General features: G+C 37.3%; 1 protein-coding gene across 1 annotated transcript; it reads left to right on the top strand.

Annotated features, from left to right (window-relative positions):
• The first annotated feature begins 17,849 nt into the window (after positions 1-17,849).
• On the top strand, positions 17,850-44,266 carry LOC137629042 (carbohydrate sulfotransferase 11-like). Its single transcript, XM_068360308.1, has 8 exons — positions 17,850-19,179; positions 31,623-31,787; positions 34,369-34,479; positions 37,063-37,193; positions 38,982-39,074; positions 41,263-41,383; positions 42,034-42,168; positions 43,720-44,266. Exons 1-8 carry the CDS (start codon positions 18,484-18,486, stop codon positions 43,897-43,899), a joined length of 1,632 nt encoding a protein of 543 aa, XP_068216409.1. The 5' UTR covers positions 17,850-18,483; the 3' UTR covers positions 43,900-44,266.
• The last annotated feature ends 23,234 nt before the right edge of the window (positions 44,267-67,500 follow it).

Raw genomic sequence — 67,500 nt, 5'->3', positions numbered from 1 at the left:
CGGGACTCAAACACCAGTCTGGCAATCACCAGGCAAGGACTCTACCATATGGCCACCACAAGTCCCTCTATTGTCATAGAAGGACTCCCAGTGCACAAACGTTTCAGACAACTGTCTCTAGGCGAAGTACGCCATGCAAAGCAATTATTCAAGGATTTGGAACAGACAGGAATCTGCAAGAATGCCTCTATCCCAGGGGTGTTCCCCCCTCCATCATGTCAGCGCTTGGAGAAGGGAAACTGTTCTCGGTGATTGCTTGAGAGGAAAAGCGCGCTCTGCCATCACATAGACGCTTAGGTAAGCCTAATACAAGGTATGCCTATGTCATGTGACTGATGTGACGGGCCGATAGAGGGTTGTGAACTCAAAGGCAGGATGCAGTCAACTGAGTTATATTATTATAGAACACTCTCCTTTATATACAAAACATCAAGGCAATAGGACATAACAAGTTAACAAGACAGACAATGTTACAGAGGAAACAGCAGACATGAATTTTCATGTTCGTTTAGTGCGAGGGAAGAGCGAAGATACAAGCATAATATATGCAAAAGGAATTATGTACAATTGTGTGACACACGGTTGGTACTTGGCTCCCCCCCCCTAAAAATGACATACTGTACATGTTAAATAGGGCGCCCTGATCTGGAGAGGCGAACTGTAGGCGGGTCATCTGGCAGAAGATAAGCAGGTTTTAGACGATCAATGGAGACCCAGTCTTCTTTGCCCTGAATGTTTAGTAGGAATGCTTTCGGACTGCGTCGGATCACAAGGAAAGGGTCCGTATAAGGGGGCGTTAGTGGTGGCTTGCTAGTGTCATTGCGCAGGAAGACGTGCGTTGCAGAGTGCAAGTCCGTTGGTATGTGATGCTTCGCTGGGGGCTTGTAAGTCTGGCGGCACGGAGTAAATTTTCCCACGACGTGACGTATGCGCTGGAGATCGTCGGAGGAGGTTATAGAAGGAAAAAATTCGGCAGGGACGACCAATGGGTCGCCATACACCATTTCAGCTGCCGAGACGTCGAGGGCGTATTTAGGAGTGGTCCTTAGTCCCAGGAGGACCCAGGGAAGCTGAGTAAACTAGTTGCAATCCTTGCAGCGGGACATCAAAGCTGTACATGAGGCGGACGTTGCAGTTTCCATGGGAATGGCTTCAGGCCAACGAGTGGAGCGGTCAATGACGGTAAACAGGTAACGATGTCCTTGTGATGTGGGTAGGGGGCCTACAACGTCGACGTGAATGTGTGCGAAACGACGCTGAGGTTGAGGAAAGGTGCCCACTCCTGAATCCGTGTGTCGATGTACTTTGGAAGTTTGGCAAGAAGTACAGGCACGGACCCAATCCTTAGCATCCTTAGAAATGCCGTGCCAAATGAACTTCGCCTTCAGCAGCTGTGCAGTAGAACGGCACGAGGGATGTGAAAGGCCCTGAATGAAATCAAACACCTGTCGACGCATGGGAGCAGGAATCCAAGGTCGCGGTCTACCAGTACTGACGTCACAGAGGAGGGTGGTGTTGGAATCTTCGAGGGGAAAGTCTTCCCAACGTAGGGACGTGCAGGATGTCCTATAAGCTTGATACTCTGGATCCTGTCGTTGGGCTTCAGCCAGGGCGTTGTAATCCAATCCCAGTTGAACGGCAGCCAACGTGTTTCTTGACAGGGCATCGGCAACGGGATTCATTTTCCCAGGGACATATTGGAGGGTGCAATTGTATTCAGCCACGGCGGAGAGATGTCGGCGTTGACGGGCGGACCAGGCATCAGACTGTCGAGTAAAGGCGTGCACCAGAGGCATGTGGTCTGTGCGAATGACGAAGGGCGTACCCTCTAAGAAATGGCGAAAGTGACGGACAGCCAAGTGCACCGCCAGCAATTCTCGATCGAAGGTAGAATAACCCAATTCTGCCTTGGACAGTTTTCTGCTGAAGAAGGCCAATGGGCGGGGCGAGCCTTTGACCACCTGCTCGAGCACTGTACCAATAGCAACGTCGCTGGCATCGGTGGAGAGAAGGAGAGGGGCGTGTGGGATAGGAAAAGTGAGAGCCGCAGCAGTTGATAGGGCATTCTTAGCATTGCAGAAGGCTGCTTCTTGAAGGGGACCCTACTTCAGGTCCTTTGGCTTGCCCTTGGGGGAGGCGTAGAGGGGAGCAAGAGTGGCGGCAATGGCTGGCAGAAAACGGTGATAATAGTTGATCATGCCCAAGAATTCCTGCAGAGCTTTGACGGTCGAGGGCGCAGGGAAGTTCTGAACGGCCGCTACCTTCTCAGGGAGGGGATGGACTCCTTCAGGAGTGATACGGTGCCCTAAGAACGACACTTCGTTGGCGCCAAAGGTACACTTGTCGTACCGGACTACAAGGCCCTTTTGTTGCAGGCGGTCGAGCATGATGTGCAGGTGATGGATTTGTTCCTCTTTTGAGGAGGAGAATACAAGTATGTCGTCCACATAACATACACAGAAAGGGAGGTCCCCTAAGATGCCATCCTTGAGACGTTGAAACGTTGCCCCAGCATTACGAAGGCCAAAACAGGAGTAATTGAAGGTGTATGTACCAAACGGAGTGGTGATGGCGGTCTTGGGAATGTCTTCTGGGTTTATAGGCACCTGATAATACCCCTTTAGGAGGTCGAGCGTAGAGAAAACCTTCGCTTTGTGCAGGTAGGAGGTCACGTCGGCAATGTTTGGGAGGGGGTAGTGATCCGGTTCTGATTGCATGTTCAGGCGCCTGTAATCCCCGCACGGACGGAGGGAGCCGTCTTTCTTCAGAACGATGTGTAAAGGTGACGTCCATGGGCTGGAGGCCTTTTGGCAAAGGCCCATTTCCTCCATTTCGGCAAATGTCTGTTTGGCGGCTACCAATCGTTCCGGTGCCAGACGTCTGAATTTTGCGAAGACTGGGAGTCCCGTCGTCTTGATATGGTAATACCGTGCTTGGCAGGAACCGTGGGCGTTTGGCGAAGTTCTGGACGGAAAACTTCCGGGTACGTCGTGAGGAGGTGGGCGTAGGCATCCGTGGGTGCGCTGATGTGGAGAGCGAGGTTAGAGGTGGCGGGTTGAAGAGGTGTCGACAAGTACGAGTCTGCGTTGACCAATCGTCGGTGGGCGACATCGACCAGAATGTGGAAATGAGAGAGGAAATCTGCACCGAGGATTGGCATTGTGACGTCAGCAACGAGAAACTTCCAATTGAATTTACCGTTTCCGAACGATAATGTGAGGCTCTCGTAACCGTAGGTGAATATCGCAGATCCGTTGGCAGCTACCAAGCGGACGTCGGCAGATGTAGACAGACTACGTCGTGCCTTGAAGAGCTTCCTTGGCAAAAGAGAACGACAAGCACCCGAGTCTACCAAAAATCGCACGCCCGTTCCTGCATCCTGTAAAAAGAAAAGATTAGAAACACGGGAGGCCACCGCCACAAGCGATGGCCTACTTACACGTTTTTTGGCCACTGACAATCCTTGGCACATTTCTTCGCGGTTGCCCCGAATCTAAAGTGGTAGTAGCAAAACTGCGGCGGATGGGAGGTAGTAAGTGGCTGTAGAAGTCGTTCGTTGTGGCGCGAGCAATTGGTGGGTGGTGGGCGGCTTTGTCGCCGCTTCGGCACGTCACGGGGTAGGCGTGTATGTCCTACGGCATTCATGTCAGCTTCGGTTGATGTTGAATAGGCATCCTCGTCATCAGGGATGGAGGCGTTGATGGAGGTCTTGAAGTGGCTGTCCATAAGGGCGTCGGCTTTGGTCATCAAGTCCTTTATGGGTAAACTATCGACATCGGGTATGGCAGCGCGTACAGGTTCGGGTAAACGATGTATCCAAAGGGCACGAAGTAGGTTCACCTCACGAGGAGAGCCGTCTGCGGCAGGTTGAAGGCGAGCGATACTGGTCATTTCCCTGAGGGCAAGCGAAGCCCTTTGGTCCCCCAACGGTTGTTGCGAGAGCTGAAAAAGCTTTGCTATACGGGCGGCTGGCGACGGCGAGTACTGCTGCAGATGGTATGTTTTGAGGGCGTCATACGCTATTGGGGTATCTCCTTCTTCACAAAGCCAGTCGGATATTTCTGGGAAGGTGTCCTCGGGTATCGCCGCGAGAACATAATCTGCTTTGGTGGTTGAGCGAGTCACGCCCCTGATACGAAACTGGACTTCTGCGCGCTGAAACCAAGCAAACGCCTCTCCGCTGGCAAACGATGAAAGTTTGAATGGAGCGGCCGCAGCACCAACTGCCGTAGAGTCCGCCATAGTACAACGATGAAGGGGCGAGGGGGTGGGGGTGGAAGGCGGTGGAGGCGAGTCGACTTCCGGGGTCACCAATCAGACGGGCCGATAGAGGGTTGTGAACTCAAAGGCAGGATGCAATCATCTGAGTTATATTGTTATAGAACACTCTCCTTTATATACAAAACCTCAAGGCAACAGGACATAACAAGTTCACAAGACAGACAATGTTACAGAGGAAACAGCAGACAGGAATTTTCATGTTCGTTTAGTGCGAGGGAAGAGCGAAGATACAAGCATAATATATGCAAAAGGAATTATGTATAATTGTGTGACACACGGTTGGTACACTGTTCTTGTGTTTTATTGGTCCCCTCTTCTGACATAATGGTGGCGTCATACACTGAGCTTGGTGGTTTGGACACATCACTGTTACTTGCTTTTCTGCTACATTTCAGGTGATGGCAAAAATTGTGTGGCAATGACTCATTCCAATGAGTCAATAGCTTTTTGCTGTGCCCGACATCTTGTTTTGTCTAGCGAAACTGCAAGGTATACGTTTTACATGCATAATGGCTTTCCACTACTACTTCACTCCCTCATTTCTTTTCTAGTTTCTCACTCTCTTTATGAAATTGATCAAACTTATTTGTCTCTTTATCGTACAAAACTTACAAAATAGCTAATCAAATACATATATTAACTTATTCAGTGTGGAATTCTCTCCCTACATCTCACACACACACACACACACACTTGTATATATATATATATATATATATATATATATATATATATATATATATATATATATATATATATATATATACATATATATATATATATATATATATATATATATATATATATATATATATGTATATATATATATATATGTAAGGAATAGATAAATCTTATGTTATAACGCTTGAAGATATCTATACGGTAAGTAAAGTAGTCCTAAAACTACATGAAGATTGTGAGAAAATTCTGATTGAGAAAGGAGTTAGACAGGGAGACCCCTCTCCTAAATTATTCACAGCATGTCTTCAGGAAATTTTCATAACGCCAGATTGGGAAAATGTAGGAATTAATATTTATCCGGGATACCTTAACATTAGCAGATGACATAGTTCTGTTTAGTTAATCATGAGAGGATTTGCAAAAGGTGATAGAAGATTTGAACAGAGAAAGCAGAAATTTAGGACTAAAAATAAATATGAGTAAAACATATAATTTTCAATGAAAATGTAACGAGCCAAGAAAATGAAGAGTTGTAGTCGAACCTTTAGTGATTGTTATTGAATATACTATATGTACTTAGGATAGACATTGAGTTTTCCCCGGGACACGATCCCTAAATTGAAAGAAGGATAACCATGGGATGGAGAGGTTTTGGTAAACGAAATCAGATTATGAAAAGTAAACTGCCAGTTTCTCTAAAAAGAAAAATATTTAATGAAATGGTCCTACCAGTTTTAACTTATGCATAATAAACTTGAAGCCTTACTAAAGCCTAAGAACATAAGCTAGTTACAACTCAAAGAGCAATGGAAAGAATAAAGATGGGAATGCACCAAGGGTCAGGAAAAAAGAGTAACATGCATACAAGAGCAAACTAAAGTAGAGGATATTCTAACGATTAAAAAAATAAATGGACATGGGCAGGACATATAATGAGAATGACAGATAATAGATGAACAAAAAGAATAATGGAATGGGTCTTAGAGATTGCAAAAGCAGGGAACAAAAGAGAAGACGGGGGATTGACGAACTAAGAAATATATGTGTTTTATAAATTATATAAATATATAAAACTATACACACACACACACACACACACACACATATATATATATATATATATATATATATATATATATATATATATATATATATATATATATATATGTGTGTGTGTGTGTGTGTGTGTGTATATGTGTGTTTTACTACTGGTATTTTTATTTCATTATTTTTCAATCTTTCAAGCAGTCATATATATATATGAATATAAGATTGGATACTCTTCTACAGGTACTTTCACTCCACTCTGGAACCAGACAAAGGCCCTTGACACTTAAAGTAGCTCTTAAGCTTTTGGTATGATTTTATAGAAATTGGATATTTGAATTTCTCATTTTAATGACAACTGTGCTTTAATGGATACAATGAACGAAGGCTATTGAAGCTCCAGTTTTGTACAGTTTAGTAAGCTATTAAGGCTATTAAGTGGTTTGCATGTTAAAAGTGTCTGTAATGGACATGCTTTCCTTAACCATGCCACTAACATTGAGTCAGTTTACCGTCGCTCAAATCACACACTCTTAGTAACCTACTCTTTTCCTCTTCGAGACGTGGTAGGAGAAGTCTTGCAACCAGACCGGGCTAATAACTCAGAGTACATTCACTCGGTTACTTCACTCAAAGCACCAACTCGTAGCAGCCTACTCTTTTCCTCTTCGAGACTTGATAGAAGAAGTCTTGCTACCAGATGAGCAAACTTGCTGACATCTCGAAAGTTTGACGTGAAAAGAATGGTTTTGAAAAGATTTCTACCCATACTCGTCATCTACTTGGTCCTTACATTCCCCGGACCAGTGCTAAATGAGGAAGGTTTCCTCTACCGTTCTTTGAGGATCTCTCAATCTCGTTTGCTCTCTGGCTACATCCAATATGAGGAATCCCCAGTGCCCAGTTCTGGTTTCAGTTCTTCTTACGTTTGCAGTCGACTCTGCAGTGTAAGGGAATGGTGCAACTTGTGGTGCAAGGATTCCAACTCGGACAGGGTCTGTCTCTTGTACAAACTATATGTAGCACCTCAGTACCAAGAGGATGCGCTCCAGGATGCTGTCACTTGTCACATCAAAGACGGCATTGACTATGCAGTGGGAGCTGTCATTGAAGGCCCTCCTCCGATTGGGATGTATCCCACACGCCCCAAGGAGAACTTGATTGATGGCATATACACGAATGAAGTTGGCGAATGCTATTATCCAGGCAATAGTTATAATCCTTTCTTCAAACTGGATTTAGGGAGCGTGAAACCTGTGCAACGGGTCGTCTTTGTGCTGCAAAGGAATAGTTTTGCCACAGTCATGTACAATATAGAAGTCCGCGTGGGAAAATACAATCTGCAGGAACCGGACTTCAACCGTTACCAGTCCTTCGGTCACTTCCCGGGTCCTTCTGCGCCACGTATGGAAGTGGTCTTTAGAAGGGCCTCTCCTGTCATGGCCCGCTTCGTGCTGTTTCGACGGTTCAGTGATCCGGCTGTGTGCGACCCCGCAGGAACTGGGAATCCTGGCGAGTGTTATATGCAATTATGCCATATTGAAGTTTACTAGGGGCAGAAGAAAATGTCAGTTAAATGTGTAGCTCCATATACTTCATTTAGAGCCTCTGGTGGCATGATTGATAGTGACTTTGCCTTTCATTTGAAGAGATTAAGGTTCGATTCCAGTAGGAGGTAGATTTGCAGTGAATATCTCGAGTATTTTAACTAAAGCCAAGTCCTTTAGTATAATGTGCATATTTTGGCAGGTTAGAAGATGAGGCTATTGTTATTGGTATTATTATTATAACTACGTATGATAGCTTAAGAGAAAAACAAAAACCTTGTCTATTGATATATGTGAACAAATTTATAGATGTAAAGAAAATGTAATGTGCATGAGCACATGCATGTAATACATACAGTGTATATATATATATATATATATATATATATATATATATATATATATATATATATATATATATATATATATATATATATATATATATATATATATATGGGTATGTGTATCTGTCAAAGATTTGAGATTTTTGTTCTGTGGACTGTCTCTTAGTATCTAGACTATCTCGTCGTAACAACTTGCAACTTTTTAAATACTTTCAAAAGGGTGAACGTGCCAGAAATAGGAATGAATGGTGAGCGATTTTGTCACAGTTCCAGTAGGCCCTGCGGGAAGGTGACCGCTGAGGTAGTGGAAGGAGGGGGACTCGGCATGTGAAACCTCATTTGTGGTGGATAATGGGGGATTGTGGGTTGTGGCACCTTAGCAGGCTGGAGGAGCGAAGATTAGAATTTTTTTTTTTTTTTTTTTTTTTTTTTTTTTTTTATATATAGCAAAATGGGGGAAATGCTGTGGTTGATATATGAATTTAGCTAGATAATGGTAAAAATTATACTATCGACATAGGCCCTACAGTTTCAGTACATTTGCAGTTTAAGATGCAAGTCTTTAATCTTTGATTAATCTTTTCAATACTAATTGGTTCTCATTGATTTAAAGATTTTTACAATTTTTTCATTACTGTTCATGGTATTTTCTATGAAAATTTTAATGAAGATCTCGTAAGTGATTATTATGCAAATATTTTTTCTGTAAAAATCCAGTTGCAGAAAATTTAGCGAATGTAAGTAGTTCAATATCCTGACATTTTTATATCATTTTCTTACCATTAATATTTTGTTGATCAAAAAGCCCTTTGTTTCACATACAAATGTGTTTAGTAAATTGTTAACGAAATCCTTATTTAGGGGTAATCATTCTTGAAATTTACCTCTAAGGAAAGATATGACCACATCAATGTCAGTTTGATTGTTCTTATGTATCTTCACATCTCATAAAACGAGTTTAACTAAAAGTGTATTTCATTTATCTCCTTCAAGAATTTTTACGTCCTATGGGTGGAGAATTCCTGTTATATTGCGCTGATAATGCCATTGCCATATTAATGATTAAATATTACTAATATTAATATCAAATATCATTATTGATATTAGATATTAATTTTGAATAATATTAATATGAAACCATTAAACAAAGGGGTGCCCCAGGGAAGTGTAGTAGGCCATATCTTATTCCTCATCTCTAATATGTCTATCGAAAGAACTATTATCATCATCACCATCATCATTATTATTAGCTATGCTACAATTCCAGTTGGAAAAGCAGATGCTAAAAGCCCAAGGGCTTCAACAGGGAGAAATAGCCCAGTGAGGAAAGGGAATAAGGAAGTAAATAAACTACAAGAGGAGCAATGAACAATACATATGAAAAATCTTAAGAACAACAACAATATTAAGATAAATCTCTCATATTTGAACGCAAATGTATGAAGTGAAGTTTAAACTATTTGCTGACGATGCACAATTGTACTTCTCCATAAACCTAGTTCTTACTTCTTACCAGTGTAAGGGAATGGGTAAAGGTCAAAGTCAAGGTGTCTGGTTTCAGTAGTTTTATCAGAATAGGTGCTCACCAGAACGTCAGCCGGACAAACCCAACCCCTCACTGTAGCGCCCAAGCACAGCAGTGGCCTCCCTAGTAAACAGCTTAAACTCGCGGTCCCCGGCTGGGATCTATCTGCCGCCATGCGAATGCTAGGCAAATACATTACCCGGAGGTGGGGATGACAGTTACTCATATGTAGATGATAATGAAACTGAGTTTACAGTGATTGAAAAAAAAAAAAACACCTCAAGAAACTTGGGTGTCATCCAAATAGATATTAATAACAACTCTGTCCCGTTTTCTAGTAAAGTTGGTGACCTGGGGGGATCTGTTGACTGTAACTAGTCTCTCAGTACTCAAATGAAACCATTGTTCTCTAGACTTGGGTAGTGCCATAGCCTCTGTACCATGGTATTCCACTGTCTTGGGTTAGAGTTCTCTTGCTTGAGGGTACACTCGGACACTGTTCTATCTAGTTTCACTTCCTCTTGTTTTGTTAAAGTTTTTATAGTTTATGTAGGAAATATTTATTCTAATGTTACTATTCTTAAAATATTGTATTTTTTGCTGTTTCCTTTCCTCACTGGGCTATTTTCCCTGTTGGGGCCCCTGGGCTTGTAGCATCCTGCTTTTCCAACTAGGGTTGTAGCTTAGCATTTAATAATAATAATAATAATAAAAACTGCTGGTTATCATCTTAGAAACATTGCGGTTATGAAAGAAGTATCTGGATGAAATTTCTCTTAAGAAACTGTAGATAAATTGTGTTATTATCAGGATTGACGACTGTAACTCCATCTATTACAATCTACCAAAAGTTTAACTCAAGTCATTACAAAGTATAACTAGAAGGACATTCAGTAGAGCGCAGACCTCCGCTGCCGCAGCTTATTTCTCGACCTTTTGCTCGACTTTGACCCTTGACCTTAACATGTATCAATTGGCCTGGATTTTCATACAGTCAAATATGAACCAGGTTTGAAGCCTGTGACAACGATGTCCAAAATTATGGCTGATTACGTGAATTGGACATTTTGATTAACCGTGACCTTCCAAAATTTAATAATTAACAGCTTTTACATAGCAGTTAATCCCCACAAGTTTCATTACTTTACGATCAAAATTGTGGTCGGGAAGCTGTTCGCAAACAAACAAATACACAAACAGGGGGGTAAAACATAACCTCCTTCCAATTTCGTTGGCGGAGGTAATAAGCAAAGCAGCGCAAACTGTCCCACTCCGAAAAAGGATTACTCCTATACTAAGTGAATTATCGGCGTCAATGACCTTAGATGTCAGGATGCCTGAAAACTTTCAATCAATCAATCAATCAATCCTATACTAATTTAATTACGCATTAACTGCCTATTAAAGCTAAAATGGGGTATAAGAAGTGTGCAAGGATCCATCAAGTTACAGCCAACGAATCGTACCGGTACGAGAATAATTACAGATGGTTTCAAATGATTGCAGCCAACGTGCACGTCCATTGAAGGTGTTCTGGAGCTTCCAAATGCGCGACCCTAGGATTATACATTAAGCTCTAGATATTCCAAAGACTGATGATATTAAGGCTTTCAATGAGAATCTGAAGAATTTTATTGTTCTCTAAGTGCTTCGATAATGTGGATTTGACAGTAAACACGCTTTACGCTGAGTGGTACGAAAAGTACATAACAATGCGGACGATAAACTGACATTATAGGTCATGCGATGCGTAGAGTTCCTCTGTGTTAGGACCAAGTAAATAGCCTTTAAGGTAACTAGGTAAAATATGTTTCAGTTTGCATTAGGTTGCTTTATAGCAAACATTTTTTCGTAAAATCGAATATTATCTGGATAGGTTTAAAAAAAAAAATTCTCGAAAAAACTTTGTTTAGCTTTGAATTTGTTTATCATAAATTTGTCTGCTCAAAGACAAAAAGAAAAGGTTGAAAGAGCACGTAAAACAATCTCTCTCTCTTCTCTCTCTCTCTCTCTCTCTCTCTCTCTCTCTCTCTCTCTCTCTCTCTCTCTCTCTCCTTGGCAAACATGATGGTTTGTGCTTTGATTTCAATGTGGTAGGAAAGGATGTTCCTTTATTTGTGAAATGATAAATGAAACCAAACCTTTATTCCACAGTAGATCACATATCTCCGCTGCAGCAGCTTATATCTTGATCTTTTGCTCGACCTTGACCTTCACCTTTGACCTTAACATGTATTAAATGGCGTGGATTTTCATACATTCAAATATGATGTCTGTAACAACGATTTCCAAAATAATGCCTGATTACGCGAATTGGATATTTTGGTTGACCTTTGACCTTGACCTTTCAAAATTTAATCATTTCCAGCTTTTCATTCAACAGTTAATCCCTGCAAGTTTCATTATACTACGATTGAAATTGTGGCCAGGAAGCTGTTCACAAACAAACACACACAATTACTCAAACATAACCTCCTTCCAACTTGGTTGGCGGAGGTAAAACGGAACTTTATACCCTTGACATTTAAGGCTAACATGATCATTTACCTCTTTTTAAGTGGCAATCCTTCCTGATGTTAATTTTGCATTTGAAAGACTTTTGTATTTTGTAATGCTATATGCGCTACGGTAGTAAGAGTAATGTTGCACAATACTGCATCAATAAAACATGTTAAGCATAATTTACAAGAGTAGTAGCTCATGCAATGAAGGATTTAGTCATTAATTATCTCAAAGTTAGGGTGTTATTCTTCTTACTTTTCTATTGCAGTAAGACCCAGTCTCTTTAAGTGATGATCAATTGTTATTTTTGTTTGTTTGTGTACGATTTTTGTTTACATATTCTCACTCGAGAGTCACAAGTCTGTTAAGAGATCATCAGAGATTTATGTTTAAAAGCAATATTTAACGTGGATAACCAACACCATATCCAATAGAGAGTTAATTCTACAACTAAAACAGCACACACTTTAGGTATTTTCGTGTTGTTTTTTTCGTGGAGATAAGACAGGAAATTAAATTATATAAGCGATTATTATTATTATTATTATTATTTTTATTATTATTATTATTATTATTATTATTATTATTATTATTATTATTAGCCAAGCTACAACCATAGTTGGATAAGCAAGATGCTCTAAGCCCAAGGGCTCCAACAGGGAAAAATAGCCCAGTGAGGAAAGGAAATGAGGAAATAAATAAATAATGAGAACAAATTAACAATAGATGATTCTAAAAACAGTATCAACGCCAAAACAGATATGTCGCATATAAACTATAAAAAGAATTATGTCAGCCTGTTCAACATAAAAATATTTGCTGCAACTTAGAACTTTTGAATTGCCACTGATTCAACTACCCGATTAGGAAGATCATTTCATAACTTGGTCACAGCTAGAATAAAACTTCTAGAATAATGTGTATTATTGAGCCTCATGATGGAGAAAGCCTGGCTATTAGAATTAACTGCCTGCCTAGAGCTGTCCAGGAAGATTTTAATGTAAAGGATGGTCAGAATTATGAAAAATCTTAGGCTACATGCATAATGAACTCATTGATCAACAGGAATTGACCCCTCTTCACCCAGGTGAGCAGTGAACACAGGTTTTCATAATGAGGAGGGAATTCTTCTCCCCAAGAAGCTCGCTAGTTCAACCAAGTGCATGCGATTTGCAAATCAATACCGTCTGGATATTCTCCCGCGCGGTTATTTCCCGCATCGTGTGAAGGGCCTCGTGGGAAGCAGATCTTCTTGGAAAAGGACACTCCAAAATCAAACCATTGTTCTCTAGTCTTGGGTAATGCCATAGCCTCTGTACCATGGTCTTCCTCTGTCTTGAGTTAGAATTTGCGGATGTTAGCAAGAAGAGGAGCTTTTAGCACTAGTTGGAGAATTGGTAATGTTACTCCTCTATGTAAATGTGTTTGTGGTAGCTCAAGTCCCACTGATTACCGCCCAATTTCCATAACTCCCATATTATCTAAAGTTTTTGAACGTCTTCTGGCAAAACGTCTTAATAGGTTTGCTGAAGGTAATCATCTACTCCCTAGTTTGCAATTTGGTTTTCGTAAAGGCCTTGGAGCATGTGATGCCCTTCTTACAATCTCCAATGCTGTACAGAAATCCCTTGATTGTGGTCGGGAAGTTCGTATGATTGGCCTTGATTTTAGTGCTGCCTTTGACCGTGTTAATAATGAGGCCCTTGTTTTCAAACTGAAACAGTTGGGAGTGGGTGGGTCGTTTCTTAGCATTATTACTGATTTTTTAAGTAATAGATCTCAAAGAGTTGTTGTTGATGGGCACCATAGTGATTATAGGAATGTGATATCCGGTGTTCCACAGGGTAGTGTTCTTGGCCCATTACTTTTCATACTATATACACATGACATGTGGTTTGGCCTAGAAAACAAGCTTGTTGCATACGCAGATGATGCTACTCTCTTTGCATCAATTCCATCCCCTGAATGTAGATCTAGGGTTGGTGAATCCCTTAATAGAGATTTAGCTAGAATTAGTGCAAGGTGCAAATTATGGGGTATGAAGTTGAATCCTAACAAAACTCAAAGTATGATTGTAAGTAGGTCAAGGACGGTGGTTCCTCAACATCCGGATCTCAGTATTGATAATGTTTCTTTAAATATGTATGACTCTTTCAAAATTTTAGGTGTGATTCTCGACAGTAAATTTACTTTTGAGAAACATATAAGGTCTGTGTCTTCTTCAATTTCACAAAAAATAGGCTTATTGAGAAAGTCTTTCAAGATTTTCGGTGATCAATCTATTCTGAAGAAGTGTTTTAATTCTTTCATTCTACCTTGTTTTGAGTATTGTTCTCCTGTCTGGTCTTCAGCTGCTGATTCTCATCTTAATTTGTTAGACAGAAACTTACGGTCTATTAAATTTCTTATTCCTGATCTAGATATTAATCTCTGGCACCGTCGTTCAATTAGTTCATTATGTATGTTGCATAAGATTTTTCACAACTCTGACCATCCTTTACATTCAGATCTCCCTGGACAATTCTATCCTGTTCGTAATACTAGGCAGGCAGTTAATTCTAATAGCCAGGCCTTCTCCATCACGAGGCTCAATACTACGCAGTACTCTAGAAGTTTTATTCCAGCTGTGACCAAGTTGTGGAATGATCTTCCTAATCGGGTGGTTGAATCAGTAGAACTTCAAAAGTTCAAAGTTGGAGCAAATGCTTTTTTGTTGACCAGGCGGACATAGTCTTTTTATAGTTTATTTATGACATATTTGTTTTTGATGTTGTTGATAGTTTATTTATGACATGTCTGTTTTGACGTTGTTTCTTATTTTAGAATGATTTATTGTTAATTTGTTCTCTTCATTTACTTATTTCCTTATTTCCTTTCCTCACTGGGCTATTTTTCCCTGTTGGAGCCCCTGGGCTTATAGCATCTTGCTTTTCCAACTAGGGTTGTAGCTTAGATAGTAGTAATAATAATAATAATGAGGTTACACTCGGGCACACTATTCTATCTTATTTCTCTTTCTCTTGTTTTGCTAAAGTTTTATAGTTTCTATAATAGATATTTCTTTTAATGTTACTGTTCTTAAAATATTTTATTCTTCCTTTAGTTTTCTTTCCTCACTGGGATATTTTCCGTGTTGGAGCCCCTGGGCTTATAGCATCCTGCTTTTCCAACTAGGATTGTAACGTAGCAAGTAATAATAATAATAATAATAATAATAATAATAATAATAATAATAATAATAATAATAATAATAATAATATTTCTAAACCGCTCGGGGGGGGGGGGGGGAGTGGGCCTAAGTGTGGATTTGCCAATAAGCGAGCAATGTGCGTTAGACATTTACTTATTGGTAATATTCTGATTTAATGTAAGATCGTGAATTTGAGCTCCATAATTCCTACTGCTTAAAAGGAGTCTATAAAAGCAGAGTGCAAAGGCAATAAAAGTACCAATTATTGAGGGAGAGAGAGAGAGTGAGTTGCACATCCGTGTGTACCCGCTAATAAGGTATATGCTATAATGGCGTTAGCACTTAAGTGGATTTTCTATTATGGCTGCTAATGGTATGATTGATAGCGCTCTGGCGTTTCTCTTGGAAGGATAGATAAACACACACACACACATATATATATATATATACAGTATATATATATATATATATATATATATATATATATATATATATATATATATATATATATATATTATATATATATATGTGTGTGTGTGTGTATTTGTTTGTTTACATGTATCATATGTATAGATTTATGTATACAGATATTTATATATATATATATATATATATATATATATATATATATATATATATATATATATATATATATATATATATATATAGGCATATCCACATTCATATATGTATATAAAGATACAGTATGTATATATAAATGTATACGATTGCATATATACTGTATATGCATATACATATATATACATATACAATATATGTATATATATACATATATATATATATGTGTGTGTGTGTACGTATATATATGCTTTTATATGTCACAGCATCTCAGTGCAAAAGGGAAGGATTTTGAAGCAAGGCACACAGATCGGACTCGGTAAGAGCATACTTTAAGCACCAGTATCATACCCGTAACAAAGGGATTAAATTCAATACTATCTGGTCAGCCAAGACACAACCTCCCTTTAGCAGTACTATAGGTAGTTGGTTGGCCAGGGCACCAGCCGCCGGTTAAGATACTACCTTGAGAGAGTTATTGGTTCCTTTGATTGGCCAGACATAACTGCAATGGATATCTCTCTCTCTCTCTCTCTCTCTCTCTCTCTCTCTCTCTCTCTCTCTCTCTCTCTCTCTCTCTCTCTCTCTCTCTCTCTCCTCAACTACAGCACTGTAATTGTTCAGTAGCTACTTTCCTCTTGGTAAGGGTAGAAGAGACTCTTTAGCTATGGTCAGCAGCTCCTCTAGAAGAAGGACACTTCAAAATCAAACCATTGTTCTCTAGTCTTTGGTATTGCCATAGCTTCTGTACCATGGGTTTCCACTGTCTTGGTGTAGAGTTCTCTTGCTTCTGGGTACACTCGGGCACCCTATTTCTCTCTTGTTTCTCTGCCTCTTATTTTTATGAAGTTTTTATAGTTTGTATATGATGGATTTAATTTAATGTTATAAATAATCTTAAGATATTTTATTTCGATTGATATTACTTCTTTTGTAGTTTATTTATTTCCTTGTTTCCTTTCCTCACTGGGCTATTTTTCCCTGTTGAAGCCCTTGGGCTTTTAGCATCATTCTTTTCCAACTAGGGTTGTAGCTTTTCAAGTTATATATATATATATATATATATATATATATATATATATATATATATATATATATATATATATATATATATATATATATATATATATATATATATATATAATTTACGGCACATATTTCATTTGTGAATAGTTTAGTTATAAAACATATCAGCACAAATGCCATTTGATATATTAAGAGATAACTTTTTACGTTTTTATATATGTCATTACCTTCCTCCGACAGCTGTTTGGTTTGCATGGTCGAATGTCCCAACAATTATTTCATTCATTTCCAGAGAATCAATCTATATTTACAAGTGTTATATTGGATGTAGGCTATATTGTAGTTTTTTTATTGATGTATATCAAATATAATAAGAAATTGTCCTAAAATGTTTATTGGAGGTAATATTGATGTTTCCCAATATTACTGAGCAATCTGAACATTTATTGGGGGTGAATCTGATGTCTTACCACCAACTGCGCCTGCGCCCTGTGGTATAACGGTTAACGGTAAAACGCGTACTTCGGCCACTCGACTGAATGAGAGCGGTCAACCACCTCTGTGATATTCTCGTAACTCCACTTTACATAGATCGTTGCAAATTATCATGAATATCATAATCTCCCTTTTACAATGTGCTCAGAACTCTCTAAATAATTATGACGTTGTAAATACTACTTAAACAAGGAAACTGATTCTTGAGACTTGGAATACCGTTACAAGTTTCAGTTCCTCTGTACAATTTCTCTCGAGTATCATGTCAAGCATTTTGGAAATATACTTTTCAGAGCGCAACTTTCATTAAATTAAATTTTCAGTTAATCCCTTACGCTGGTAGGCCTATGTCAGGTTTGAGAGGAATGTGCTATAGAGATGAAGGATCTTGTCTCATCCTCCCATAACTGGATTGGGAGGGAAATGCAAACAGTTGCCAATTAATGATTTGTTGAACATTCAAATATACGTTAGTTTACAATAAAAAAGTAAGAAGCAATAATTTAGTTTCTTTTTTTTATAAATCATAAGTGTGATTTTATCTATGATAATGTTTAAAGATAATTTAATCAGAATGGTGGATATTGTCAGTGGGTTTCTCGACCCTGAACTTGAAGAAGAAGACGAAATTCCCTAAACTGAGAAGTACAGTAACCCCAACGCCAACAGCCAGTCCGTTTGCAATGTTGACGTTGAACAGCTGTTTTCGGAATTTCATTAGTGTTATTTGTGCCTTGTGTTTTAACATGAATTATATTGGCAACCAAAGAATTAACTTTTGGTTGAAGGCTTCTTTTTAGGAAGTGTGTGAGATTAGAGAAGTGCTTCTTGTGAGTCACAGTACCGTTATCAATGAAAAAGGTTACACCCACGTGTGGAGTTTGACAGAAATATGACCTTTGAAAATTGAAATGTTGTTGACTGAGAGGATAGACAATTGACGGCATTCCACTAAACACCATCTTGATTTATATTGGAATAAGATCAGTGAATCATCTTTTCGAAATTAATTGTGTAAGTTAATGACAAGAAGGAAAAAATAGATTATTTTTTGTGAGAGAAGAAAATCATATCTATCATCGATTTTTCCTGGCGTTTGTGAGTAAACCAAGGCGAGATTTTACATTGAAAATATGTGGGGATTATTTTGAACAATAAAAGTGAGAATAATCCTCGAAAATACTAAGTAATTTCTATTTGTGAGAGGGTAGTGAGACATTTGATTTTTAACAGACAGGAAAGTGAATCACTGAAAAAAAGTTAGAAATGTTTGTATTTAGGGTCAAACATCTACTACTCGCTTGCCTCTTGATAAGTGTTTTCTTATACTTCACTTCAAACTCCAGAATAAACGACGTTTCTTCTAAATATCAAACTGGAATCGGAGAACCCAAATATGACGACCTCCCGAACAGAAGCGATGATGCCGAAAGATTCATTGACAAATACATAGAAGAAGAATCACACATCAGGATTAAGGAAATTCCCGTAACGACGGAGGAAATTATTTTATATATTAATAGCAATGAAAGTGAGGAACTAACTGAGGAAGAAGAGGACGAGGATGAAGAAGTTATCGAGACGGCAAGTGAGGAATACAATGAAGAGCCAACTGATGAAACTGACTCCACCGATGGTACAGTCTCCTCTATGAAGGAAGATGATTTCTCGGTTAAACTTTCGAAGTTAAAAGAAGTCAGTCACCCCAAAAAATTAGGCAAACCTTCTGGACCTTTATATCCAAAAGTTATTAATGGCAAACGGAATACCACTAAAACTGGCAGACTGGGATCCAAAGAGTTTCTGCCCAAGGCTCCCTCTATCAACAAGGAGAGACAAAATCAAATTCACAAGCAATCTCCCATTGTGGTTCTCCCAAGAGACTCCTATTGGCCACCTGTAATGCAGCCTTCTGATGCAAGGATATTCTCACAGATAGACTACACGAAGTATAATGCAGAGGTAAATGACATAATACTGTGATGTATTTTTGTGTTTGGATTTAGTAATATTTAACAGAATTTTAACATAGTTGCCACAAAGTTTCCTGGTGAAATAAGCCCCTCCCCCTGATGATGTCATAGGCACTCACGTTGCCTTATTGCTGACGTGGGAGACAACGTGATTAGCTATGACGTCATCATGGGGTGGGGCTTATTTCGCCAAGATTCCCTGCAACGACTATAATGTACATGATCCATCAAAAAGGGAAAGTAAATATTTAGATAGAAATCCACACAGATTTTACGCTTCGAACCTTCTCCGCCTTTCCTCTTGGGGTACCCCTCTCACCAGAATATGGCTACTCCCACTCAACCCTGCCCAAGAGACAGCGAGAGACAGATTAGTTACATGTCTGGTAATACCGCTCAGCGGACCTTATATATATATATATATATATATATATATATATATATATATATATATATATATATATATATATATATATATATATATATATATATATATTAGATAGATAGATAGATAGTTAGGTACACTAGACACTTGCTCTTTATTACATAGGGGAGATAGTTGATAAGAGGTGACTATTAATTGTTGATGCGTAACCTTGCTTTACAGTCAGGGAAAGTATATTTTGAAAGAGTATATACACAATGTTTCCCAACCATTTTTGGGCGTGACCCAAAATGTAGCCTGAACCTGGACCAGCAATCCTAATGTGTGACTATGTAGTAATAAATTCAACCAGTTTGATATTAAAATTATACTTGCAAATGTATATACGTTAACGTTATTCTATTTATATTAGTTTATATTTAATAAGACAATGAGTTTGAATAAATTTGAAACTGAAAAGAAAGCAAGTGTTTAAAAAATGCACTTTAGCTTGCATATTCAGTCACCAAAAATATATACATTGTCTTCAGTGGTTACCAATCACATTCTTGAATGCACTTTTAAGACTGCAGTATTCTTCAGGTGTTATACATATTCTTTAGATCAGTTGATTACAAAGTAATTATTGGAAATTAAGTTACCTGATAATCCCAAAACATCAATTTAAGAAAAAAAATACGTCTGAATGATGTACATTGTAGTTACAATTACCTCAATACATCGTCTGCTAAGATCAATTAGCCTTCCACACTTCATGGAAGCCAATGAAAAATCTTCTTTTTCACACAGAGAGAGAGAGAGAGAGAGAGAGAGAGAGAGAGAGAGAGAGAGAGAGAGAGAGAGAGAGAGAGAGAGAGAGAGAGGTCGTTTCAATTTGAAATTGTATTGTTGCTTTTATCTTTACTTTGCATTTGAAATATCGAAACGTTTGCAATAAATATGTATATGGTGACATTAGTATTTCTGTTTCTCCTGAGTTACAAGGATTTTGGATATCTCAAAGGCTTTTTAGTCCATCCGCGGAGACTCCATTTGCTCTTTGGTAGAGCGATTTAGTTTAAGCATTTAGAGAGTTCTTATGATCTTGTCTAACTTATTCTTGAACTTGTTCACCGTGTTACTGTTTACAACATCCGCTGGAAGTCTATTCCAAGTATTTTCTATTTTGTATGTAAAGAAATTGCCACATTGAGTGGTGGTGTATCTTTTCAATTCCAGTTTGTATCCGTTACCTCTGGACTGATTTTTGCTAAGCGTCAAGGGATTGTTGTAAACTACATTTGTTATTCCTTTAAGAATTCTGAATGCCTCATTTAACTGAGAGAGAGATACACACACGGAGGCTGAGATATACAGGAGATGACAGGCATGCAGTCAAAGGCAGAGACAAACTAGCAGAAACAAACTGACAGGCAAGTAAAGGCAGGGACAGACAGAGTGACAGTCAGAAGAAAGAGTGGGTGGGGAGGCATGTGTACGAATGTAATCTATTGAAAACTTCCCTGTGTGGCGTTCTGTTGGACGTGTTGGACCGGGGTTCGAGACACCCATATGCTCGATAGTTTCTTGTAGTGCCTGCAACCTAAGCATGGGATTGTATAGGGGAGCCTATAGGTCTACCTGCTGGGGAGTCATCAACAGTCATTACCTGCCCCTCCTTGGTCATAGCTTGGGTGGAGAGGGGTCTCTGGCACTGATCATATGCTGTATGTTCAGTCGCTAGGGTATTATCTTATTATTATTACTTGCTCAGCTACAATTCTAGTTGGAAAAGCAATATGCTATAAGCCCAAGGGCTCCATCAGGAAAAATAGCCCAGCGAGGAAAGGAAATAAACAAACTGCAAGAGAAGTAATTAATATTTAAAGTAAAATATTCTAAGACCATTAGAAACATAAAAATAAATCTTTCATATGTAAATTATTAAAACTTCATAAAACAAGAGGAAGAGAAATTAGATAGAATAGTGTGCCCGAGTGTACCCTCAAGCAAGAGAACTCTAACCCAAGACAGTGGAAGACCATGGTACAAAAGCTATGGCATTACTCAAGTCTAAAGAACAATGGTTTGATTTTGGAGTGTCTTTCTCCTAGAAGAGTTGCTTACCATAGCTAAAGAGTCTCTTCTGCCCTTACCAAGAGGAAAGTAGCCACTGAACAATTACAGTACAGTTGTTAACCCCTTGAACGAAAAATAACTGTTTGAGATTCTTAGTGTTGTCAGGTGTATGAGGATATAGGAGAATATGTAAAAAATAGACTAGACTATTCGGTGTATGTGTAGGCAAAGAAAAAATGAACCTTAACCAAAGAGAAGGATCCAATGTAGTACTGTCTGGCCAGTCAAAAGACCCAATGACTCTCTAGCGGAAGTATCTCAACGGGTGGCTGGTACCTATCATACTTGTTAGGGCAATGTCACCGTCCCTTGCCTACAGTACCAAACACCTGCATATTACTCTTCTTTGGTTTGTGTTTACGAGTTCTTGAATTATTACATATAGTTTCAATGTATGCTGATATCTTTACCGCACAGGCCCACAACCTCTTTGGCAACTTTGCCTCCAATATTAAATATAAATTGAATGCCATAACTTTTCCACTTCACTATTTTGATGCTGAATTGTTTTACTACACCGTATAGTGAAATTTGTGATATATATATATATATATATATATATATATATATATATATATATATATATATGTGTGTGTGTGTGTGTATGTATATATATATATATATATATATATATATATATATATATATATATATATATATATATAAACAGGGAAGGAAGAGAAGATGATGGATTGACGAACTATGAAAGTTTCCAGGTGTGGACTGGTATAGAAAGACCATAACAGACATAAGTGGAAGGACATGTCTGAGGCCTTTGTTCTACAGTGGACTAGTAATGGGTGATGATGGTGATAATGATAATGATATGTGCATATATATATATATATATATATATATATATATATATATATATATATATATATATATATATATATATATATATGTATATATTGTATATATGTTTATATATATATATATATATTGTATATATATGTTATATATATATATATATATATATATATATATATATATATATATATATATATATATATATATATATATATATATTATATATATATATGTTTATATATACTGTATATGTTTATATATATATATATATATATATATATATATATATATATATATATACATATATATATATATATATTATATGTATGTATAATAATAATAAAGACTGAGAGTCATCTCCCATCTTCATTAAGCACAAACTTGCTTGAGTGTACACTCGGGCACAGTATTCTATCTAATTTCTCTTATTCTTGTTTTGTTAAATCTTTTATAGTTTAGGAAATATTTATTTTAATGTTACTGTTCTGAATATAATTTATTTTTCTTTATTTCCTTTCCTCACTGGGCTATATTCCCTGTTGGAGCCCCTGGGCTTATAGCAAGTGATGGTAATAATAATAATAATAATAATAATAATAATAATAATAATAATAACTAATATTTGGGAATTGAATGCCCCTCATGAGGGCTACCTAAAAACCTGAAAAATTTACATCAGAAAATTATTTAAATCTTACTATTTTTGCTAAAAGATGATCGTATAGTTACAAAATATAGAAGACTTACCAGAACGAATCTGTATAAATGCTGATTGCTATAGAAAGACCTATGACTAAGATCACTTCTTTAAATCATAATATTAATTAAACAGTGTGTGTTTTTTTTTTTTTTGCCTTTATTACGTCTATCAAGTTTTTTTTATCATTATTTTGATCGTAAAGCACTGTAGTTAGGCAAAGGTATTTATATATCTGTTTGCTTTTATGCTAGTTAATTTTGATAAGCATTTCATATTTTGTTACTAAACAAGAATTTTAAGGAAAAGTCGTAAGATTGAAATTATTTCTAATCTGAATATATCTTTTATTCAATTATGTATATATGATTAAATAAGTATAAAAATACAATATATATATTTATATGTATATGTATATTTATAGAAATATATATATATATATATATATATATATATATATATATATATATATATATATATATATATATATATATATGTGTGTGTGTGTGTGTGTGTGCGCACACATAAATAAACTAAAAATGTCAAAATTTTGAGCTGCATTTATTGAGGTGGTCAATCAAGCTTTCGGAAACCATCTTTCTAGACTTAAGGATTGAAAAAATACTTTAGCCCAAATTAAGAGGCATGAATCTGTTGGATTAATCAAAACAGATTTGATGTAGTGAGAACTGTATTGTAAAACCAAAATGTAACAAACTAGATTAAAAAAAAAAAGAAATACTGATACAGGATTCAAATAAATTGTTTCTTTCCTGTCACGCTGAACGGCAGGGGAAAGAGGGAATAGTCATACTCCGGTGACCGGGGCTACCCTAAGGGCTGATTCACACCTGACACTCACACTCACGTGCACGCAATTGATCGCGCTCAAATATTCTTTAATGATAAACAGACAGAGTATTCAAACCATCCAGTCAATCATTTTCGCTCAACTCCAGTCACGGTCACAGTCAAGCTCACGATCAAAGCAAAAGAATTTTGAAGGTGCTCAAACTTGAGCGAGAGGTGTCTTCCTTCATTATATCTGGTCCAATTTTGGACAAAATATACTCGAATGTCCCTTTTGGCATGCGGAAATAATTAAAGAATTTTTCTTCGTCATCTATAGGATGCACCCAAAATCTCCTTTTTTTTCTCTCTCCCTCTTCCTCATCCAGCGCTATGGCTATACCCGCTAATTCTAGAGCTGAAAAATCACACATGGTTCACCAATGCCAACACAAAACAAACTGAGCTCAGGATGTTGTTGTTGGGGTATTAAAGCCAACACTTGTTGTTGGCACGGGCCTTTCCCTTGGTTGGCCCGTAGGTGATCTGTAAAAATTTATAGGTAGTTGCATTAATGGAAATTTGAAAGGTTTTTAGTAGTAGAGAAAGATGTGGATAGGGTAAGGATGATGGTGGTAGTGGTAGAGGGCCATCATTTCTCGGATAGTGGTAGTTTGAAAAGTGGGGGTGTAAGGCTTTTGAAGATTAGAGAAAAATTGTGCAGGTGGGGTTGTCCAACCCTTTACTCCCTAGGGTCCCTGCAGAGAGATTTTTAAGTGGTAGATTAGTTGAGAAGTGGAAGGGGGTGATGTGAATAGAGCCTTACAATGAGGGGATGAGATGGTGCATGGAATGAGGAGGTCTTACCTTGGTGGAGGTAGTGTTGAAAGCAACTGTGCATGTGTGTCTATGCTTTCGACAATTGCTTTTGCCAGTGTGGCTGCCTCTTTCATGGCATGTGGTGTGTTGATGTCTACAAGTAGATCACCTCGTAGCTGTGCTGTTTCTCTGCATTCTAGTAGGTAGTGCAGGAGAGGTTGTTGTGGTATGACATCACAGTGTTCACACCTTGTCTGGATGTCATCTAGGAGTTCCCAGTTTGCTTTGTAACCCAGCCGGAGTCTGTGTATGCATACTGCCAGTTTTCTTGGGGTGTATCTGTCTATGGGAGGGGGTTCTAGTTCCGATGCCCATTTGTACCATGTTGCAGAGGGAGAGCCATTCTCTATCCTCATATGTAGTTCCTTGATTAGGTTGTTCTTGAGCTGTGTCTTTATTTTGCTTTTGATTTGTTGCAGTGCAGGCTGTATGTGCACCTGTACATTGTGAATGTGTTTGGTGCTTTTGGCTAGCTCATCAGCCTTTTCATTCCCTGGTATCCCGATGTGACTGGGGATCCAGTTTATAGTTACTAGTCTGTTTCTTTCATTATGTTGATGTAAGAGGATTTTAATGTCCGCTATCAGGGATTTGTTTTCTTTGTTTTTGTCCTGCTGTAGGACCTGCACTGAGGATCGTGAGTCAGTATGGATGACTACTGGTCCTTCCTCATTTTCAATAGAGTATTTTAATGCTTGCTGTATTGCAACAAGCTCTGTCTGCAGGGTGGAGACATTGTTGGATGTTCTCCAGCAAGCTGTGAACTTGCAGGAGTGAACTGCCGCTCCTGCTGTTTGGGTTCCAGGATCTACTGTGCCATCAGTATAGTAGATCTGTGCCCCTGTTGTTTCTACTGAGGTTATTGCTGCTTCTGCTGCGTTTCTGAGTTCTTCTATCGTGCAGTTTTCTTTTGCCCTTGGGAGTTTGGTGTAGTTGAATTTAGCAACTTGTTTTTTCCATGGTGGAATGTGTATAGTACTTTGTGCTGTGTCAGGTTTTAATTGTAGGATTGTTTCTGTAAGGCCAAGTCTTTTGATGTTATCGCTATGGTCCTTGCCATAAGAATCTGGGGTTTGTACTTCAGGATGTTTGGATAGTTCCTCTCTTACTCGTCTTTTGGTGATTGAGTCTCTGTCTGACAGGAACATCTTTGCAACTATGCTTGCATTTCTTAGTGCAATTCTGTCTTCGAGGGTTGGTAGTCCGGTTTCCAACCTTAGGTTGCAAAGTCTTGTCCACATTGGGGCACCCAACATGAGCCTCATGGCATTGTTTTGAATCACTTCAATTGTGCTTGTTTGTAGATCTGTTAGTCCCAGGAGTGTTGGGGCGGCATAGTCTACCAGTGATCTGGAACAGGCTAGATAGTATTTCTTTTGGATGTGTTCATTTGCTCCATCCTTGAGCCTGCACATATATCTCATAGCTGCATTTCTGGCATTTGTTCTTTCCTTGAGATTTTTTATCTCTTGCTTGAAAGTGAGCTGTTTGTCTATTATTACCCCGAGGTATGTGTATTGGTCCACCCATTCTAGGGGTTCCATTCCTATTGTGAGTGGTTGTACGGGGTTTGGGGCTTTGATTGTCATTGCTTTTGTTTTGGCAATGTTAATTTTTAGTCCAAGCTCATTGGATTTGTGGCTGATGGCATTGAGTGCTCTTTGCATTTTTTTTGTCCTGACTGGCCCTCGAGCTATTACACATACATCATCTGCATAGATAAATATATTAACTCCTTCAGGTAGCTGAAGTGAGGCTATATTCTCCATGAGGATGTTGAAAAGGAGGGGGCTTAGAATTCCTCCTTGTGGCGTACCATTTTCCAAATCATGATATGTGGATATCACTCCTTGAAATTTGACTCTGGCTTGCCTTCCTAGCATGTAGTTTTTAGTCCATGCTAGTAGGTGTCCTTTGACTCCTTTTTTGGCTACTGATTGCAGCACTGCAACTGGGCTTGCAAGCTCGAAGGCTTTTTCAAAGTCTATGAAGACTATTGTTGCCTTGTTCTGATTTATGCAGCTTAATACATCTGTGATGCATTCAGAGGTTCCAATTCCCTCCTGATATGCATATAGCTGCTTGTTTAGGGGGCCAATTTTGTACTTTATTCTGTTTAAGACCATTTTTTCTCCTGTTTTTTCTATACAGGATACCAAGGCTATTGGCCTGGGATTTGTTGGATCCTTTGGCTTGGGAATTGGCTGTGTATCTTGTTGTCTCCAGGTTTGAGGCCTTATGTGCTCTAGGTGTGTTTTGTTTAGTAATCTTAGGAATGCAGTTTCTCCTGCTGGACCCATGTGTTTGATCATTGTGTAGGTGATTTTGTCAGCTCCAGGTGCAGTGTCTTTCCCTGTCTTTTGTACTGCTCTAAGCTCCTCAACTGTGTATGGGGTGTCTGTGTCATCCTGCTGAAGGCAGGCTGTGTTGATCTCTTCCCATCTTGATGGTGCCAGTTGCTCTTGTTGCATTCTGGTTTCGGGGGAGAGATTGATTGACAGTGTTCTGTTTGCAAAGGATGTTGCAATTCTTTCAGCCTCCTCATGTGGGTGTGGGTGTGTGGCAATTGGTGTCTTTCTCTTTTTTCCGGCTACTCTGCCTAGCCATTTCCAAAGCTGAGTTAGATTGGTGTATCCTGACAGGCTTGAACACCATTCCATCCATTTTTCAATTCTGATTTCATGGATTCTTTCATTTGTTTCAGTTTTGACTGTTTGTAGTAGCTCTCTGTTTTCTACTGTGGATCTTCTTCTGTATATTTTTGTGACTCTGTTTAGTCTGGTTTTTAGTCTTCTGACTTCTGGGCAGTAGTACCAGGAGTCTTTGTAAGTGTAACTACCTTGTGTTGTTTTTAGTGGCATAGCTCTGTTGGCTGCATTGTGAAAGGCCTCAACTAGGTCTTTTTCTAGCTGGTCTATGTCCTCTGGAGGAGCGTAGCTGATTGCCCATTCCTCTATGGTTGTTTGAAAGCAGACCCAGTCTGCTAGGTCCTGGTTCCATCTTGGTGGGGGTGGTGGGATTGGAGGTAGTTGTTGTAAGTCCAATTCTGTCACTGTGGCAAAGTGATCACTTATCAGGGTTGAGTGTACTTGCCACTTGGTTAGGTGTCTAATGGCTGTTGTGGCAAAAGTCAGATCTAGTCTTCCACCTCTTATGTGTGTAGGTTGCCCTGTGTTTAGGAGGGAGACTCCCTCAAATTCATCCAGGGCGAAAGCTATGTGTTCCCCTGAGGGGTTTGTCCTTGATGGGGATGATAGTATGGGGTGATGTGCATTAAAATCCCCGCAGATAATTGTTGGTGTTCTTTCTGTGTGAGCAAAGAGTTGAGTTAGTTGTAACTCTCCTGTATCCTCCCTATGTAATTTTCTGTATATGTTGTATATGTCTATTTTTTGATTCAGTAATGTTATTGTTACTGCTAGTGTCTCTATGTTGGTGCCACAGGGAATAGGGTTGTGTAACCTTGTTGTTGGTATGCTAGTTTTAACTAATGTAGCTAGTCCTCTGTCTGTGCCTATCTGTGGTGCGATGTAGGCATTGTAGCCTGGGATTTTTAGTTTTTTTCCTGCTGGAAGATTGGTTTCTTGTAGCAGGATGACATCTACATTCTCAGTTTTGCATATTGCAATTAGGGAGGAGATCTTTGGTCTAACACCGGCTGAGTTCCAGTTCAGAACTCTTACTCCATGGTGTAGGTTGAAGAGTATTGTCTAGGGTCCCTAGGGGCAAAGGCAATTGCCTTGACCTCGGAGGATGAAGTGGATGAGGTGGATGGGGTGAGAGTGGACGATGGGATGATGGATGGGGTGAGTGGTATGATAGGTGCTGGGACTGAAGTGGAGGATGTGGAAGGTACGGGTGATTGAGGTGATGGAATGGTAGGTGTGGTTGGTGAGGAGTGAGAAGTGATCTCCTGGATAGCAAGAGAGGGGGATTGGGAGGACTTATTCCTGGAGAGCAAGTCTTTTAGGACTTGTTCAATGCTGGTAGCAATTGTTGCAGCATTGATTTTTCCAGTCACGGCCTGAGTGACTAGTTCGGTCAGTTTGTCTTTTAGGACCGTGGTCTTTATGAAGATGGTCCTAGGCAGTGGTTTCGGACCTTCGGTTGGAGCCTTGGAGGTAGATCTGGCTCTGGGTTTAGATACTGACCTGGTTCTTGTTCTGGAGTTGGAGTGCCTGTTTAGCTCCTCCTGGGTATAAAATCTCCTTCTGGGTAGAGGTTTGGGGGCCGCTCTTACTCTTGATGGGTCCCTTTTGTCTTTGGGGAGGGCAGCAATTACTCTTGCTACCCTTTCAGGGCATCCCCAGGCCATTGCAGTATGCCCTTTCTTGCAGTTGGAACACTTTTTGACTGTGGGTATTCCAGCAGCCTTCTTGTCAATGCACTCCTGTGTGGGGTGCTTGAGGCTGCAGACAGCACAGGTTGGGACCTTTGCTTGGCATTGGTCCTTATGATGCCCATACTTCTGGCAGTTGTAACATCTGAGGGGATCAGGGTAGTATTTGTTGACCCTGAAGCTGCCAAAGATGCCCAGGTCGACTCTTCGTGGGTGTGGACCCTTGAATGTCACCAGTATGGCTTTTGTAAGGAAGCCTGCCTTATTCTTCATCCTTTCCGCTGCAGTGATGTTTGGTAATTTAGTTAGGTGGCTTTCCATCATATCAGTTGGGTAGCCAACCACAACTGCTTTTTTTAATTTTTCCTCTTCTTTAAGCTCCAATAGCTTAATGTCTGAGGTGCTTCGCAAGGTTATCAGTGCCCTTGCGTCCTTGGTGGATATGGTCCACTGTCCTTGCCTGTTCGGTTTGGCAATCATCTGAATGTTTTTGTGCTTGCTTTCAAAGGCAGCAATAGCCTTGAAGGCCTCTGATGAGTTACCAGCCAAGACCCTAAAAAAATAGGTCTTGTTTTCTCTAGCAGGCTGGTTGCTGCTTCCTGCGGTGAGGTTTTCTTGCTGTGTGGGTACAACATTCCCTGGTTGGCTCCTTCTAGGAAGTTTCTTTTTCCTCCTTACTTCCTGCCAAGGTAGGTTTCCTTCTCCATCAGAGTCGTTGTCGTTGGTCCTCTTCCGGTTAGTTTGGTCTTGGTCCTGTTCCATTCGTTTCTGTTCATTGTCCATGAGTTCCTTTTCGGCTTCCTTGTCAAGTTCAGTTAGAAGGGGTTGCAGGTCGGGGTCCATCTCCATTTCACCAGTTGCTAGAGCTTCTAGTACGATCTCATGAAGTTCGTTCCAGGATAAGTCCTTTTTTTCAAGATATGTAAGTATATGATCAGAGACCATATAGAGGGACAGACAGTGTGCCTGGTGGGGTTGTCCAACCCTTTAATCCCTAGGGCCCCAAGCAAAGTTATAGTAGAAGTTATAAGAATGAATTACAGAATCTGAAAATGAAACACAAATTCGTTAGTTATATGGGGGTTATGCTAACTAACCTATTGCTAGAGCAGTGCTGAAACTAACTCTTTTTAGCTAAGTACTAGCCTACACAAATAGCTGTTGGGGAGCCTTCTTACTGCGTTCACGCACTAAGACGGCCCAGCAGTCTATTCCTGCAGGTAGGGAGGTTGGGGGTAATAAGTAAAACTCAGTGGAGACCTAAAAGTTTTTATTTGAGCTGATTCCTGACCCTATTTGAATACTGGCTTATTTCGCCAGTTACCAAGAATAACAACCTATTACTTATCAAACAACTTGGCTTATAGGCGCCAAGCCTAACAGCCCTATGCCACTTGCCACAGACAGCGAGAGTGGGAGTTTTTGACCCTTGGGCCCTGCTTCAACTGGAGTTTTAAGACCACAACGGCTACCAGATTTTCCACAGGAGGATCTATTAGTAAGGTAAAATTATGTAGTTGGAGGCAAAGCTTAGCCTATATTGTCAATTTTAATTTTCTTTATATGAGGGGGCTGATTACAGCCAATTCAGGGGCAAGGCCCTTGTCAGTACAGCAAAAACTGCAACAGAAATCGTCGAAAAAACGGCGAAAATCGGCGACGAATTCGGCGAGAAATCGGCGAAAAACGTCGGAGAAATCGGCGATTTATCGGCGGAGGCGGCGGCGGCGGTGGCGGCGGTCTCTTCAGGAAGCTGAAAGTATCAGCAAAGTGAAGAGGGAGCAGGCAACAGCAGTAACGGCGGCAGAAGATGTTGGCAGTCAGCAGGCAGGAGCAGCAGTGATGGTCCTCTCTCAGTGGGATCTGAGTGAGAACTGTTGATGAGCTCAGGAGAGCTTGAGCGGCATATGTGAACACACCAGTAAAATGAGCCGAGTGAGAGCTTGACCGTGACTTGGGCATGAGCGTGAGTGTCAGGTGTGAATCAGCCCTACTAGGTACACTCGGAAACCACATGCTCCCTCAAATTGCCAAACCAACGGGTTGTAGTAAAGAAAGAAATGGGATGGGAATGGTAGAATTTGTATATGCGTGGACATTTCAATCTAAATATTTAACCATCCTTTTTGACAGGTTGCGTACACTATAGTTGCAGAAGACCCCTACCCCTTGATGACGTCACAGCCAGTCATCCCCCGAAAGTGATTATAAGTTGGTATAGTCATAAATTTGTAAGGGGATGTATTATGACCCCATCTAACGTGGGAGACATCATTGGCTCTGACGTCATCAGCGGGTTGGGCTTATTTCGCTCGGAATTTTTGCAGTGACTCTAGTTAGTTTGGTATTATAAACGCTTCCAAACAAACTTAAGTTTTTCCTAATCGACATTTATTTCTTCCTTGTTATGTTCAGGACAGAGAACTTTTGGCAGAACGCGTGGGCCTGTATGAGGAACGAGCGAGAACCGTGAGCGAAGTCTGCAGAGAACATCCTGAACTCATCACAGCGACTCCTGTCCATAATTTCGTGTGGGATCAACGTCATGATCCCAACATTGTTTGGTGCGAGATTCCAAAGGTAATAATATAAACTATTTTATTATTTCCTATACTGATATATATATATATATATAAATAAATAGATATATATATATTTATATATATTTATATATATATATATATATATATATATATATATATATATATATATATATATATATATCATTTTTTGTTGTCTGCTTGCAATATATGAGTCTCAGACATTTATTAATGTAAATATATCTCATTAAAATAAACCCAGGATCCAATTTTTTTTATATATTTCACTATACTTGCCACAGGGATTTCGGCCGAAATAACCCAATCATTTTTACTCCTACATTAAAAGCAATCACAACACATCTCCTTAAAGGGATTATAAGTTAATATAGTTTGAAATTTGACCACTGCCTACGCAGGAGACAACGTGATTGGCTATGACGTAATCAGTGGGTGGGGCTTATTTTGCCAGGAATCTTTGCAGTGACTATTCAAGTAATATTATAAATCTGAAACTCTCTACTGCCTCTTTTTCATTGTAGTGTTTTGAGGTAATTTTGAATGGCGAGTTAGGCTAACTTTAAACAGGGTTTATTTTATATATATATATATATCTGTATATATATATATATATATATATATATATATGTATATATATGTATATGTATATATATATATATGCATATGTATATATATAATATGCGTGTATGCAATATATATATATATATATATATATATATATATATATATATATATATATATATATATTTATATATATATATATTTATATATTTATATATTTATATATATATATATATTATATATATATATATATATATATATATATATATATATATATATATATATATATATATATATATATATATATATATATATATATACTGTATATGATAATATGATAGTTGCACAGATTTGCATTTATTGAAATGAACGTTGATCTACTTTTCTGCATTGAAATTTAGTAAGAGATTTTAATTTTTTGTTAAATTCTTTCTTTATCTAGAAAGAAGGAATGTTCTATACTTCCACCACAACTAACCAGGATTGGCGTAGCTGGAATCCATTCTCACTTATTCAGTCATTGTTTGCCTTGTCATTTTTTCCCTTGGCCAATGCTTGTAACCTCTCAGGTTTTAATTGTCATTAACTATGGAGTTAATGAGCTATTACTTGAATTCTAGCAAAACATGCCGACTTCAAGAGTCTCATTAACCTCAATACATCCATTGAAATTAGCGACATTTATTAAGATAAGAAGGGCATTTCAGGTGTAACCATTCCTTGATATTTAATAATAATATTAAAAAGAAACCAGGTATGGACCATACACCTTAGTCAACAATAAGGCTATATACTAGTACGTAACTTTTCACCCAGTTAGCTAAGGCATTCGTAGTATTTGTTCAATTCAATGCTTAATTGCAAAACTATTTCATCTCTAACATTTCTTAGCTTGTTTTTCCAAGTAAATCATTAATCAGAGTAAGAGAAACTATTAACACCTTTCCGTAATGCCATGAAAATGCTTTAAGGAAGCAATTAAGAACTGGAAGTTGGTGGTTGGGTTAGATTTCTTCAGCAAGGTCTTGCCTTGTTACTAGATAAAGTAACGTGCACCCAGACTTACTAGATAAAGTAACCTGCACCCAGACGAGAACTGGTCTTCTGACTATCCTCCTTTGCCTTTCAAGTCTTCAGAATTCTTCCCCTATAAGAATGGACCTTTTTCTTACGACTTTGAAATGATTTTGGATTACCCCCGTAGGTTAGATGGTAGCTACAGTGGGGGATCACAGTACTTACCTCTCTACATATCCACCAAGGGCGCTCCTTCTATATTACGTGACCCGATTTTCTCTCCTGCTTATCAGAAAGGTTTTGGTAACTGCAGGGTTATTATACAAGACAACAGCGAGCCTACCTCTCTTTGAATTTTCACTTTATTGTAATTCAGAAATATTCAATGTGGATGCTGTTGCTTATAAAGATTTCTGGACTTTTACTTATACCCCATGTTTGTCTGTAGAGAAACTCATAAAGCACACATATTTGAGGACTTGGAAGATTATATATATATATATATATATATATATATATATATATATATATATATATATATATATATATATATATATATATATATATATATATATCACCATCATCATCATCATCTCCTCCCACGCCTGTTGACGCAAAGGGCCTCGGTTAGATTTAATCAGTCGTCTCTATCTTGATCTTTTAATTCAATACTTTTCCATTCATCATCTACTTTGCTCTTCATAGTCTTCAGCCATGTAGACCTAGGTCTTCCAACTTTTGTAGTACCTTCTGGAGCCCAGCTGAACGTTTGGTGAACTAATCTCTCTCGGGGAATACGAAGAGCATGCCCAAATCATCTTCATCTACTCCTCATGATCTCATCCACATATGGCACTCGAGTAATCTCTCTTGTAGTTTCATTTCTAATCCTATTTATATAATCTCATATATATATATATATATATATATATATATATATATATATATATATATATATATATATATATATATATATATATGTATATAGTTGCTAATGGTATTTGTTTTTTGTTTCTTTTCAGGCAGCATCAACCAGCTGGATGGTCAACTTTTTACGACTTGGTCACTACAGGGAGAACGACACCTCTTTGGCCCACCTATCACAGAATGAGCAAGATGCTATTAGGTTTGAGGTCTGTTTACTTTGATTATTTCATTTATTAATTTCGTTGCCATTTTTACCTCCGCCAACGAAGTTGGAAGGAGGTTAAGTTTTTGCCCCTGTTTTTATGTTAATGATTGTGTGTGTTTGTTTGTGAACAGCTTCCTGGCCACAATTTTAATCGTAGAGTAATGAAATTTGCTGGGATTAACTGTTATATAAAAAGCTGGAAATGATTAAATTTTGGAAGGTCAAGCTCAAAGGTCAAGGATACTGTCAAGCAAAATGTCCAATTCACATAATCAGCCATAAGTTTGGGCATCGTTGTCAGAGAGACTTGAAACCTGGTTCATAGTTGAGTGTATGAAAATCCATGCTATTTTGTCGAGGTAAAGGTCAAGATAAGCTTCTGCAGCCGAGGTCTGCGCTCTACTGGTTACCCCTCTAGTTCAGTGAAGTTGGAATTTGGTCAGTCATAGTGTCTTTTAAATTAGAGATGCTTAGAGCGTTTATTTAAAAAGTAAGGCAGGATTATTTCGTTTCTTCTACCACACACACACTCTCTCTCTCTCTCTCTCTCTCTCTCTCTCTCTCTCTCTCTCTCTCTCTCTCTCTCTCTCTCTCTCTCTCTCTCTCTCAGAGGAACTTCATTTGGGTAGGTGGAAATAACATATATATATATATATATATATATATATATATATATATATATATATATATATATATATATATATATATATATATATATATATATATATATATACATAGGTATGCATTTTTATAAATAAATGTAATGTATATGCCTATATCCATCAATGAATATAAATAATAAAATGTATATTCAGTGTAGCATATCAAATTAGAAGATAGGTATATCTCGAAGCAGTATGCACATATTTTACGGAAGATAATGTGTGCAACGTGTATTTACATTGATCACCATGCTAGCCACCGCCCACCCGTCCCTTTCCAATATGGCGGCGGTCTTCACGCATGCGTTAACATTGACGACATTGACACCAGTCAGTGGAAAACTAATCCTTTACATTTTTATTCACGAAAACTTTTAGCTTCTCAATTTCATTGTCTGGGTTAAATTTCGAGAACAGAAAATAATTCCTGTGATGCAAATAATTTATCTTTGGTATAGGCTACTGAAATGGAAGGCTTTCTGGAAAATTACGATGTGTTGATTGTAAAATTGCTTGTTAAAAATTGTTTCAACAGTGACCCATTCATAATTTATGTATTGGCTATTTTTTGTTTCATATGGTTCGAAGAGAATGTTGTTTTATTAGAGTTTTTAACCATTTAACAATGATATAGTCAATTATTTAAGTTTTCTGTGGAAATGACGGATATTTTTTAAAGAATTTTGGTGGAATCATTGAAATTGTTTGATGTTTTATATGGCAATTCTAACCCAGAATTTTAAATAAATTTGTTTCATTACCGTATTCACACACACACACATATGTATATATATATATATATATATATATATATATATATATATATATATATATATATATATATATATATATATATGTATGTATATATATATACCTATATATATATATATATATATATATATATATATATATATATATATATATATATATATGTATGTATATATATATACCTATATATATATGTATATATACAGCATATATTTATATATGTACTGTATATATATATATATATATATATATATATATATATATATATATATATATATATATATATATATATATACAGTATATATATAAATAAATATACATATAACCTATATGTATGTATACTGTATATATGTATATATATATATTATTTCCTGCCACGTTCAGCGTATTGCCAGTGGATAACTACTCTTATTCACAACGAAGAACCAGACGTGAAATCCTAGTCCAATTCTTCCAAATATCTCAAAATTCATCCTTATTTTCCGATTTATCGTATCGACACTTTGTCGGATTAAAACAATTCTTTAGTGCTTACAAATTATCATGCCTTCACTTGTTTACAATAGAAAAATAAGAAAATAAAAAGGATATATGTATAAAGTAGGCCTACATCTACACCAAGGAAATGGTGATTTTGTATATGGAGAATTCCTTAACTAGGGTGAAAAAACATCTCCTCTGCCTATTGACGCAAAGGGCCACGGTCAGAGTCTGTCAGTCGTCTCTATCTTGAGCTTTTAAATCAAAACTTCTCCATTCATCATCTCCTACTTCGAGCCTCATAGTCCCCAACCATGTAGGTCTGGGTCTGCCAACTCTTCTAGTGCTTTATGAAGCCCAATTGAAAGTTTGGTGAACTAAAGTCTGGGGGAGTGCGAAGAGTATGCGCAAACTATCTCCATCTACCCCTCACCATGATCTCATCCACATATGGCACTGGAGTAATCTCTCTTATAGTTTCATTTCTAATCCTGTCCTGTCATTTAAACTCCCAATATTCGTCTGAGGGCTTTGTTCTCAAATCTCATCTACTGGATATTGTTCCATTGTTATAAGGTTGAAAAATGCAAGTTATTACTTTACAGTCGATTGTAAACGAACCTCTATCTTGTTGTATGAATAATCTGATCAAAATTGTTCCATCTGTTTCTCAGACGAAACTTAAGGACGACAACCTACACTTCCGAGTGCTGCGTCTCTTCCCGGCTCCCAACACGACGAGAGAGAGATACGAAGTCTTTTCTAACGCGCTGAGGTTCATTATAGTTCGGCATCCGTTCACCAGGTGAGTTACGAGAAAGGATACAAAGGGAGTCAGAGGCCCCTATACAAGTGAATTGCCTGAAATAATCTATAGAGTTAGTTAAAAGGTGACGCTCTGGACTTTATGATGATTTAGGATTATTAATGAGTTCTGCCTCAGAGCAGGAAAATTTTACTTGTTACAATATTATTATTATTATTATTATTATTATTATTATTATTATTATTATTATTATTATTATTATTATTATTATTATTATTATTGAAAATTTTACTTGTTACAATATTATTATTATTATTATTATTATTATTATTATTATTATTATTATTATTACTTGCTAAGCTACAACCCTATTTGGAAAAGCAGGATGCTTTAAGCCCAGGGGTTCCAGCAAGGAAAATAGCCCAGTAAGGAAAGGAAACCCGGAAAAAATACAATATTTCAAGAACAGTAACAACATAAAATAAATACTTCTTATATAATCTATAAAAACTTTAACAAAACAAGAGGAAAAGAAGATAAAATAGTATGCTCAAGTGTACCCTCAAGCAAGAGAACACCAACCCAAGACAGTGGAAGACCATGGTACAGATGCTATGGCACTACCCAAGACTAGAGAACATTGGTTTGTTTTTGGAGTGTCCTTCTCCTAGAATAGCTGCTGACCATAGCTAAAGAGTCTTTTCTACCCTTACGAAGAGGAAAATAGCCACTGAACAATTACAGCGCAGTCCGTAGTTAACCCCATGAGAGAAGAAGAATTGTTTGGTAATCTCAGTGTTGTCAAGTGTATGAAGATAGAGGAGAATATATAAATAATAAATTAGGTATAAAATAGCACACACACATACACACACACACTGTATATACATATACACAAACCAGAGTACCTCAGTATGTTTCGTTAATTCGTTCCAAAAAGTTTAAGTTACTTAGTGCAGTTGATAATGGATTCTACCCTGGTCATACCAAACAATTATTATTATTATTATTATTATTATTATTATTATTACCAGCTAAGCTACAACCCTAGTTGGGAAAAGCAAGATGCTATAAGCCCAAAGGCTTCAACAGTGTAAAATAGCCTAGTGAGGAAAGGAAATCTGGAAATAAACGATATAAGAATTGATGAACAATTAGAATAAAATATTTTAAAAACAGTAACAACATTAAAACAGACCTTTCATATATAAACTATAAAAAGAGACTTTAGCCATTTCAACTTTAAAACATTTAATGCAAGTTTGAACTTTTGAAGTTCTACAGATTCAACTATCCTATTAGGAAGATCATTCCACAACTTGGTCACAGCTGGAATAAAACTTCTAGAATACTGTGTAGTATTGAGTCTTGTTATGATTCAGCATATTGAAGTTAAATTAGAACCTTTACTTACATATTTGAGTCAATTCGATTAAATCATTCTTAAGGAATGGTAAATATATCATCTGCTATCATGTAAGAGTTCTACCTTGTCTCTAAACTGCTTGTATCAATATATATATTCATATTTCTTCATTGCAAAAACTAAAATTCAGGTTTATCTAGTAGCGTTTCACTTTTACTTTGCCTGGCCCTCCTTGGTCCTAGCTTGGATGGAGAGGGGGCTTGGGCGCTGATATGATGTATATATAGTCAGTCTCTAGGGCATTGTCCTGCTTGATAGGGCAATGTCACTGCCCCTTACCTCTGCCGTTCATGAGTGGCCTTTAAACCTTTAAACCTAATAAAAAAGAAATTCATCTTTGCATGAGTTTTAAAGTTTTAGTATTTTTTTATACGAATTTAATTCTTCAATTGTTTCTACAGATTGTTATCAGCGTACATGGACAAGATGACCACACTGAATCCGCTTCCTATAATCTACAAATTTCGTGAACTCCAAACAGATATTATTGAAAGGTAATATGATAAATAACATGTTATATATATATATATGTATATATATATATATATATATATATATATATATATATATATATATATATATATATACTGTATATATATATATATATACTGTATATATATATATATATATATATATATATATATATATATATATATATATATATATATATATAATATATATATAATATATACGCTTGAATGTTTAATTGAGGATTGAATCTGATAGGATGCAAAGTGTTGGGGCCAGTGAAGGGAGTGGTAAAGAATAGAGGGTTAAGCATGAATGTAAAGAGAGTTCTGTATGAGAAAGTGATTGTACCAACTGTGATGTATGGATCGGAGTTGGGGGGAATGAAAGTGATGGAGAGACATAAATTTAATGTGTTTGAGATGAAGTGTTTGAGGAGTATGGTTGGTGTATCTCGAGTAGATAGGGTTAGGAACGATGTAGTGAGGGTGAGAACGGGTGTAAGAAATGAGTTAGCAGCTAGAGTGGGTATGAATGTATTGAGGTGGTTTGGCCATGTTAAGAGAATGGAAAAGGGCTGTCTGCTAAAGAAGGTGATGAATGCAAGAGTTGATGGGAGAAGTACAAGAGAAAGGCCAAGGTTTGGGTGTATGGATGGAGTGAAGAAAGCTCTGGGTGATAGGAGGATTGATGTGAGAGAGGCAAGAGAGCGTGCTAGAAATACAAATGAATGGCGAGCGATTGTGACGCAGTTCCGGTAGGCCCTGCTGCTTCCTCCGGTCGCCTTGGATGACAACGGAGGTAGCAACAGTAGGGGATTCAGCGGTAGGAAGCTTCATCTTTGGTGGCCGGGGAAGGTGGGCTGTGGCACCCTAGCAGTACCAGCCGAACTCAGGCTGGGAGGAACGTAGAGAGGAAAGGTCCCCTTTTTCCATTTGTTTGATGTCGGCTACTCCCCAAAATTGGGGGAAGTGCCTTGATATATATATATATATATATATATATATATATATATATATATATATATATATATATATATATATATATATATATATATATATATATTTATATCGACCACCAAAGGATTTAATAACGAATTCTACCTGGGGAATATATCCCCTGGAATTCATTTATGGTAATAGCTTCTGCCTGGGGAGAGATTCAAAATCGTTCCACTCAGCCAAAACCATGGCTGTGAGAACTCTACCAACTGTATAGGGGATGTTCTCAACTTGTAATTGAATCCTTGTAATATTTCCTGGTAACCTATTTTGACTTATCTGGAGAGAGCTTATGCTAGAGTTGACAGGGAAGTGATGTTGAATGTGATGAGGTTATATGGAATTGGTGGAAACTTATTGCAAGCAGTGAAGAGTTTCTACATAGGTAGTAAAGCGTGTGTTAGGATACTAAATGAAATGAGCGAGTGGTTTCCAGTGAGAGTGGGGCCGAGACAGGGATGTGGGATGTCGCTATGGTTGTTCAATTTGTTTGTTGATGGAGTGGTGAGAGAGGGGAATGCTCGAATGCTTAGTTGAGGATTGAAACTGATAGATGAGAGTGATCATGAGTGGGAGGTGAATCAGTTGTTGTTTGCGGTCATACTGTACTTGTTGCAGACTGGAGAAGCTGGGTCGATAAGAGACAGAGTTTGGAAAGGGGTGTGACAAGGAAGTTGAGAGTTAATGTAGGTAAAGGCTGGTTTACACGGTCAAACGGTTCGTCGAACACCGTTTGACAGACATTTATTTGAAGTGATAATCAAATATGTGAACGAGGTATTTGGTTGTCGAATGGTTCGAAGAAAGTCTGTTCACGCCTGACTTTTGTGGGCGGAGCTTCATTGTCCACAAACCTTATGCATTTGTGGCTGACTTAAGAGTAAGGTTGTGATATGCACGAGAAGGGAAGGTGGTGCCAGATTGAATGTCATGTTGAATGCAAAGTGACTTGAGGAAGTAGCTAAGTTTAAGTACCTGGAGTCTATTGTTGCTGCAAATGGTGAAATAGAAGCATGCATGCCAGAGAATAAATGAAGGATGTAAAGTGTTGGGGACAGTGAAGGGAATGGCAAACAATAGTCTTAAATCTAGGCTACAAATGAATAGACAACTTGCACAATTCTTAAAATTTTATAAATTTTGGTTTTTTTATTCCTGCAGATGCATCCTGTTTCAAATTATTAAGTATTAATTTACATTTCATCTCTCTCAGATATCGTGGAAACCGAACTCTCCCAAGTAACCACGACTCAAATTTCCCGACATTTGGAGAGTTTGTTCAGTACGTGATTGATTCCACCGCACACATGAAGACTCTCAAAGATTGGAAAAAGGTAGCATGACTGAATGGGTAACAATAGGCCTAACTAGACTACATATAGGCCTAAATAGAACACCTATAGGCCTAACTAGAGTACATTCAGGCTTAAATAGAGTACTAATAGGTCTAACTAGAGTATCTATAGGCTTAGCCATAGTATCAATAGGCCTGACTAGAGTACATTTAGGCTTAAATAGAGTACATAAAGGTCTAACTAGAGTACCTATAGACCTAGCCAGAGTATCAATACGCCTGACTATAGTACATTTAGGCTTAAATAGAGTACTTATAGGTCTAACTAGAGTACCCATAGACCTAACTAGAGTACCTATAGGGCTAACTGTATTCACGAGTACCCTGATTGGACAAATTTATTCTGTTTTCAACTTTATAATTCGGTTTATTTTTAGTATTATATATTCCATTTATTCCAAGTATCATAAATATCTAATAAACAAAGTCTTTTATAATAAGAAAAAGTATTTATATTGATATTACAGTATATGTTTTGATGTATAAATCAGTTAATTTTAATAGGCCTGTGATTGCTATTTCGTTATAGAATATTTGCTGTAACTCAAATTAAGATTTGCGAGTGATATTTAAATGAAAATAAACTGTAAATATACGTTAAGTGTTGAAAATTTCTTTCATTTCTTTCAGGTAATATGTTGGCAGCCATATTGGACGAAATGCGGAGTTTGCGCTCACGACTTTCAAATGGTCATGAAAACCGAAACGATGGAGGAAGACGAACGCTTCCTTGTGAAGTTAGCCAACCTCAAAGAACTAGATAAAGTAAGCTATAATTCCCTTTTTTAAGTTTTGGTCTCTACAGGTAGATAGTCAATAGACTTAGCTTTTAATGTGACGAAATTTTCTCTATAGATAGATTTAAGTTCATGGACGACCTTTTTAAATTTTGGAGTTGATTTGCATTGATCATCGAAAACGGCATATGAAAACGGGTATGAGCTGTCCGTAGACTTTAGTTAAAGGGTACAGTAGATTCGTCCACGGTCAGCGATTATGTGAACATTGTTCGAAAACAATTATTCGAATGAGTAATTGTTCTAAAGAAAGTTATTCGAAAGGACAATTATACGAAATGATAATTCTCTGAAATTTAAAATTCTTTCTTTAAACAAATGTGTAAAAATATAAAAAAGGATGAAATCTTTTAAGTATGAATGTCGTATTAAAACTATTAAAATAAATTCATGATGAAACAGATTTACTTATAAATGCAAGTTATGCGCTACAGCGCGCAAATACTCTAATACTGAGTACCTGTACCCTTCAAAGGTTGCAACTAATTTTTTTTTTATCTTTTCATTTAAGTCATGATATATCTTGGAATTTTTCATATTTGTGCTTCCTGCTCTTAATTTTGCAATGTGAATTTCTTGTAAATCCTGCTCTCTTTTTAGAGTATTTAGGAACTTCCATATTGTTGGATGATCAGATGACATTTGTTGTAAAAGAGCTCTGTGCCATCCTTCAAGTGCTTTGATAGTCCAAGGCAAATCAGTATTAACTCTCTCAAAACAAGACCACATACATATTTCAAACATAGCACTACATCCATGACGTCTTGAAGGACGACCAATCCACGATTTGCTTTTTGAGGATAATATATATATATATATATATATATATATATATATATATATATATATATATATATATATATATATATATATATATATATATATATATATATGAAACTAGTAAGGCTTCAAATGATTCAGTAACTTTTTCTACGGGGACAAAGACTAGGCCTAACAGCATTCGAATTCTTAAAGCCAATTCGGAATCTGTATCGTATCTTATTTTCAGACCACAATCACATATCTTTCGATATTGAACAATTGTCTATTTGAAGAATTGTCTATTAGCGTAAGGTTCAAACAACATTTCGAATATTTATCATTTCGTATAATTATCCTTTCGAATAACTTTCAAACAATTTTCCATAAGAATAGCGGTTTATCGAATAACTGTTTTTGAATAATTGTTTTCGAATCATCTTCACGATACGCGGTCAGCATATGAAAAAATCAAGTGTTTCATCCGTAGAGTTGAGTGAAATGTTGGCAATATTCATTGGCGAAGGTCTGATATCACTGAATATTATTATTATTATTATTATTATTATTATTATTATTATTATTATTATTATTATTATTATTATTATTATTATTATTATTATTATTATTACAAGCTAAGCTACAATCATAGTTGGAAAAACAAGATGCTATAAACCTATGGGCTCCAACAGGAAAAAACTGCTCTTATCTATAATCTGTAAAGAACACAACTTTAAAATATAATATTAAATCTCTTCAGGTCTACGAGTGGCGCCATTCTAAAAAGAGTGACACGAACAGAGACGAGTTCTTCAGGCAACTCAGCACCGAACAGGTTCGGTCCCTGTATGAACGCTATCACCTCGACTTCTTGCTGTTCGGGTATTCCATCCAAGAGTACCTGGAACTAGCATACGACGCCAGTGAGAACAATAAATGATGTACAAGACCGGTTTTATGTACATCGCTGCAAAAGATGTTTTATCCAGTTGTGAGTGAATTTTACCAGAATATTGTTAAACTGAAACTCTTCATAAGGTATCAATTTTTCTATATCGCTTTTTAACTTTATAAAAATTCTAGGCTACTCAAATTGAAGATTTTATTTCTATCTGTGAGTCAAATTTTACCAGAATATTGCCACACAGAAACTCTTCATTTTAAAGATAGGACTAACACCTCTTTGATGCCATTTTTTATTTTTAACTTTAGAAACTTTTGTTTTCAAAACATTCAGTAAAAGTAAAACTAAGCAAATATTGTTCTAGATATTTGAATTTTTAAATAATTCTGTGGCAAAAGATATTGATATCATTAATAGCGAGAAATAAAGCTATTCTTTTATAAGTATATATTTTCCATTATCCCTTTTTTGTCTGAAAAGTGAAATAGTTATTTGAAACTGATTGTAATAAGCATTTAGTCTCTCAAAGAAACATAACTCCACATTTCTTTTTATGGGCAGACCTATAGAAATACGATTAATAGCACAGTGGTAACGTATTCGCCTAGCATTCGCATGGCAGCAGATCGATCCCATCCCGGGACCGTGAGTTTTAAGCTGTTTACTGGGGAAGCCACTACTGTGCTTGGGCACTACAGTGAGGGGTTGGGTTTGTCCGGCTGACTTTCTGGTGAGCATCTATTCTGATAAAACTGGAACTGAAACCAGACACCTTGACCTTGACCTTGACCTTGACCCATTCCCTTACACTGGTAAGAAGTAAGAACTAAGTTTATGGAGAAGTACAATTGTGCATCGTCAGCAAATAGTTTAAACTTCACTTCATACATTTGCGTTAATATATGAGAGATTTATATTAATATTGTTGTTGTTCTTGAGATTTTTCACATGAATTGTTCATTGCTCCGCTTGTAGTTTATTTATTTCTTTATTTCCTTTCCTCGATGGGCTATTTTTCCATGCTTGAGCCCATGGGCTTACTGTATCCTGCTTTTCCAAGTAGGGTTATAGCTTAGCTAGTAATAATAATAATGATAATAATAATAATAACTAGAAAACACTGAGAGTGCAGACCTCCACCACGGCAGCTTATTTCTCGAAACCAGCTTGCCTTTCCCAGAATCAGTTTAGACCGTAGGTGTATTTGAAGTTTGTGTGTCAACCATTTGCGAATTTGGGGTTGACGTTAGGGTTAATTCGGTCGACCTTTTGCTCGACCTTGACCTCAACCTTTGACCCGAGACTTTCAAAATTAAATCACTTGGGCCTACAACACCTCTTCAGGGGCTACTCCTGTATATATATATATATATATATATATATATATATATATATATATATATATATATATATATGTGTGTGTGTGTGTGTGTGTGTGTGTGTGTGTGTGTATATATATATATATATATATATATATATATATATATATATATATATATATATATATATATATATATATATATATATATATATTAATGTTAATCATAATATTTCCTATTTAAAAAGGATGTTTGATATTAATATTAGTAATATTTAATCATTAATATGATAATGGCATTATCAGCGAAATATAACAATGAGGAAATTTTTATCCATAAGACCTAAGAACATTTTTAGAGGAGATTAATGAAATGTCTTTTTCAATTAAACTCGTTTTATGAGATATGAGGATACATGAGAAGCCATAATCAAACTGACATTGATGTGTTCATATCTTTCACTAAAAGTAAAATTCAAGAATGATTATCCCTAAAAAAGGATTTCGTTAACAATATTCCTAAACACATTTGTATATGAAACGATATATTTTTTTTTTATTTTTTTTTTTTTCTTTTTTTTATCAACAAAATAATAATGGCAAAATAGGATATAGAAATGTCAGAATATTGAACTACTTTCATTCGATAAATTTTCTGCAACTGGATTTTTACAGATAAAAATAATATTTGCATAATAATCCCTTAAAATCTTCATTAAAATTATCAAAACAGTAAGAAAAGTTTTTAAAAATATTTAAATCTGTGAAAAACGTTTGTGTCGACATGCTTTTTATCAAAATTAAAACTTGGATCTTAAACTACAAGTCTATTGGAGCCGAATGTCAAGGTTTCAGCCAAACATGAAATCCTGAGGCTGGAGCCACAGTGCTTCAGGGAATGGAGAAAATGAATCCTGAAGAATCACTTGCAAACTAGTTAAATGTTTTCCAATTTAGAAGTATTATAAATCATTGTTTGATAATATCTGGAATGTTGTAAGTTTCTTTCGACAGATACACACACACACACACACACATATATATATATATATATATACTGTATATATATATATACATATATATATATATATATATATATATATATATATATATATATATATATATATATATATATATATATATAGGTTTGCTCATGCACTATACATTTTCTTTACACCCTTGAATTTGTTCACATAATTATGTTAATAGATAAGGCCTTTACTTTTATTCTAAGCTATCACAAGTAGTTCTAATAATAATACCAATGACAAACTCATTTTCCAACCTGCCAAAATATTGGCAATATACTAAAGGACTTGGCTTTAGCTAAAATTCTCGAGATATTCATTGCATATTCTACCTCCTACTGGGATCGAACCATAGTCTCTTGAAATGAAAGGCAAAGTCACTATCAATCATGCCACCAGAGGCTCTAAACATTCAATTGATATTTTCTTCTGCCACTAGTAAACTTCAATATGGCATAATTGCATATAACAATTACCAGGATTCCCAGTTTCTCCGGGTTTGCACACAGCCGGATCACTGAACCGTCGAAACAGCACGAAGCGGGCCATGACAGGAGAGGCCCTTCTGAAGACCACTTCCATGCGTGGCGCAGAAGGACCCGGGAAGTGACCGAAGGACTGATAACGGTTGAAGTCCGGTTCCTGCAGATTGTATTTTCCCACGAGGACTTCTATATTGTACATGGCTGTGGCAAAACTATTCCCTTGCAGCACAAAGACGACCCGTTGCACAGGTTTCACGCTCCCCAAATCCAGTTTGAAGAAAGGATTATAACCAACGTCTGAAAAATAGCATTCGTTAATTCCATTCATGTATATGCCATCGACCAAGTTCTCCTTGGTGCGTGTGGGATACATCCCGATGGGAGGAGCCCCTTTGATGACAGCTCCCACTGCATAGTCAATGCCGTCTTTGATGTGACAAGTGACAGCGTCCTGGAGCACCTCCTCTTGGTACTGAGGCGCCACATATAGTTTGTACAAGAGACAGATCTTGTCCGAGTTGGAATCCTTGCACCACAAGTTGCACCATTCCGCGACGCTGCAGAGTCGACTGCAAACGTAAGAAGAACTGAAACCAGAACTGGGTGCTGGGGATCTCTCGTATTGGATGTAGCCAGAGAGCAGACGAGATTGGGAGATCCTCAAAGGACGGTAGAGGAAACCTTCCTCGTTTAGCACTGGTCCGGGAAATGTAAGGACCAAGTAGATGACGAGTATGGGTAGAAATCTTTTCAAAAACATTCTTTTCGAGTCGAAACTTTCGAGATGTCAGCTAGTGTGCTTATCCGGTAGCAAGACTTCTATCAAGTCTCGAAGAGGAAAAGAGTAGGGTACTACGAGTCGGTGCTTCGAGCGAACATAACTGACTGACTGTGCTCTGCGTCATCAGCACGGTTAAAGACACATTTAATGTATACCACTTAAGAGCTTCTTACAATTCGCTGAATAAATTGGGATAATTTACAGCTTTATTGCTCCATTATTCTCCGTTTATTTCAACCATAATGCATCACTGTTTTTGGAAGGAGTAATTCACATACAGTGCTTAGCTTCTATAAAATCAATACCAAGAGCTTAAGAGCTAAATTAAGTGTCATGAGCCTTTCTCAGGTTCCAGAGTGGAATAAAAATACCTGTTGAAGAATATCCAATCTCACATTTTATCAGTAATACTGAAAATATAATAATCACAATTTAAATCATTCCAAATGGTATTACTAGAATGACTAAAATAACAGATTAATCATAAAACAGTAATAACAATCAATTATTTTATTAACAATATACACATACTATATATATATATATATATATATATATATTAATTTTATTTTATTTATTAAATATATCATATTTGTAGTTCGTCAATCCATCGTTTTCTCTTACCTTCCCTGCTTCGTCTGCAATCTCTTAAGGGCCCATTCGGTTTTTCTTAATGTCCATCTATCATCTGCCATCCTCATTACATGTCCTGCCCACATCCATTTCCATGTTGTTAGAATATCCTTTACTTTAGTTTGCTCTCGTATCCATGTTGCTCTTTTTTTTCTGATTCTTAGTGTTATTCCCATCATTTTTCTTTCCATAGCTCTTTGAGTTGTAAATTGCTTATGTTCTAAGGCTTTAGTAAGTCTCCAAAAAGTTAATACTGGTAGGACCATCAGATTGAATACTTTTCTTTTTAGAGAGACTAGCATTTTACATTTCATAATCTCAATTTGTTTACCAAAAGCTCTCCATCCTATGGTTATCCTTCTTATAATTTCGGTCTCGAGTTCTGGGGAAAACTTAAAGTTTGTCCATAGTTTTTGTTTGTCTCTGCATTTTCATTGAACATTATCTTCCTTTTATTCATATTCATTTTCAGTCCAACATTTCTGCTTTCTCTATTCAAATCTTCTATCATCTTTTGCAAATCCTCCCGTGATTCACCAAACACAACTATGTCATTTGCTAATCTTAAGTTGTTAAGATATTCCCCATTAATATTAATTCCTGCATTTTCCCAATTTAGATTTTTAAAAACTACCTGTAGACATGCTGTGAATAATTTAGGAGAAATGGGGCCTCCCTGTCTAACCCCTTTCTCAGTCTTTATGTAGTTTTAATATTACTGTAATTATTGAATAGATATCTTCAAGTGTTCTAACATGAGATTCATCTATTCATTATGTATACACACATACCCATATATATATATATATATATATACTGTATGTATATATATATATATATATATGTGTGTGTGTGTGTGTGTGTGTGTGTTTGGTGTATGTGTGTGTATGTGTATGTATGTAGGCTATATAAACACACACACACACACACACACACATATATATATATATATATATGTATATATATATATATATATATATGCTTATCCAGTTATTATTTTAGAAATCTACGAATAGAGCCAAAAAAACTTTTAATTAGATACAAATACTTCAATGAAAAAAAAATACTCATGAATGTTTTTTTTTTTAGGTGTTTTAACCCTTTTAGGGAAACAAGTAGATATAAGGGTAGTATTGAATGTTGTCGTAGTCCTCTAAAGTATTTTGAATAATAATACATACATACATATACCAAAGGCACTTCCCCCAATTTTGGGGGGTAGCCGACAACAACAAGAAACAAAACAAACAAAACAAATAATAATAATAGCATTGTAAATTATTTTGATATAATAAACAATATTCCTTGTTATGGTTACCACTTCCGTTGCCAGACGAAATATTGTCATTTGAACGTTTCTTTTTAGGGTAAAAACGGAAATTTATTTGTTCATATACTAAAAAAAATCGAGATATCGCCCATAGCGATCAATGAAAGCGTAATTAGAAAAAATATCAATATCCATATTTATATATTATAATCTTCAGTACAACACTTTTGTGCGTGGACATGTGATGATGTGACAGGAGTGCCGTAGAAGTTGTAGAACTAAACGTTTGCATTGTTGTTCGGATTAACGGTGTGTCAGCCGTATTTACACCATTTTAATGCTTTGCGAGAAGTTTTTGTGATTATATTCTATACCAACATACCGAGAATGAAGGCCTATTTCAATTAAGGATTCGCTTACATCAGAATCAATGCTTTTCAAGCATAAAGATTTGGTGAAGATTTTGTGTAATTTCGTGTGGTGGAACAAGTTGATCGTGAGACGTATTATAATCCGGTGATGAAGATCTTCTGACTCGTGAAATTGAACAAGTATAAGAAAGGTAGGTGTTGAACGTAGAAATTAATTCCTGGGAAATTATATCAGTAAGATGAGCTGTATTTACGTGGTTATCATTTAATAACTTTCGTATAAAAATTGAAAAAAGCAAAGTAGACAATGGCTAGGTTAAGTAAAATTTGGAAATCAAATCGCCTGAAATTACATATAAATATCAGACTATATATCAGTTTAGTGAGATCGTTGTTACTCTATGGAAATTATTCATGGTATGGCAATGAAACAATCTCCAATAGATTTGGAAGATTTGAGAACAATGTCCTCTGAAGGATATTGGGAGTTAAATGGCAGGACAGGCTTAGGGTATTTGTTTAAAAGATCACGCTCTCCATTTACTCCAAAATTATGCAGTCCTGCAGCTCTCCTCTTTTTATACAGTAATTGGAAGGTTCTTTAAATGCTGGGAAAGCATATTCTCTTCTGTCCACATACATTTAACAACACTGAAAATACCTAACAATTCTTCTTTGCTAAGGGTTAACTACTGTACTACAGATAGTTGTTCAGTGGCTACTTTGCTCTTGGTAAGGGTAGAAGAGACTTTAGCTATGGTAAGCAGCTCTTCTAGGAGAAGGATACTCCAAAATCAAACCATTGTTCTCTAGTCTTGGGTAGTGCCATACCCTCTATACCATGGCCTTCCACTAGTTTGGGTTAGAGTTCTCTTGCTTGAGGGTACACTCGGGCACGCTATTTCTATCTTGTTTCTATACCCCCCTCCCCATTTTTATAGTTTATATGACATATATTTTAATGTTGTTAATGATATTAAAATTTTTAATTTCAATCGGTATTAGGCCTATTTCTCTTATAGTTTATTTATTAACTTTTTTTTACCTTTCCTCACTGGGCTATTTTCTCTGTTGGAGCCCTTGGGCTTATAGCACCCTGCTTTTCCTACTAGGGTTGTAGCTCATTAAGTAATAATAATAATTAACTTTTCTTATTTTCTATCTTCAACCATTCACATTTTCGTAACACTTGAGGCGACTTTAGATGCAAAATTCTGAAACATCTGTATTTTTTTTTTTTTTTTTAGTTTGAATTTGAACATCCATTCCATATAGTGGAGGCAATAGGATAGCATATTTATTACTAATGCCTCGACAGCTAATTTTCTGCTCGTATTATCAAAATGGCCTTTACTTCTATTTAGGAAGTACAAGCACTCCCTACAGCATGTTTTCTACATGATTATCAAAAGTGAAGAATCTATCAATAATTACACCAAGATTTTTTAACGCTTTCACTTGGTCTGATGTCATTATTAATTTTGATTGAGGGTGTTAGTGGAAGAGGAAGAGTGGGAGGGAGAGGGTGAGTGTCAGGGAGAGGAGAGTGTGGAAGGGAGAGTGTGTCTGTGTGAGAGAGAGAGAGAGAGCGAGGAGAGAGAGGAGAGAGAGAGAGAGAATATTTTTTTTATTATTCGATAGTAGTTCAGAATATTCTCTATCACTCTCCCTACTTCCTCCCAGAATCTTTTTCTTCTTCTCTGTCCTTTTACAGTTCCTCTCTCTCTCTCTCTCTCTCTCTCTCTTCCTCTCTCTCTCTCTCTCTCTCTGTAACAGGACAGGGAAGAAGAAAGATTCTAGGAGGAAAATAAGGAGAGTTATAGAGAATAATTTGAATTACTATCAAATACTGAAAATGAGAGAGAGAGAGAGAGAGAGAGAGAGAGGAGAGAGAGAGGAGGAGAGGAGAGGAGAACTATAATGGACAGAGAAGAAGAAAAAGATTCTGGGAGGAAAGTAAGGAGAGTGATAGAGAATGTTTCGAACTACTATCGAATACTGAAAGAGAGAGAGAGAGAGAGAGAGAGAGAGAGAGAGAGAGTGGCTAATGCATCTTCTGGTGTATTTTGCATCTTCCAGAGAGAGAGGAGAGCGGGATGGAGAGGGTGTGTATGTGAGGGAGAGAGAGTATCGTAGAGAGAGAAAGAGAGAGAGAGGAGAGAGAGAGAGAGAGAGAGAGAGTGGCTAATGCATCTTCCGGTGTATTTTGCATCTTCCAGAGAGAGAGAGAGGAGAGGAGAGAGAGAGAGAGAGTGGCTAATGCATCTTCCGGTGTATTTTGCATCTTCCAGAGAGAGAGAGAGCGGGATGGAGAGGGTGTGTATGTGAGGGAGAGAGAATATCGAAGAGAGAGAGAGAGAGAGAGAGAGAGAGAGAGGGAGAGAGAGAGAGAGAGAGGGAAGGTGTGTGTGAGGGAGAGAGAGAGAGAGGGGGGGGGGAGAAAGAGAGCGAGACAGAGAGAGAGAGAGAGTGGGGTGAGAGGGTGTGTGTGAGAGAGACACAGAAAGAGAGATAGAGGGAGAGAGAGAGAGAGAGAGAGAGGGTGGGATGGAGAGGGTGTGTTTTGTGAGAGAGAGAGAGAGAGAGAGAGAGAGAGAGAGAGAGGGTGTGTGTGTGAGAGAGACAGAAAGAGAGAATGAGATGCCTTACCTTATTGCCTTATTTTTTGTTTGGGTTCCCCCAGGTCCCTCAGTGTGAGGCACCTCGTATATCCACCAGAGAGTTGCTAATGCATCTGCCGGTGTATTTTGCATCTTCCAGTCTTGGATGGTCTGGGATGCATCTTAGGTATTTATCGAGCTTATTCTTAAACACATCTACGCTCACTCCTGATATGTTTCTTAGATGAGCTGGCAGCACATTAAATAGTCGCTGCATTATCGATGCTGGTGCGTAGTGGATTAATGTCCTGTGCGCCTTTCTCAGTTTACCTGGAATATTTTTTGGCACTATTAATCTACCTCGGCTTGCTCTTTCTGATATTTTAAGCTCCATGATGTTTTCAGTAATTCCTTCTATTTGCTTCCATGCTTGTATTATCATGTAGCGTTCTCTTCTCCTTTCTAGACTGTATAGTTTTAAAAATTGCAGTCTTTCCCAGTAGTCAAGGTCCTTAACTTCTATTCTAGCAGTATAGGACCTTTGTACACTCTCTATTTGCGCAATATCCTTTTGGTAGTGTGGGTACCATATCACATTACAGTACTCGAGTGTACTACGTACATAAGTTTTGTAAAGCATAATCATGTGTTCAGCTTTTCTTGTTTTAAAGTGTCTGTATAACATTCCCATTTTTGCTTTACATTTAGCCAACAGTGTTGCTATTTGGTCGTTGCATAACATATTCCTATTTAAAATTACACCAAGGTCTTTAATTGCTTCCTTGTTTGTGATTGTCTCATTATTAGGTCCCTTGTATGCATATACCATTCCTTCTCTGTTTCCATAATTTATTGATTCAAATTTATCGGAGTTAAATACCATCCTATTTATCTCCGCCCATTCATATATTTTGTTTAGATCTCTTTGTAGTGAGTTCCTATCTTCATCACAAGTAATTTCTCTACTTATTCTTGTGTCATCGGCGAAACTTCTCACTACGGAGTTTTCAACATCACAGTCTATGTCTGAGATCATAATAACAAACAGCAGTGCAGCTAGTACCGTACCTTGTGGCACACCCAATATTACCTGGGCTTCATCTGATTTCTCGTCATTTGCAACCACTATCTGTTTTCTGTTTTGCAGGAATTCTTTTACCCATTTTCCTATCTTTCCCACAATATTATGCTTTTTCATTTTTTTCTCCAATATGTTATGGTCTACCTTGTCAAAGGCTTTTGTAAAATCTAGATAGATCACATCTGTGTCTTTTTCATTTATCATATTTTTTGTATATGTTTTCATAGTGTGCTATCAGTTGGGTCTGTGTACTTTTTCCAGGCACGAAACCGTGTTGACCCATATTAAACAAATTATTTTTGACCAAATGGTTCATTATTTTCTTTTTTATTACCCTCTCATACACTTTCATAATATTTGATGTTAGACTAACAGGTCTATAATTGCTTGCCTCTAGTCTTGATCCACTTTTGAAGATAGGGGTTATATAGGCTAATTTATGTTTAACATATATCTCGCTCATATCTACACTCTGTCTTAGCAGTATTGCAAGCGGCTTCGCGATAGTGTTTGCAGTTTTTTTTAACAAAATCGCTGGAACTCCATCTGGTCCGGCTGCCGATCCATTTTTAATTTCGTTTATAGACATGACAATATCTGCTTCATTAATATCTATATCCGTTAGATATTCAACATTTTCTTCTCTCATTTCTGTTTCATTATTCTCATTCGCAATTCTTGGCGTGAACTCACTCTTATATTTTTCTGCTAATATGTTGCATATTTCCTTTTTTTCATTCGTTAGCCGTACTTCAATTCTTAGAGGGCCTATTTCTATTCTCTCTTTATTCATCTTTTTTGCATAGGAGTAAAATACTTTGGGGTTTCTTTTTATATTTTGAAGTGTCCTTTCTTCCAAGTCCCTTTTTTCATTTTCTGTCGACTGTATAATCTTTTGTTCTGCATTTTCTATCTTACATTTTATTTCCCTCATTTTCCACACATTTTTTTCTTTTGCAAGATTTTTCTTCCACTTTCTAATTTCCTGAAATAAGATCCTTCTGTCTCTTGGTATGCACATCTTTTGTTTATTGTTTTTTTTTTTTGGTACATATTTTTCAACAATTTTCTCCAGTATTTTGTACAGTATGTCCGTATTTACCTGTACAAATACATTTTTCCATTCTTTATTCAGTTCTTCATTTATTTCTGACCATTTTATATTCTTACTGTAAAAATTATATTTTCCATATCCTTCCCAAAGTTTTGTGCTTTTATTAATTCTGTGATCACTTGCTTTGGAATGAACTATCAATTCTATGACATTGTGGTCTGAAATTCCCGTGTTATACACTATTATTTCTTTAACATAATTCACCTCATTCACAAATACTAGATCTAGGACATTTTCCTTTCTTGTAGGAATGTGGTTTATTTGTTGCATATTATGTTCTAATAGCATATCTTGAAGCTTTTCAAATTGCCTCTATCTTCTGCGCTACTATTACTCTTTTTTATATGTATACATACAACCACTTTCTTCTATCCGTTCTTTCCAATCCACGAAAGGAAAGTTAAAATCTCCGGATAGGAGTATATTCCAGTCTTTATGGTTTCTACATATATCATCTATTTTTTTCTATTATAATGTCAAACTCCTAGTTATTTGGGGGGTCTGTAAACTACAATATTCACTAGTTTTTCAAATTCAAATTCTACCGCAATCAATTCATATTCTGTGTTGCTGTATTTTTCACAGACCTTTTCCTTGATTTATGTCTCTTCCATATATTGCGGTTCCCCCTTGATTCCTATTTTTTTTCTGTCTGATCTATAAGTTTGGAAACCCTTTATCTGGTCATCACTGCCAGTCTCTTGGGAATACCATGTTTCACTTATATTTAATATATCTATTTTTTTCAATTTGGGTTAGTTCTTCTAGGAACTCTATTTTCCTTTTAGAGTTACTCATGACTAAACCCTGTGCATTCATCACTATTATGGTTTGTGTTTCATTCCCATTATTTAATATTGGTAATAATATGGATCCTCCCATGCTTCCTTTCTGTTCTGATATGATGTTCTTTTTTTTCATTTCTCGGAATTCTGCCATTAAAAAAATCCAACTTTTCCATAATATTTGTTCTTTCGCCTTCATACTTATTTTTGTGTGTAAACCTGCAATTATTCCCCATATCTGCACCAACCCCTGGCATTATAGATGCATTCTTTGTAGTTGGGCTCTATTTGTGGAGATTTGGGTTGAAAGGCCTTTTTTGGTGCATAGTGCGGTATTTACGCGGCCTGCTTTTTTGTTTCTTTTTTTGTTTCATTTTTGTTTTTCTTTTCAGTTTGCTGAGTTTTCTTACTCTCATTCATAGTTGCAGGATGCATATATCGACATTTTTTTGTTGAAACTGCATCCTTTTCCTTCTTTTAGGGTTTTGCATATTTTTGGATGGAGATCTCTGCATTCGTCTCCATATCCGTCTAAATATGCACATTTACCATATATTTCATAATTATGGCATATCTTTGGATGCTTGTAGTAGCATCTTTCGCCAAATTTGCAATTCCCTCTTTTCAGCCTATTACAGACAATATCTTTTCTTTTCTTTTTTTTTCTTGTTCTTGCTCTTCCCTAAAAGTATGTAGGTCCGGGTAGAGTCTCTTGGGTCTATTATTTGTTTCCATCTGATAATTTATTTCTTCATAAGTATGTTGTTGGATGGCATCATAAGTTATATCAATGATTTCCTCTGCATCCTTACACATATCCTGTTCATTTTTTCTCTTCTTCTTCTTCTTCTTCTTCTTCTTCTTCTTCTTCTTCTTCTTCTTCTTCTTCTTCAACTATTTGCAGCTTTAGTCTCGACTTAATTATATTTTCTATCCAGACTAAGCAAGTTGAGCAGAATACCTTTGTGTCTATTTTTTATTTTTTGCTGTATTTCATGACAGGCATTACATTTTCTAATCAGTTGTTGAGGATTATTAATGGAATACCATATCTTACATGTAATTACACCATTTTGGCATTCTTTTTCCCAATGCATCAATCAGCATATTCACCATATTGGACTTGTTATTGTTCTTTAATGGAATGTGTTGATTGATGTAGACTTTCTTTATAAGTCTATTTATCACTTGGATCTTCTTTGGAATTTCTTCAATTATTTTACTGATGTTTTCCGCAGATTTGTTCCAGTCTATTGGATCATATTGTTTTCAATATGTCTGCGAAATATTTTTCCGTCACACTGGTTGGAGTTGCTAGTGACATCTGTTGTCAATCGGTCGAGCTCCTGTTTCGCCAACTCATGGAATTTGCTTTTGCTGACTCCAGCGATGTCTCTCCACGAGTTGCCTGTGTTATACAATGCCATCTTGATCAGATTTTTATTAATTCACAAGATAACTATCCTATGCTGACGTTTTATCCCACTTTTCTGCCCTCAAACTAATCACCGACTATTCATGAAAACTTGTAGCTATATTTCACTCGATAGCCCTTTTTGTTATCCGCGTTAAATCAGGATATTTTTAGGGACGCACAAGTGTTCACTTCACCGGCACACCAATACAAGAGAGAGAGAGAGAGAGAGAGAGAGAGAGAGAGATGGAGAGGGTGTGTTTGTGAAAGAGAGAGAGAGAGATGGAGAGGGTGTGTTTGTGAGAGAGAGAGAGAGAGAGAGAGAGAGAGAGAGAGAGATGGAGAATGTGTGAGAGAGAAAGAGAAAGGGAGAGAAAGAGAGAGTGGGATGGAGAGGTTGTTTGTGTGAGTGTCGTAGAGAGAGAGAGAGAGAGAGAGAGAGAGGGTGTGTGTGAGGGAGAGTGTCGTAGAGAGAGAGAGAGAGTGTGTGGAAAGGAGAGAGAGAGAGAGAGAGAGAGAGAGAGAGAGTGGGATGGAGAGGGTGTGAGGGAGAGGGAGAGAGTGGGATGGAGAGGGTGTTTGTGTGTGTGTGAGAGAGAGAGAGAGAGAGAGAGGGAGAGAGAGAGTGGGATGGAGAGGGTGTGTGTGTGAGGGAGAGTGTCAGACAGAGAGAGAGAGAGAGAGAGAGAGAGAGAGAGTGGGATGGAGAGGGTGTGTGTGTGTGAGGGAGAGTGTCAGACAGAGAGAGAGAGAGAGAGAGAGAGAGAGAGAGAGGCTGTGTGTGTGGAGAGTGTCGTATAGAGAGAGAGGCTGTGTGTGTAGAGAGAGAGATTCGGTAAATCTAGAAGTGTTTAGAATTCTCTACTCATTTTTTCCTTCAAGTTTGCAAACCTTAATCCTAGATATCGTCTTTTCTTTCTGTATTTAAGTCTCAATTTGAAATCCACCACTACCAGTCTATGTTGTTTAACACATGCCTACTCTTAAATCACTTTACAGTTCATCGCAGTTTTTTTCTCAACTCTAACCAGTATGTAATCTAGTTTGCTTTCCACTCCTCTTAATTTTGATTTAACACATTATTTGTTGTCTTGCCAGGAATATAGAAAAGAAAGCAAGGAAATCATTGAGCTCCAACAACCATACGAGGAAGACATAGAGAAAATAGTAGGATTATTTTTAATTGGTGAAACAAATAGAGAAAAGAAAAAAGAAGCATTAAATGTGAGGTGAAGGAAAAGGACAAAACAGTTTAAGATAATCTTTGGAGGCGCCGTTGCAAAGGCTTTGTCTCACCCCGAACCTACCTTTCCAATTCCAAACCAATGGCCTCCTTTCACCTTATATTCATCCCTTATCTTCCCAACTCTGTCATTCATGTCTGCTCCTATGATTAGCTCATCATCCCCTATTCACTGTTCTAATAGCTTCCTCAATCACTTCTCCAAATAACTCTTCTTATTCTTGGCAAGTCCTTTGAGTGGCATATGCTCTAAGTATATTCAGCATATGATCCCCCTGTGATAATTGGAATATGTAAAAGTCTATCATTTAATCTCTTCACATCAGCCACTTTTTTCCTTCCAGCTATTACATATTATAATCAAGAATCTCTTTCTTACCTTTCGTGACTCACTGTTATGTACACAGTATATACAACAACAACAACTACACCAAAAACAACAACTACAACAACTAATGCAGCCGGTTCTAGTCCATTGTAGGATTGATTGATTGATTATGAGTTATCTGGCATCCTAACATCTAAGGTCATTGATGCCAAGCACTGTAGGATAAAGGCCGCAGACATGTCCTTAGTCATATATATATATATATATACACACACATATATATGTATATATATATATATATATACACACACACACACACACATATATATATATATATATATGTATATATATATATATATGTGTGTGTGTGTGTATGTGTCTGTGAACATATATATATATATATACATATATATATATATATATATATATATGTTTTATGCGGGGGGCATAAAACAATTAGAATAGCGCCAACGTTATCCCTGCGTGTCGTAAGAGGCGACTAAAAGGGACGGGACGAGGGGGCTGGGAACCCCCTCTCCTGTAAAAGTATCCTGTGAGACAGCAACAAAGAGATGGAGCTGGGGGGAGAGTGACTGCTCCCCGCACTCTAGTTTTGGGGTGTTTGAATGTGCGTGGATGTAGTACGATAGAGAGTAAAAGATGTGAGATTGGAAGTATGTTTAGAAGTAGAAGGATGGATGTATTGGCCTTGTGTGAGACAAAGATGAAAGGAAAGGGTGAAGTGATGTTTGGTGAAATGTCTGGTAGAGTGTCTGGGATTGAAAGGGGGAAGAGCGAGAGAGGGTGTGGCTTTATTGCTGAGTGAATGGATGACAGGTAAAGTAGTGGAATGGAAGGAGATATCATCTAGGTTAATGTGGGTAAGGGTTAGGTTGGGTAGGGAATGTTGGGCGTTTGTCAGTGCGTATGGGCCAGGTAGTGAGAAAAGTGAAGAAGAGCGGAATGAGTTTTGGAATGAATTAACTAGGTGTGTAGAAGGACTGGGTAGAAGGAATTATGTAGTTGTTATGGGTGATTTAAATGCTAGAGTGGGTGCTGGAGAGGTAGAAGGTGTCATTGGGAAGTATGGCGTACCAGGTGAAAATGAGAGTGGTGAGAGACTGGTAGATATGTGTGTTGAACAAGAGATGGTAATAAGTGCTAGCTTTTTTAAGAAGAAAGATAAAAATAAGTATACATGGGTAAGAGTGGCAAATGGAAGAGTAGTAGAAAGGGCATTAATGGATTATGTGTTGATAATTAAAAGAATGTTTGGAAGATTGAAAGACGTGCACGTGTTTAGGGGTATGGCTAACGGTATGTCTGATCATTTTTTTGGTGGAAGGAAAATTGGTTGTAGCAAAAGAGTGGGGGAATAGAGTAGGTGGATGTAAAAGGGAGCTAGTGAGGGTTGAAGAGCTAATAAAACCTGGAGTAAAAAGTAAAATATCAGGAAAGGTTGAAAATGGCATATGACGAGGTGAGAGTAAGAGAAACTGGTAATTTAGAGGAGGAGTGGAAGTTAGCAAAAGAAAATTTTGTTGGGATTGCAAGTGATGTATGTGGCAAGAAGGGTTGTTGGAGGCAGCATGAGGAAGGGCAGTGAATGGTGGAATGAAGGAGTGAAGGTAAAAGTGGAAGAGAAAAAGAGGGCTTTTGAAGAATGGCTGCAGAGTAATAGTATAGAGAAGTATGAAAAAATATAGAGAGAAAAATGTGGAAGTAAAGCGCAAGGTACGTGAGGCAAAGAGGGCAGCTGACCTGAGGTGGGGTCAGGGACTGGGTCAGTCATATGAAGAGAATAAGAAGAAGTTTTGGAAAGAAGTGAAGAGAGTAAGGAAGGCCGGCACAAGAATTGAAGAGACAGTGAAAGATGGAAATGGAAGGTTGTTAAAAGGAGAGGAGGCAAGGAAAAGGTGGGGCGGAATATTTTGAAAGTTTGCTGAATGTTTGAGGATGATAGGGAGGCAGAGATAATTGCTGTTCCAGGTGTTGAGGTGCCAGTGATGGGAGATGAGAATGAGAGAGAGATTACAATAGAGGAAGTGAGGAGAGCACTAGATGAAACGAGAGTAGGAAAAGCATCTGGTATGGATGGTGTGAAAGCTGAGATGTTGAAGGAAGGGGGTGTGACTGTAATTGAATGGTTGGTGAGATTGTTTAATGTGTGTTTTGTGTTGTCAATGGTACCAGTAGATTGGGTCTGTGCATGTATTGTACCACTATATAAGGGTAAGGGAGATGTGCATGAGTGTTGTAATTCAAGGGGTATTAGTTTGTTGAGTGTAGTTGGAAAAGTGTATGGTAGAGTACTGATTAATAGGATTAAGGATAAAACAGAGAATGCAATCTGGGAAGTACAGGTGGTTTTAGAAGAGGTAGGGGTTGTATGAATCAGATTTTTACAGTTAGGCAGATATGCGAGAAATATTTAGCAAAAGGTAAGGAGGTGTATGTTGCGTTTATGGATCTGGAGAAAGCATATGATAGAGTTGATAGGGAAGCAATGTGGAATGTGATGAGGTTATATGGAGTTGGTGGAAGGTTGTTGCAAGCAGTGAAAAGTTTCTACAAAGGTAGTAAAGTATGTGTTAGAATAGGAAATGAAGTGAGCGATTGGTTTCCGGTGAGAGTGGGCCTGAGACAGGGATGTGTGATGTCGCCGTGGTTGTTTAACTTGTATGTTGATGGAGTGGTGAGAGAGGTGAATGCTCGAGTGCTTGGACGAGGATTAAAACTGGTAGACGAGAATGATCATGAATGGGAGGTAAATCAGTTGTTGTTTGCGGATGATACTGTACTGGTAGCAGACACAGAAGAGAAGCTTGACCGACTAGTGACAGAATTTGGAAGGGTGTGTGAGAGAAGGAAGTTGAGAGTTAATGTGGGTAAGAGTAAGGTTATGAGATGTATGAGAAGGGAAGGTGGTGCAAGGTTGAATGTCATGTTGAATGGAGAGTTACTTGAGGAGGTGGATCAGTTTTAAGTACTTGGGGTCTGTTGTTGCAGCAAATGGTGGAGTGGAAGCAGATGTACGTCAGAGAGTGAATGAAGGTTGCAAAGTGTTGGGGGCAGTTAAGGGAGTAGTAAGAAATAGAGGGTTGGGCATGAATGTAAAGAGAGTTCTGTATGAGAAAGTGATTGTACCAACTGTGATGTATGGATCGGAGTTGTGGGGAATGAAAGTGATGGAGAGACAGAAATTGAATGTGTTTGAGATGAAGTGTCTGAGGAGTATGGCTGGTGTATCTCGAGTAGATAGGTTCAGGAACGAAGTGGTGAGGGTGAGAACGGGTGTAAGAAATGAGTTAGCGGCTAGAGTGGATATGAATGTGTTGAGGTGGTTTGGCCATGTTGAGAGAATGGAGAATGGCTGTCTGCTAAAGAAGGTGATGAATGCAAGAGTTGATAGGAGAAGTACAAGAGGAAGGCCAAGGTTTGGGTGGATGGATGGTGTGAAGAAAGCTCTGGGTGATAGGAGGATAGATGTGAGAGAGGCAAGAGAGCGTGCTAGAAATAGGAATGAATGGGCGAGCGATTGTGACGCAGTTCCGGTAGGCCCTGCTGCTTCCTCCGGTGCCTTAGATGACCGTGGAGGTAGCAGCAGTAGGGGACTCAGCAGTATGAAGCTTCATCTGTGGTGGAAATGTGGGAGGTTGGGCTGTGGCACCCTAGCAGTACCAGCTGAACTCGGCTGAGTCCCTGGTTAGGCTGGAGGAACATAGAGAGTAGAGGTCCCCTTTTTTTGTTTGTTCTTGTTGATGTCGGCTACCCCCCAAAATTGGGGGAAGTGCCTTTGGTATATGTATGATGTATATATACAGTATATGTGTATATATATACATATAATATATGCGTGTGTGTTCGCATGTATAAATGTATGTGTGTGCATCTGTTTCATGAATAAAAACATGTTTAAAGCCTGTATCCGACATTGGATGAGAATCAGCTGTTTGTTATTGTTATTGTTTTGTTTGTGTGTGTCTACATGTATATAACAGCGAGTTACGTATGGGAGGAAACGGATTATGGGTCATAATAGGTAATATCTGGAAAGAAACCGTGTTAGAAGAGAAGAGAAATAAACGATAGGCTTTTGAATACTCCAATTATCATAAGGGGATCATAGAGTAAATATAATTAGAGCATAATCCACTCAAAGGGGTATGGCTAACGGTATGTCTGATCATTTTTCGGTGGAAGGAAAATTAGTTGTAGCAAAAGAGTGGGGGGAACAGAGTAGGTGGATGTAAAAGGGAGCTAGTGAGGGTTGAAGAGCTAATAAAACCGGGGGTAAAAAGTAAATATCAGGAAAGGTTGAAAATGGCATATGACGAGGTGAGAGTAAGAGAAACTGGTAATTTAGAGGAGGAGTGGAAGTTAGCAAAAGAAAATTTTGTTGGGATTGCAAGTGATGTATGTGGCAAAGAAGGTTGTTGGAGGCAGCATGAGGAAGGGCAGTGAATGGTGGAATGAAGGAGTGAAGGTAAAAAGTGGAAGAGAAAAAGAGGGCTTTTTGAAGAATGGCTGCAGAGTAATAGTATAGAGAAGTATGAAAAAATATAGAGAGGAAAAAATGTGGAAGTAAAGCGCAAGGTACGTGAGGCAAAGAGGGCAGCTGACCTGAGGTGGGGTCAGGGACTGGGTCAGTCATATGAAGAGAATAAGAAGAAGTTTTGGAAAGAAGTGAAGAGAGTAAGGAAGGCCGGCGCAAGAATTGAAGAGACAGTGAAAGATGGAAATGGAAGGTTGTTAGAAGGAGAGGAGGCAAGGAAAAGGTGGGCGGAATATTTTGAAAATTTGCTGAATGTTGAGGATGATAGGGAGGCAAATATAATTGCTGTTCCAGGTGTTGAGGTGCCAGTGATGGGAGATGAGAATGAGAGAGTGATTACAATAGAGGAAGTGAGGAGAGCACTAGATGAAACGAGAGTAGGAAAAGCATCTGGTATGGATGGTGTGAAAGCTGAGATGTTGAAGGAAGGGGGTGTGACTGTACTTGAATGGTTAGTGAGATTGTTTAATGTTTGTTTTGTGTTGTCAATGGTACCAGTAGATTGGGTCTGTGCATGTATTGTACCACTATATAAGGGTAAGGGAGATGTGCATGAGTGTTGTAATTCAAGGGGTATAAGTTTGTTGAGTGTAGTTGGAAAAGTGTATGGTAGAGTACTGATTAATAGGATTAAGGATAAAACAGAGAATGCAATCTTGGAAAGTACAGGGTGGTTTTTAGAAGAGGTAGGGGTTGTATGAATCAGATTTTTACAGTTAGGCAGATATGCGAGAAATATTTAGCAAAAGGTAAGGAGGTGTATGTTGCGTTTATGGATCTGGAGAAAGCATATGATAGAGTTGATAGGGAAGCAATGTGGAATGTGATGAGGTTATATGGAGTTGGTGGAAAGTTGTTGCAAGCAGTGAAAAGTTTCTACAAAGGTAGTAAAGCATGTGTTAGAAATAGGAAATGAAGTGAGCGATTGGTTTTCCGGTGAGAGTGGGTCTGAGACAGGGATGTGTGATGTCGCTGTGGTTGTTTAACTTGTATGTTGATGGAGTGGTGAGAGAGGTGAATGCTCGAGTGCTTGGACGAGGATTAAAACTGGTAGGCGAGAATGATCATGAATGGGAGGTAAATCAGTTGTTGTTTGCGGATGATACTGTACTGGTAGCAGACACAGAAGAGAAGCTTGACCGACTAGTGAAAGAATTTGGAAGGGTGTGTGAGAGAAGGAAGTTGAGAGTTAATGTGGGTAAGAGTAAGGTTATGAGATGTATGAGAAGGGAAGGTGGTACAAGGTTGAATGTCATGTTGAATGGAGAGTTACTTGAGGAGGTGGATCAGTTTAAGTACTTGGAGTCTGTTGTTGCAGCAAATGGTGGAGTGGAAGCAGATGTACGTCAGAGAGTGAATGAAGGTTGCAAAGTGTTGGGGGCAGTTAAGGGAGTAGTAAAAAATAGAGGGTTGGGCATGAATGTAAAAAGAGTTCTATATGAGAAAGTGATTGTACCAACTGTGATGTATGGATCAGAGTTGTGGGGAATGAAAGTGATGGAGAGACAGAAAATTGAATGTGTTTGAGATGAAGTGTCTGAGGAGTATGGCTGGTGTATCTCGAGTAGATAGGGTTAGGAACGAAGTGGTGAGGGTGAGAACGGGTGTAAGAAATGAGTTAGCGGCTAGAGTGGATATGAATGTGTTGAGGTGGTTTGGCCATGTTGAGAGAATGGAAAATGGCTGTCTGCTAAAGAAGGTGATTAATGCAAGAGTTGATGGGAGAAGTACAAGAGGAAGGCCAAGGTTTGGGTGGATGGATGGTGTGAAGAAAGCTCTGGGTGATAGGAGGATAGATGTGAGAGAGGCAAGAGAGCGTGCTAGAAATAGGAATGAATGGCGAGCGATTGTGACGCAGTTCCGGTAGGCCCTGCTGCTTCCTCCGGTGCCTTAGATGACCGCAGAGGTAGCAGCAGTAGGGGACTCAGCAGTATGAAGCTTCATCTGTGGTGGAAATGTGGGAGGTTGGGCTGTGGCACCCTAGCAGTGCCAGCTGAACTCGGCTGAGTCCCCTGGTTAGGCTGGAGGAACGTAGAGAGTAGAGGTCCCCTTTTTTGTTTTGTTTCTTGTTGATGTCGGCTACCCCCCAAAATTGGGGGAAGTGCCTTTGGTATATGTATGTATATGTGTTATAATATATATATATATATATATATATACATATTATATATGCATGTGTGTTCGCATATATAAATGTATATGTGTGTGCATCTGTTCATAAATAAAAACATGTTTAAAGCCTTTATCCGACATTGGACGAGAATCAGCTGTTTGTTATTGTTATTGTTTTGTTTGTGTGTGTCTACATGTATATAACAGCGAGTTACGTATGGGAGGAAACGGATTATGGGTCATAATAGGTAATAGCTGGAAAGAAACCGTGTTAGAAGAGAATAAACGATAGGCTTTTTGAATACTCCAATTATCATAAGGGGATCATAGAGTAAATATAATTAGAGCATAATCCACTCAAAGGGGTTGCCAAGAACAAGAAAAGAGTTATTATTATTATTATTATTATTATTATTATTATTATTACTAGTCAAGCTACAACCCTAGTTGGAAAAGCAACATGCTATAAGCCCAAGGGCTCCAATAAGGAAAAATATCCCAGTGAGGAAAGGAAATAAGGAAATAAATAAATGATGAGAATAAATTAACAATATATCATTCTAAAAACGTAACAGCGTCAAAACAGATATGTCCTATATAAACTATTAACAACGTCAAAAAACAGATATGCCATATATAAAACTATAAAAAGACTCATGTCAGCTTGGTCAACATAAAAACATTTGCTCCAACTTTGAACTTTTAAACACCTTTTGAATGTTTGGCTTGCTAAGGTTGTAGCTTAGCAAGTAATGATGATAATAACATCAGGCTTGCATCAAGCCCGATGTTATTATTATCATTACTTGCTAAGCTACAACCTTAGTTGTAAAGCAGGATGTTATAAGCCCTAGGGTTCCAGCAGGGGAAATTGCCCAGTGAGAAAAGGAAATAAGGAAAACAAATAGAATAGCGTGGCTGCTTGTAGCCTACCCTCAAGCAAGAGAATTCTAACCAAAGAGTAGGCCTTTAGCCTGGATTGACACAGTATTGTTAAATGATTATTACTGAAAAAAATCTGGCAAGGGATGAATTCCTATGACAAGAATATATTTAGTTATTTTACAGTTTTTTGGAGTTTCTCTTATATTTATTGATCACTACTATGAAGTTATAATTGTTTTTATTTCATTATTTATCTAATATTGATACTGTATACCATATTCACAATGATTACAGAAAAACAAACTTATATTTGAGTGATACTTGTTATACTAGTATCATTTAAGAGTAATATTATTGGCAAAAGTACCATGTGTCCTTACACCAAAACATTCCACATTTTTTTCATTATGTTCAGGTGATTAAACCGGGTTTTTATTTGTATGATCAAGCTATACCTAATACACATGATTACAGCTATATGATACAATTGGAGTAATGTTCCTATAGGTATTAATATATTACATTTTCTAAAACGCCTTCATTGTGAAAATTATATTTTAGAATTAGTTGCGCATGCCTGTTAAATATACTATAGTCTCCCTTAAATAACGTTTTCTAGGAATACACCATCCATTTTCTTTTTCTAAATTTCATGCAGAAACTTTGGGCCCAATAGATGATACTTACTTATAGACCTAACTTGCATGGATTCACTTAATACTAAATAATGATTATATAAATATATTTTTTAAAGTCTACTTTAGTCCAACTAGTTTGTTGAAGAATTAATCTAGATATCTTGATGTTAAAAGAAAAGAACTATTGAAACGTAGGGTAGACTAATGAGGTGGAAGTCTCTGATTGGCTGAAATAATTCTTGGAGCTGAACGCCATTTTTTTTAGGGATATTGTCCCTAAATCTGAAAAATATTAGTGGGTTCTTTTAGGGGCAAGCCTAGAAATTCAGTTAACTTGGGGAAATATAGAAAACTCTCCCATCTATCTGTCAATTGCTGGGAACATTTAATGTCAGTAGGCCTTCATTTAAAATCCCCAGTAGTTCTTATAATTCAACAATGAGTTTCTATTTATGTAAATTTGAAATAAGAGAAACAGTGTAAAATAATCACTTCAATATATGCAATGTAAAATTTGAGTCTTCCAATGAAGTTTAAATGATGTGCATGGATTGCATCTTAGTTTCCCTTATGTATGACACAAAATATAATCATAGTTTTATGAGTAGGCTTATATCTTTCAGAGAACATACTAAAATAAAAACACAAGTAATCTCACATTTTTGTTAAAAAAAAACTAAATATTATTTATGGGTTATATAAATTAAGTTATTGAGAGTAATTATATTTATATTATAAGAAATACAAAAGTATACTTTTAGCATATAGTTCTGAAAAAAAGAAGAATAGTTTAAGAAATTAATTCTGATTTGGGGAAATTTTAGGGTACGTCTAGGGAAGTTTCTCACATCTGTGGAAGACTCGGCCCACTTCAGCTATAGACATAGACGGAGACAGACCAGTCTTTTAATTAGTGCTCCTAAACAAATGAAGGTAATTGGTAAGAATACTTACAGTATTCTTTTTTTTTTTTGTACGTTTCAGATATTTTATTAT

This window comes from Palaemon carinicauda, chromosome 37, assembly GCF_036898095.1.
Source record: "Palaemon carinicauda isolate YSFRI2023 chromosome 37, ASM3689809v2, whole genome shotgun sequence".
NCBI classification, from domain to species: domain Eukaryota; kingdom Metazoa; phylum Arthropoda; class Malacostraca; order Decapoda; family Palaemonidae; genus Palaemon; species Palaemon carinicauda.
Note: the sequence above shows the minus strand (reverse complement) of the source record. Positions and strands in the feature narration are given on the sequence as shown.

What these genes read in the sequence shown, in the direction of transcription:
- LOC137629042 (XM_068360308.1), top strand. Translation starts at nt 18,484, where the DNA reads ATGTTTGTATTTAGGGTCAAACATCTACTACTCGCTTGCCTCTTGATA. An exon ending in ACACGAAGTATAATGCAGAG is followed by an intron (nt 19,180 to 31,622) that starts GTAAATGACATA and finishes TGTTATGTTCAG; the next exon opens with GACAGAGAACTTTTGGCAGA. An exon ending in TTTGGTGCGAGATTCCAAAG is followed by an intron (nt 31,788 to 34,368) that starts GTAATAATATAA and finishes GTTTCTTTTCAG; the next exon opens with GCAGCATCAACCAGCTGGAT.